This window comes from Botryllus schlosseri, chromosome 2, assembly GCF_051294905.1.
Source record: "Botryllus schlosseri isolate E-star chromosome 2, Bs_hap1, whole genome shotgun sequence".
NCBI classification, from domain to species: domain Eukaryota; kingdom Metazoa; phylum Chordata; class Ascidiacea; order Stolidobranchia; family Styelidae; genus Botryllus; species Botryllus schlosseri.
The window spans coordinates 16,057,038-16,129,126 of record NC_137237.1 but is presented as its reverse complement, the minus strand read 5'-3'; the positions used below and the strand labels follow the sequence as shown (position 1 = coordinate 16,129,126).

At 40.2% G+C, this 72,089-nt stretch overlaps 2 protein-coding genes and 1 long non-coding RNA gene across 4 annotated transcripts; 2 read left to right on the top strand and 1 right to left on the bottom strand.

The window, feature by feature from the left end:
- Window positions 1-201: 201 nt before the first annotated feature.
- Window positions 202-9,880, top strand: LOC145433850 (uncharacterized). Of its 2 annotated transcripts, none has more exons than XM_080311108.1 (4): window positions 202-698; window positions 1,319-1,437; window positions 7,078-7,185; window positions 9,580-9,880. In XM_080311108.1, exons 1-4 carry the CDS (start codon window positions 628-630, stop codon window positions 9,651-9,653), a joined length of 372 nt encoding a protein of 123 aa, XP_080167234.1. In that variant the 5' UTR covers window positions 202-627; the 3' UTR covers window positions 9,654-9,880. The 2 variants fall into 2 exon arrangements, with proteins under 2 accessions (XP_080167234.1, XP_080167235.1); XM_080311109.1 differs by having other exon boundaries at window positions 230-698; window positions 1,297-1,437.
- A 38,391-nt stretch (window positions 9,881-48,271) lies between these two features.
- Window positions 48,272-53,879, top strand: LOC145433825 (uncharacterized). Its single transcript, XR_013913201.1, has 4 exons — window positions 48,272-48,602; window positions 49,146-49,335; window positions 52,271-52,369; window positions 52,717-53,879. It is a non-coding gene; the product is annotated as an uncharacterized LOC145433825 (long non-coding RNA).
- Window positions 53,880-62,353: 8,474 nt separating this feature from the next.
- Window positions 62,354-70,813, bottom strand: LOC145433824 (GTP cyclohydrolase 1-like). The gene is made up of 6 exons (XM_080311081.1): window positions 70,674-70,813; window positions 68,941-69,105; window positions 65,082-65,191; window positions 64,964-65,019; window positions 63,296-63,412; window positions 62,354-62,807 (listed from the first exon to the last, which is right to left on the bottom strand). The coding sequence occupies exons 1-6, from the start codon at window positions 70,693-70,695 to the stop codon at window positions 62,675-62,677; spliced, it is 603 nt and encodes a 200-aa protein (XP_080167207.1). The 5' UTR covers window positions 70,696-70,813; the 3' UTR covers window positions 62,354-62,674.
- Between the last annotated feature and the right edge of the window lie 1,276 nt (window positions 70,814-72,089).

Here is a 72,089-nt window from a genome sequence, read left to right as displayed (position 1 = left end):
TTCACACCCTCCCTAGTGCTGATGATCCAATTCTTTAGAGAATTGCTGTACTATATTGCTATATCATTGCTGTACTTGGCGGTCAGTATAAGCAAAGTCTAATTTCTCAAGTAATACTTCTTTCGGATTGAAGTTAGTTATGGTAACATTTGTCAATCTAATATTATTCATGCGGTACATTGTTGATTGATTCTATTGTCATTTTGTAGCGATAGATATCATATTCCGTGCAGTTCCCTCTCAGAGACATTCGGGAAGCTATAATATCGATTGGTAACTATAAATATAGTCGATTTATTGTCATTTGGTGGCCGCTTAGGACGGATAGTGACAGGGCCTGGAATTCATTATTAGATTGCGCCTTCATATTAAGACAATCGCATAAACTAATCTATAACAGAAGTTGAATTTTCCGACCGTCCCGCACCTTGCGCAAATGAATGTTGTTTTCAGAATACATATTCGAACGATTTGTCTTCTCCATCAGAATAAGTTTGCATAACAGCTACTGCGATTTCAAAGCGGACATTGAGTGGGCAAAGTATAATCACATTGCAGAGTGAGATTTCATGCTGAGTACAGTTGGAGAAAAAATGGATTGACGAAAGGAAATACGCGAGCAAAACAATGATAATATATACTAGAAGAAACGGTTCCTATTCTCATTCTACAGCATATCAATACACAGAAAGATTTCGGTAAGTTGGTTTCATGTATCTTCCAACATCTGCGAATATAAGAAATATTAATTTTGTTGGAATTCAATTGTATAGAATCATAGCATATTAATAAGAACATCATCGGATCATTCCGCCATATGCTCCGCAACAATATCAGATTAGCAGTGAATGGAAGCTGTTTTTATTGTCAAATCGCTGGAATCGTTGCAGTATCCCTCGTACCCTATGTCTCATGCTCATTACTCATGCATACGAAGATAGTTGGCCACATTTCAATATTCGCTTGCTATCACGGCAGGTATGTGAGTGCCGGAATCCAGGTAAAATGGCAACAGTCAAGCGTCAAAATGGAGAGCGCTATATAGCGAGGCATTCAATATAGCAAGTGCCACAGCATCATCATACTCGCTATTTTGAATGAATCGCAATTTCTGATCCTCGCTATTATGGCACTCGCTGTTCGATGTCTAGCTAATATGATGCTCATGCTCACGGTTGTGAACTCACCGTTTTGTCGCTCCTTGGTTTGAAATCGACTATTTTGAACCCGAGTCATAAGAGCAGTGTCATACAGCGTATATCGTATGCATATGCATCATTTATAAAATAATTACAGCTGCTAAAGTCTTTTCGGTCAGGTGTGCAATCGCAGAGCGAGGAAACGTTATGAAGACCACAACCGTTTGGTGTTTACTTTTGCTGCTGGTTTTTCACTACGCTTGTTATGATGTGACCGCTGTTTCTTCTCGACGATCGGGTGAGTAGGTGGATCAGGAATCGCGAGTTGGATATAGGCCTACACCAGGGGCCCGGAACCTTTTTATATTGGCCCTATATTTTCCATTTTAACTCCAAAGAACCATACATGTTAATCCACTGTTACGTCACCATGGAAAATTGATGACGTCACCGTAGCACTAATTCGAACTCACTACATGAGAGTCGTAGTGGGGGTTACTGGTACTACTGCCTTATTTGAGCATGCGAAACTTAAGTAACATAGATCTTTTGCAAGTTATATCTTTTTAATCGTATTACAGTGAGCCATATGATGTTGTTCGAAATTAATTATCATCAACAACAAATGTAGACAACAGTTAGAGTGTGAATCTACCAGTGACGTGCGGTGAGGTTCAAGTCTGGTGAGGCACATACCACGACAACGCAGGCTACGTGAGTAGCTATCACATACCACAATTCAAGGTAGCTGTATGGATGGAAAACACATAACAGCTGCATTAGTGCGGAAGGTATTTGCTCCACATTACATATTGGCCGTCGCTACTTACAATCCACACAACACGGTCGGTTTCCGAAATCGATAGCACGTTTCACCGAGCTGCGATTGTGCGATTGCTCGCGAATAGTGAGTCAGGCAGATTCGATTATGCCTTCACTGGCTATTGTTTCTATGCGCTTCCATTGTCCGTAATGAAGCCGAATTTCACATTCCTTGGGGATTTAAAGGGGGTTCCGGTGCTTTAAGATATTAAATATTCGGAGTTCCAGAATCGGTGCGAAAATAGCATTTGATTATTACCAGTTATCACGAATTCTGAGCTGTTCATGATGAATTGCATTGTCGCAGGTGAGACACGACCAGTTCGTACCTCACCTGAGCCTCACCTCTCCTTTCGCGATTAATTTTCGACCAATAATTATGAAAATTGATGATGTAGGATGGAATTTAGGTATTCATGAAGAGCGATCGTAAAGATCAATATTCATTGAAGGTGTGACAATTTTCCTTTACTCGTCCTGGTGACAGGTGAGGCACTGACTCACTTGCCTCCCCTGACCGCACGTCACTGGAATCCACTTCCATCAGTTATACGAGATCGTAGGCTCGTCTTGATGCTCCTTTTTAATTTGAGGACACATGATCACATGCGTAGATGGAGCCTAACATGGTCGCTACAGCAGTACATTTCCCAATGTGAGGTGTGATGTGTCAGTGACGTAGGGTCAGAGAACACAAGTGGTGAAGTGCATCATCTGTCGTCAGGATGTGTGAAAAAAAATTGTGAAACCTTCAATAAATATTTGTATTTTCTATCGATGTTTATGAATGACTAGATTTTGAACATTTTTGCACCCAGCATTACACAATTTCCATGTTTATTGTTTGAAAATAAAGGAGAGGTAAGGCACATGTGAGACTCACACGGGTCACATAGGTGAGGCCACATATCTAGTCTCGCCTGTGATGACGCAATTCATCATAAATTGCTTCAAATGTATAAGCATCGGATGTATCTGTCGCGCTGATCCCGAAAATCTAAATCTTGATCGACTTCTCAATTCTCAAATTATTCGGCGATAACATAACGTTGCGCAACACGCTTACATTTAACCACCGGTACTGCAAAGCTACTTACTGATCAAGAACATGAACGATGACTACTGACAGCTATGACGTTGTTCGTAATTTGCATTTATAATTGTGAATGTCACTTCCACGGCAGCTCATTTCTCGCCGTAGATCAAGAAGACAATGTGTATTTGAAAACTGCATTGTCATACCGGCGTCGCGATGTCTGCTATTCTCTCTGATCATTTGATCAACCAACGTACGTGCAATCCGAAATTTCGAGGCGCTTGATACCGGGTTCATCTAACTCGCGAGTGGTATTGGTCGCCGGCTCGAAAGCAACTGGAATTTGAGGATTTTGCAAAGGTGGCTCGTCTCCCTATCCCTCGATACGCCACTGTGTTGACCTCTCAGAGTCATATATACAGCCACGAGAACAATTAATCTGACCCTGATGAAAATTTACTAACAAGTTGCTGCAATATTAATAAATTAGATACAAAAAAGAAAATTTGTCAAAGAGCCATACATTTTACCCAAAAGAACCAAAGGTTCCCGACCACTGGCCTACACCTTGCAATAAACAGCAACCAGTATGCATATCCATATATCAGCTTATGGGTACTAGCGCGGTAAATTATTGCTGCAATTCGCGAACTATTTTGGAAACTTCTGGATCAGTGGTTTCCAACCAGTGGGGAATTCCCCAATACTGGGGAATTCGGAAGTTTCTGGTGGGGAACAGACGAACCTGCAAAATAATTACATGTAGTATATATACCAGGTGTGGGCAAACTGCAGCTCTTTGAGCATTCGATTGCGGCTGTTTAATGATTGCACATGCCTTTCGCCATTTTGCTAGAAAGGTTCAACCCGATTATAAATTTATGCATTCGATCACGTATCTACAATATGCGCACTGTTTTAGTGCTATTTAATACCATGTGGTTGACCTAACACTTGTAAAATTTTGCGGAAGATGGTGTTACATGGTTAGAACTTCGTAATTGAACTCTCGAATCGAGTTCCTATGAATGAAAATTATGAGCAACTGCCGCAAGCACTGGTTTAATTCGCACGGGTCGTTACTGTCGATTCTGGGTCGTCTTAACTTCCACCAACAGAAAGTTCTTACGAAACACAGCGTTACCAAACGTTATTTGGGGGAGCAATATTAGAGGTTGGATGGAGGGATTTAGGGTGGGGAATGACGACACGAAAAAAAATCAAAAGTGTGGAATGACGGTAAAAAGGTTGGGGACCACTGTTCTAGGCGGGCCTAGACTAAAAGTGAAATTACGAAATACTGCTTGCCCAAAGTGCATAATTGCCTCATTCAATGGGAACATTAGGCTTCGTAATTTTGTACGCTCATGAAACTACATTAAAATGTCCTTGTTCCTGTACGTGTTTACATGCTCTCGACACTCTGGTAATATCTGTGGGAGCAACGAGTCGTTCAACGATTGCGCAGCCTGGATTTACTCGGTCTCCGTCGTTCAGTCGCAAATATATTGACTAAATGACCCAATACGTAGTTACTGTAGCATACGTTGTCGTAAACTATCAGTATTCAATGCATATAGCTGTGTCTCCCAGCTCAGTGCTGATCTTAACGAAACTATTTCATCATTTAAATCGGACTGATATATTAGTTTTTACATTTATATAACTCGACAACTAGTAGTAGTGGTTTATGTATCGCATCATATCAATTTGTTTGAACTTTCCGAGGTTTCATATTATATCATGTCTTGCTGATGCTGTTGTTGTTGGATATGAAAGGTGATTCGACTACATTTGTCATTTTACACCAGACCATTATTCTTTGTTTCCGTATTTACCGACTTGTAGCACGGCCCACTGCTAGGCTTTTTTAAGACACTGCTTACGCGGATCACGTGGCGACGAGGAGCCTAGATAAACATCCGACACTCAGGTAAGAATCCTGGAGTCGAACACGGACTCAAACCCGCAACCCATTGGTGCCGCAGCTGCAGAACGTATCACTACGCAATCTAGCCACACGTGGCAGACATTTGCCAGCGTGGCTCCGTAGCAGAGGCGGTCAGTAACGAAGTACTTCTATTTTCTCGAAATACCCAAGTAGTTTTCCTCTACTTCTGGTACTTACTCAAGTAGATCTTTTTTCTCACTACTTCTACTTTTACTACGTAATATTTTGTGAACTACTTGCTGAGTTTTCGCTATTTTCAGTTTGTCAAGTAGAAGTGGTTTAATCCTCCAATAAGAAAGATGGCCTAAGGAATTTTGAGGCTGTCTTCACGTAGTACCAACATTTAGTTTTCATAAAAGCCATGTAATACCCAGAATTATCGTTGCTCTTCGCGCACAGTAGATATGGAGGGACAAATATGTTTTATCGAAAGTGTCGCCGAATATAATTTAGATACCGGGTTGCGTGGTTCCGTTCACACCGCATTGTCACCTATATCAAATATTTCATCACAGAAACTATTCCCCCATAACGTTTGAAACTGCCGTTAATCGCAATCCAGCAATTACTTATCATACCTAGCAGCCCATGACATGTCCTAATCCGGACATGGACTTTTTTAACGTTATACCTGTTTTAGCAGACAACCGTTGAAAGTTTCTGGACAAAAGATATGAAATATATTTTCCGCTTTTTAGAAGTAGTATTTGTATTTTTCTTTCAATTACGAGTATTATACGTTGAGTTCTAATTATAGTTGCAGTTCCTTTGTCTGGAGAACATACATGTTGAAGTATAAAAGCATGCGTTTTAATGCCTTACATTCATCCCATGATGTGGACGACTGCTTATTCTATCAAAAATTGACACCTCCTGGGATGCATCAATATGAATCAAGCTCTCTAAATCTTCCGCATAGCTCTATTTGCAGCTTTTATCAGTCCATGTGAACTAATTACGATCGTTTTCACAACTACTTACTTACTTGAATAGATTTAAAGTCAGTCAATTCTACTTCTACTTCAAGTAGTTTTAGGTTACTTATGAAAGAAATACTTCTACTCGTACTTGAGTAGATTTTTTCGTCGCTACTTCTACTTCTACTTGAGTAGCTTTCTTGACTACTTTGACCACCTCTGCTCTGTTGATACTGCCTGCATGTGAGCCATACAACACCCCGTTGAAAGTGTAACCAACTCGATATTCGTTACTCGATTGGATCATTCTGCATTCAATGATTTTTTGAAATGCAATGGCTTGTATCATACCTCGAACTTCGAAAATTCGACATGACTTTGTGACTTGACTCGTGACTTGACTCGACGTGACTTCACTTCACTTAACGCGAGTCTCCTCTAAAAATCGATTGAATGGACTTGGGACTCGACGGTAGTGACTTGATACCAACCCTGTTATAGACTGCACATTTGCATTCATAGAGAGTATCAAAATAAGTGATGGACTCCAGACTTAACCTTAGGCAGCTGTCGATCTTATATTGAAGGTCAATTTAGGAGGGGTTTCGGCAGAAATGGATCATGTAGTCCTAATGGTCACATCTGAGTAATATGCTGCGCCAAGGAAAACGTCTCTTTTTTGAAGTAAAACCACTGTACCGGCGACGGAACATACCATTTCAGAAGTGTCTATAATACTGGCTATTTTTTGGAAATCCTGTGTGGAAAGCATCTTAACCCACCAACTTGTATACAAAAACATTGCATCGTATTTTCGGATTCTCTATACACCTACTTCAGTGTAATCATTGGCTACTTCGTTGACTTGAGGTTATAGAGTAAATATTGGTGTATATATATATGTATCATCAATTTAAAATACGTCGGAATGTTAAATACTGGTTTCCAGAATGATTGAATATACAATTATACGATAAACATGGTATGTAAAGCCGTTCCGCGGATCCAGTTATTCCAGAAAAGATGCATAATTGATTAATTGCACATCTTTTCAGGTGCCCACAATTTAAACCAGTGGCACCCTTGTCAATAAAGCGAGATGTAGGCCCATGTTGAATAATATTCACACTGATAAAATCATCGAAATATGCGTCACCATAATCATCACAGTCGTGAAAGTTTATTCAACTTCGGATTTTTGCGTTTCAATAGTGACGCGAATTCTCAGATTTATTGAAGACCGATGCAAAAATCATTATTGTGCTTTGTCGAGAAAAACATCACGTTGCAGAATATATGGAACGAGAGGAGAAAGAAAAAGTGAGTGTTTGTTTGTTTAGCTCTGTCGTACAAAATCCATTATTGCATGCAGTGGCGGCTCGTGACAAGATTTGGTAGTGCATGGGGCAAGGGCAATGTCCCCTCTAAGCTGCACACGTGCACAAATGCGCAGTGCTGAGACGGTCTCTGCGCACAGAAAATCTAAGTTGCGCACAAAAAATCCGAAGTGGTGAACATTTTTTAGTCGTTACGCACTGTTGTCCAAGGGTCTGCGCAGTGAGTTGCTGAGTGTGCGCAGACTCGTCAAAAATTAGAGGGAACCCTTGGGCAAGGGCCTACAATTTCGAGATTTTTGTCGCGAATTTTTCTGTCTAGGCATTTATAAACGTAAACACAAATGATAATACGATTTTATCTGGAATTTCGTTATATATTAATTGCTGTGTGTCTACAAATGGTAAATCATTGTTAAAGTACATAATTTTAGGTGGATCGCGACCCCCCAGTTTCCGTATAGGACTAGCTGCCACACAATGTGTGGAAGATTATGTATCATTCTTCCATACATTGCCCAATTCCAACATATTTCCAACTCAATATGTATGCTCACTCATATCTTTTTATCATTTAATGAGTCAATAATTACGTTTCCATAATTTCCATTTCGCTCAAGGTAGGATCAGTTATGCCAACTGCTAAAATTCGACTAGTAATGAAACTCTTGTACAGCGGCTTTGTTTTCAAATTTTGTGATATTCGACCGTTGAGGTAAGAATTGCTATATAGGCCAATATCGTTGGCGGATGAAGTAACGTAGTGCCGGCTCGATATTCGTCACATGGGTATATGATAACAAAAATAGTAATAATATTTCCATTTAAATCGATGGCATTATCCCACCCAAGCTGCGCAAATACTGCAATAGGATAGGATACTGTATTTTATTCAATGACGTGACTAATCTTAACCTTTACCAAGCTTTAGATTAAGCTAGTGGTTCTTAACCAGTGGTCCATGGCCCACTGGTGGGCCACAGTAGTATTTTGAGGTGGACCACAGAGGTATTTGGAAAATCCTCCTAAAAGAATGAATATGGTAGGCCTAAAATGAACGAATATCATTTTTCGATCTCAAAATACTATTGCATCCAAACTAAATGATGACAAAATTTCGATCCATCGTCAAAAACCACGAATTATCTATTAGGGATGGTGTGAACGTGAGGTTCACGTTCGCGTTCTGTGTGTGAACCTCGGAAATTCAGAGGTTCGCGTTCACAACAGAACCTTGGTAGGTTCTGCACTGTGAACCTTTTGGTAAATTGTAATTTTCACTCCATTATAAGATCTTTGGGTCAAATTTATTGCATTTCAACTGCGGGCCACTCCATGCATGGTGCTGGCAGCATAAAAAATCAACACTAAACGAGCATGCACCATGCACCTCGACAACCGTAAAAGTTTTACTTGCTTTGTTGCAAAAATTTTCTCGGAATATCTAGCTTTCCGTTGGTGAATATTTAGTGACTCTCTGCTGTGAGCCTGACCCGCAATCGATATACGTAGTCAGCGAATGATGCTTAGTCAACCAATCAATGACATTGATATCGTCTTCTGATGTAAAAAATCGAACGGTCGTACTGGGTCAATCTTGACTTCGTATCTTTACTGTATCATTAAAACCAAATCCGTGCGATTAAGGTGCGTGCTACTGCTGCATAACTTGTTGTTTGTGGTATCGGTAGCGAGTATAGAAACCCGTTGTACACTCTGCTCAATATCAATGTAGCAATACTCAGACTCCGAACACATTGTCCGGTCTGGCTAAGACCGTTAAGGCGTAAGCTTATATTCCTTGGTAAGTCCTCGTCGAAATTGTTGGCAAAGCGACGGAATGTACTGATTTTATGCAATTATTATATCCTTCGATTACCGCGGTTGATACATTTAGCGACGTTTAAAACGCCGATATGTACTTCAGCATTTTGGCATTATGTGGGCCGAATCTTCGCTAGGTATCGTGTACATTAATATAGGGCATATTAGGCTATCACTTCATTGAAAGAAAGGGTTGGAATTAGCAATATGACGTCACGTGACGTCACGAGGTTCACGTTCGTGTTCACACAGAACCTTTCAAAAAGGTTCGCGTTCACACGAACCTGAACCTTTCAGAGGTTCACACCATCCCTATTATCTATATCTGATTTTATGTGATAGCGATGTATACTGTTACACACGTATATTTGTGCACTAAAACACTGCTAGACAGGTGGATCTTCACCATTTGATGTCTTGTGTTTGTAAATACCACTTTTTCCTGCATGTTCGAAATAAATTTCAAATTCTGAAACCTATCCTCTTCAAGTCAATAGCGTGGTATTGCAAAGTGTTTGCGAGAGCGTCAGTAATATATTTCATTTATATTTTGCAGTTTGCCGTATCTGCTCTGGATTCTTCTGTGGCAACTCAAGGCATAGCAAATCCATGCTAAGCGGCGTTTGGTGATAGCGAAGGCGTGATGAAAACTAACAGCTTTACACTGAAGGATATCGAAATCCAACACACAACTCGTTACCAATAATCGACATCGCAATCAACTTATATTGTAATACCTTCCCGAAAAAATGAAAACTTTCCGACGCTCGACGCCTAATCATTTCCAAAACAGTGCAAGATAGGCCTATACTGTGCCGTTAACTGCTTCAAATATAATACTGATGACGCATACCCAATATCCATACGCGATCTTATACAACCTAATATGCTGTTCTCAGCAAGTATCGACCATTCAGAGAATGTATATTATGGGAAATATCACAGAGACAAGTGCCTTTCGTGGCCTAGGGATACCGTGCATTGCGCTGAATCTCGCTGGTTTGAGTCAGTGGTTCTCAACCGAGCTGCCGCGGAACGCTAGTATCCCGACTGGGCTTCTCAGGGGTCTCGCGAGCGAATGTGGTAAACAAGGTCGACGTACAACAAAAATTATGGAATCAAAAATTCTGAGCTTGACATAATCGGTGGTTCTTTTTCTTTACTTACTCCTACACACAACGTACAATGTCATATAGTGAACGACTATAGAAGGATGTCGAAGCGACGAAGTACGGTCTCTCAATCTGGCATCCCCCTGAGCCTCATGCTGTCAGTGTTCGATCTTTATCTTTCTTTCGTAGACTTCCTCGCAAGTTTTATTCATCATTGATCGGAACTTTCTCGGGGATTATATTTTGAAAGAATGTTGTGAGCACAGCGACATAGGGCTGGAGAGTCTCAGATAAAACTCTCAAGCTTCGCAACTTGCTACTGCTGAGAATCAAACCGGAGCTTCCACCGCCTTCGCGACGAAACGACCACTTATCCACATATATTTGCATATGCTATGTGAGTAAATCTTACTAAACTAATGGTCACTACCCGAGCAATTAGATCTTGATATTGGTCCAAGGTGGGGACCTTTTTCTATAGACACCCCTTTTAAGCCTGTGGCTGAACCATGAAGACCTTTCATCAATGTATTCTTTTGGTCAGCATCTTGTATAACTTGCACTCAGGGTATTCTCGTCGTTTATGTATAGTGTTCCTGGTATTTCTACCTGTATGGTCATTTTACACCGGAACGCTAATTCTTGAGATGCCATAACTTAGAGCACGACTCACTTTCGCTCCAAACCTTTTGTGAGACACCGATTCACAACAGACCGACAGCGAGGATGAGCCTAGATAAGCCTACAACACTCTGGAGCGAAATCAGAAGTTGACACCGATCAGAATCGAACGCGCGACGAAATAGTATTGCACCGGTGTAACGTGCAACATTACGCTACTCACCAATTTGGGTATACTGGAGCTAGTTCTTGGGTGCTGCAAACCATTTTCTCCCATGAGAGGGTGCCGCAAGGCCGAAAAGGATGAGAACCACTGGTTATATGAACAATCGTTGCCAGCGTAATCGAGGCTGAAAAATAAATACAGCTCATTGCAGTGACATGTATGTCGCGATTTTACCACAGCGCACAATAAAACTTTGGACACGCGATCCTGAAACGGAGAGATAAAACTCAATCATTTAGGGAAATCATTCAGCTGCATGTTTTTGTGTGGATTGGAAGACCGCTAGAATGACCAGAGCATTTTTTATTGATGACTCACAAGATGATTAGGACAGCAGAAGTTTATCTCAATAAAGCATATTCTTGACTTTCAAACGATCGACCATAAACATGATATTGACACAAAGATTTTGTATTACTTTCTATTGTCATTGTTTCAAGTAAGCCGATGGAATAATTCATCAATGGTTGCCAGATTGCCTAAAATACCTGAAAAAGATACTGCCGTAGACTTGAATATTTGATTCCACGCATCAAATGGCACATTAAGAATAAAAAGCAATAGGGCATCTGGGCTCCCTACATCCAATTATCGAGTTGCTTGAGGTGTTACTAATTGTCGGTAAAAGCTGAACGTTGTTTACGCTTGAAACACTGAAGCCTTACACTCAGTCATGCGTCAAATCTCAATGAATGTTGAACTGTTCAACGAGACAGTATGTATAAGCTTAGAGCAGTGACGGAAAACATACGGCCTGCGGGCCGGACCATTTTGAGCGGCCCACAGAGAGTTTCTGGTCGTACATAATAATGTGGCCTACGGCCACAGTATTTCGCAATCTTCTTGCTTAATGCTTATTACGTCAAATTATCATGACTGTAGGTTATTCTTTAGCGTGCATGTGTGACTGTTTGGAGCTTACTCGTAAGTTCGTCGACACGAGAAGGCTTGCATTACCGGAATTTACGCATGTTCTCAACCCGTATGAATTGATATCTTGGTAAATTTGAAATATATCCCGAACCCTCGTTCGTATACAATACATTGCACCAGGCGCGCGCAACGGCCCGTGGTCCCAGTTTGCCGCAATTCCCTACTATTTGCTCACTATGCCAAATCATAGTGGCTGTTGGTTATTCATTCTTTTTTCAGACACAAATAATAGTGATTTTTAAACTTAAGTTTACATTAAACACGACCAATCTCAGTGTCGGTGGCTAAATACGAGTATCGATGCAGGAACCCGACCGTCAAGTACTTTATTTCCCCATATCCGGCCCGTCAACCGGAGAAGTTGCCCGCCCTTGGCTTAGCGGCAATCTGTAATGACGACATAGCTCGGTAAGGCTATTACGACAATATATTGCTTCATCCCTGTATTATCAGAAATTGATAACTGAAAATTCTCGCAGGATATTGCAATTCACAAAAAACACAGCGCACAAACAGAGTCTAGCATATATTTAGTATCAATTGCTGGAATATTGACTAAGGTGAAAAACTGGACATGCTTTTGGACATAATGATAGTTGGTAAGGATGGTGTGAACAAGAGGTTGACGTTCGCGTTCTGTGTGTGAATTCCTGAAATTTATATGTTATCGTCCACAAACGAACCTTGGTAGGTTCTGCGCTGTGAACTTTTCCCCTCCATACATTACAGTTTTACTTGCTTTGTTACAAAAGTTTGCTTGAAATATTCAGCTCTCCGTTTTTGAATAATTAGAGACTCTCTGCTGTGACCTTGACCCGCAATCACACAACATCAAGAACGAAATGCACTGCATGTAAGTAGTCAGCGATTGATGCTTATTCAACCAATCACTGAAATAACTATTAAGATTACATCATTGTCTAATGTGAAATAAATTAGCGGGCTTACGGTCTCCAGTCATTATTGTGTCATGAAAACCAAATCCGTGCGATTGGGGCGCCGGCTACTGTATAACATATTAATGTCGTAGGCCTGATATCGATAGCAAGCATATGAACCCGTTTTATACTCTGCTCAAGCAACAGTCAGAAGCCGAATACGCTGTCCGGTTTGGGCTAGACCAGTGGTTCCCAACCTTTTTCGTCTCGTGCCCCCCCTTGGCCGATATTTGAGCTAAAATTCCCCCCCTATGAAAAAGTTGACTGTGACTAAAAAATGTGCTTTTTAACGCGCAAACATTTGTTGACTGAGCAATTAATGGCCAAACATATTCAGATATGTCCGAACTATTGCGAATGCGGACCGCACTAAACTTTGGTAAAGTACAGTCAAATTTGACCTGTTTTTTACCGGTCGGGTAGCTGCTGACGAAGAATAAATCACCAAGTCCGCTGGCTATGGACTTGAGTTGAATCGATGAATTTGGTACGGTATATTTTTCACGTTAGCTCATATGTTGGCTTAAAAAGTTGAACAATTTCACTAGTGGCCTTGTGCTGAATTCGGCTTGACGTTTTCCTGCTTAGTAGCAATTTGATCGAAAGGCTGTCGCGGACCCAACGAAATCGTATCGTGAGCCTCACTTTATCAGGGGGTGTAATATATACGGAAGGCATTTAAACATCCACCTAGCTTGAAATCCGCCACAAGAAACATACAATTGTAAAGAACTAATTTCTATTCAACAGTTCTATACCATAAAAATCTAAAAACCTTGTGAACCCAATGTATCTTCCGATACAATGCCAAAGCCATATTCCCCCCTAAAAATTTCAAAATTCCCCCCAAGGGGGGAATTCCCCCCGGTTGGGAACCACTGGGCTAGAACCAGAATATTTTCGGTTGACGCTCGTCACGGGTAATCGTCAGCAAGGAAAGAACATATTATATCAACAATCGTTTCTCGAAATATGACGTCACCAGCATGAAATGAGATCTCAAATAAGAGAGCGTTCAATGAATTGAATTGAAAATTGAACTGAAAATGAATTGAACGCTCTTTTATTGAGATCTCATTTCATGCTGGTGACGTTGTATTTCGAGACGAGCAGATTCCCGTTCCCCTTCTCTAAATTATATTGTATTTGCACCCATGAGTCGCATTCCCGCGTTCAAAATAGTTCATGAGCGATTTTCGTGTTGGTCTTTTTAATTGGAGTTCGAAATTGCACACTGTGGTATTGTGGAAGCCTGCGAATTGTAATTCATTGCTGCGCATAATACAGGGATATATAGCACTCCGGGATGGCTGACTTCTTTTTGGCCTTTACCTAAGTAGGTCCAAAAACTTACCTGCAATCTACCTCGAAATATCCACTTTTCAGCAAGCCAGCGATTCAGCTGTTTCTAGAATAATGATCCTAAAAAAACAGGAACGCAAGATCGACAGAATCTTGTTTCGGGCCGCAAGTATAGGATCCAATACAGTTTCGGCAGCGTTTCTAGTCACTTGTTATTCCTGCAATATATATAGCAACCTGAAATAAGTAGTAGTATTAGTAGGGTTTCTCTACGTCCTCTTTTAAGGAGATTTGTCGAAATATAGGAAATCCGCACTCAATATAACGGTCCGGCGGATCGTTCAGGAGTTTCCAGACATTAATCTCTCACCAACTGGTACGCATTATGTGGACGAAATATAGTATTTACTAAAACAAATGCGAACATTTCAGAAGTGCTTTCCCCTAGAAATGTTTGTGTTCGATTTAGTTGAACGATAGAGATGTATGAAACAAATCAGTTTTACGGTAAGAAATCTGCAATTCTCCGTTCAGTAAACAAAACGTAGAGCCGAGGAAAAAATGATTTGATTGAAGAAAATCTATTACAAAATTACTATAAGAAAATCGATGTTATAGAGTGCGTCTTTCGCTATGAGGATTGTCAGAGCGCTCAATTGAACCGTATATGACTGATGTTCTTGAACTATGTGCGCCGCGACCCAAATCTGAGTTTAGTGGCATCTCGCGACCCGAAACCTCTACTACTTTGCTACACGTTTTTACGGGCCTGTATGATGTAGCGAACGCGCAGACGACGGTTGTATGTAACGTAGCACTAAGAATCATTTCTATTGCACGCATTTTCAAATTGGGGTGAATTATTGTGCGGACAGAACTGTGCCGACTATTACCACCCATTTCAACGACCACATATATAAATATTGAAGGTTTTAGCTAACAAGCGACGGTCGCTTTTAGCCAAGGTTTTATCACCGCGGATCTTGTTGATATGGAACTTTTGCGATCCGTAAAAAGGCCGAAACTTCCAGTGCGGAAAGCGGGTTGCTCTCGAATTACATGTGTCTCATAGTCCCGCCTCGATCATTGCACACCCCTCTACACTAACGCATCCCAACGATCTCCGACGGTGTTTTCTAGTGAATCCAATGTCGGACAAATCCTTTATTGACTTCAAACCAGCTTGTGTAAAACAAAGGTCGACGCCTTTTCCCTATCAAGCCGTATTGTAGTGACGACTTTTCTGCAAATCTCGCTTATTGGCTTTAGTACCCAGGACAGTGACATCGAAAATATACAAAATATCCGAAAGAAAAACGCGCGAAGAAATTTTTCGTTGAAAGAACTTCAACAACTATATTACGTACATATATTAGATCTCTCCGGTGTCGTCACGACCCAAAATTATACCCTTCGCGACCTTAAGAACCATACCTTAAGAACCCCCTGATATATGTGACGCAGACAGTATTTCTTCAAATAAGTATGATTGCTTTTGTCGTAACTATGCCCGTCCTGCATGTTAGAGAGCAGGCTACGGCGTTGTACTGACATAGAGTTATGAAAACGTAGTTGTTAAACTGCGTTGCCTCTTTTTACCTCAATATTGACCCGCTTTGAGTTGGCGACCCCTGTTCCATATGCTCGCCATGATGCTCAGCCTCTTTATTGTGGTCAAGAATTCTACCGAGCACAAAGAGACAGACAATCCTACCCCGGGTGTCTTGGGTATCTTTAAAAATCTCATCAGCTATCATAAATAACATTCGCTTATCGGCTGAATATTCTTCATATTTTTTATTGACTTCGACGTCACTATAACGGAGACGTTTAGAGAGTGTGTTTACAACACTTTAATGTGGCCTCACCATTTCATCTGTAGCTCGCCGTAAAGTTATCTCAGCCTCCGTATTTGCCTTAACGCTTGGACCGTCGAGTTTGTACATAACAAAATTCCTTGACAAGGAATATGTTCTGGATTTATTTCCACCTTTTTCTCATGTGAAAAGGTAAGGGTAAGGTAATACACGTGGTAGTTCCGTGGTCTGCAAGATAACAAGGAGTCAGAGCTCATTTAGGGATCGGAGCTACTTTGAAATTAGTACCCGAGTTTTTGTCGCAATTATCCTACCAGAGCAATTCGATAGCGAAGTAGTTTTATAATGAACATTTTGGAGAACTCAAGTAGGAGAAGCTACGATGTCTGAGGAATCTCTACAATGAAAGTAGAAGTAGCCATTTCCGAGTAAGTAAAAAGTTAGTATTCTAGGTGTATTTTTGGTTAATACTGAAACTGTTTTGAAGTTGAAACAGTCTAACATCATAAACACCTGAGTATTTAGGGCAGCGGTTCTCAACCGGGGGTCCGCGAAGCAATTTCAGGCGGTCCGCGAGACCACTAAATTATTAATATGGTTGATAACCTAATTTTTATTTTATTTTTTAATTTGAGAAAGCATGAGGCAGTTTCGCACCACAACTGCTAAAACCTCATGACTGATATCATAATAATAATCGTCTCACATTAACTATCGTAGTGTGGAAATTCATTTTCATTGCCAATTTTCCAATAACCTGCTGATACAAACACATTGCTGTTTAGAGACGTTTTGTTTGGGTCTGTGAAAAAAATAAAAATATGGAGATAGTAACGTCAATCAGGGTGACGTCGTAATGTCGGTGTCCGGTCAATACCGAGAATGCTATTACCGAGAATTCTATTACCGAGAAGGACAATACCGAGAATGGACATTACCGAGAATGGACACCACCGAGAATGGACATTACCGAGAATGCAATATATGCAATGCAGGCATCTTATGCATATGAACAGGTCGTGTGTGTGCATCACGGCGTTGCCACATTCGGTATCAATTCTCAGGTATAAATTTTTCGACAAATTCCGTTACATTAAGCTAGATTCTTGGCATTGACCATTCTCGGTAATGTCCAGTCTCGGTAATGTCCGTTCTCGGTAATGTCCATTCTCGGTAATAGCATTCTCGGCAATGTCCATCTCGGTAATAGCATTCTCGGTAATAGTATGGAACCGTAATGTCTGCGAAACCTTCTCGATTTGAAGTTGTCAGTCTCATCAAATTAGTGAACAGTCGTTTGAAATAAAAATTTCCAAAGTATGTCCCAATGCAGGGATTGAAACCTCGCCACGACATACATTTTATCCTGTGATATACATAACCACTATTTGAACAGTTTCTTCGAGGTACAGAACTTCAATATACAATTGAATAGTATATTCATATTGAAATGAACCCGAATATTTTCGGCCGACACTCGTCATAAATCGGACAATGATATACCTGCTCTTAAAGCTCGGCTATCAATCAGATTTGGCGCATTCTTGTAGCGGATGCCCTATCGACAAGTTATTTTGTTTATGAACAAGGAGTGTTTCGTGGCTATCAAAGCATTACGCTCTAACCCTGAAATTCATATCACCAGTTATATTGGTATGCAGCCTTGTCTTGTTAATGTTCAATTGTTCATGGTCGAAAATGTTTGCTCGTCTATATATATGTAAACCCGAACAGAACAAGGCGTCTCAGAACAGTTTTAGAAGGTTGGAAAACTTGGATCCATTCTTTGGCGCATAAAATTTGTCTATACTTTTAGATTAGGATTTCACTTTGACGGTAGAAACTCTCTGCGGGCCGAATCCGGCCCGCGGTCCGTCTGTTGCCCGTCCCTGCGCTAGATGCTGGGCGTGACATGTTCATGAAATATATGTTTCCTCATTTTGGAGCCATAAATGTTGCGATTACACCAAAAGTATCGTCGTAAGCGTTATGCGTTAATATTGAATTAGCCTCCGTCTATATTTGCGGAAATGGTTTTCGGCACTCCTCGTTCATATCAAAACGAAGACGTGGATTTCCAAGACACGACCACGTACTTCAAGAAATACAGCAGCAAAATTAGCTTCGAAATATTAAAAGTCTACCAATTTCTACATAATAGCCATCAAAGCATTTCTATCCAACCCTGAAATTCACGTCACCAAACCAGACAAAGGATCCGGTGTTGTCATTCTGAACAAAGCTGACTACATTTCGAAAATGGAATCAATATTGCATGACAAAACCAAATTTATCTCGCTTGGTTCAGTTTCGGAATTTGATAATACACCTAAAATTGAAAGACCACTGACCAACCGTTTGCTGACATTGAAGAAAAACGGTGTCCTAACGGCAGAAACATACAGCGCCATCAGACCGACGGGATCGCAAAGACCACGCATGTACGGACTGCCAAAAACTCACAAAGACAATGTCCCAGTGAGACCTATACTTTCCATGATCGGGTCTGCTCACCATCAGCTGGCAAAATGGCTTATTGACATTTTGGAACCGGTTCGGGAATTGTACGGCACGGAATGTGTTCGCGATTCGTTCACGTTCGCTGGTGAAATACGAAACCTGGATTTGCCGAATCCAGACGTGTTTCTGAGCTCATTTGACATCTCTAGTCTTTTTACGAACGTTCCGCTGCATGAGACTATTGATATTTGTGCCAACGCGCTGTACGGTGGTAAGTTACCGCCACCATCAATCCCGCGTAACGTCTTTGTTGAACTTTTACAAGCGGCAACCTGCTCGGTGGAATTTAGCTTTAACGAGGTCATGTTTCGCCAAATAGACGGCTTAGCCATGGGTAGTCCCCTGGGACCTATTTTGGCCAACATTTTCGTAGGGTATTACGAGGGCGAGCTTCTGTCCCAGCGTGAGTCCGCCAAACCACTATTGTACCGCCGATACGTAAATGATACATTTGTCATTTTCAGGAATAAATCGGAGTGTGACCAATTTCTCATTCGCTTAAACTCGCTTCACCCGGCCTTGCAATTCACAATAGAAAAAGAACGCAATAACTCATTATCATTTCTGGACGTATTAGTTGAAAAGCGCAATACCAACAAATTTGAAGCGTCTGTTTTCAGGAAACCGACATTCACAGGCCAATACCTTCGCTGGAATTCATTTAGTCCTCGGCGCAGAAAAATTAACCTCATAGGCACACTCGTGCATAGAGCGTTGATGATATGTTCGGGTAACAAACTGAGTTTAGAACTTGACTACATCCGAAAAATCTTACTTGATAACGGTTACCCTGAACACGTCATCAGCCGCGGCACGGAGAGGAAATTAACGCAATTCAACGCAGAAAAACGAACAGAGCCCACCGCACGAACAATAAAAGATGTTTATATCCATCTACCTTGGATTGGCCCCATTTCCACCCGCTTTGAAAAACAATTGATTTCTGCTGTCGGTAAATGTTACGATACAGTCAAAACCAATGTGATTTTTACAACAACACAACTGCTCCCTTCAACACGCAAAGACGTGCTTCCTGCACTTCAACAAAGTAATGTAGTGTACGAATATAGGTGCCACTGTGATTGTGGCTACGTGGGAAGAACGTCAAGACGTCTGCAGGACCGCATAAACCAACATGTCCCCAGATTTATCAGAACACGTGCGTCACGCGATGTGAAAAGCTCACCTTTAACTCATCCACTTAAGATTGATGCTGATCGATCAAAGGCCATTAATTCTGCCATCGGCAAACATCTGTTGGATAATCCGATTTGTGCGAATAATTATCGAGACGACCGATTTCAAATCGTAGGTCGAGGCCGTTCACAATTCCATTTGTGTGCCTTGGAATCAACTTTTATCAAAATACACCAACCAAAACTCTGTCAACAAAAGGAGTTCGTGTATCACCTAAAAATAGTACATTGAACGCTCTCTCATTCGAAGTTTCATGCTGGTGACGTCATATTTTGTGATACGATTGTTGATATACAATGTTCTTTCCAATTCTCTACTAGTTGCTGACGATTACCCCTGACGAGTGTCAGCCGAAAATATTCGGGTTCATTTCAATATGAATATACTATTTAATTCTACATAATAGTATGATGTTATTTTCAAGGAAAATCATTTATTTTGCTCTTTATCACAAGCCTCCAGTTCATATTTGCACAAAACATATGAAGGTTGCACCATAATGAAGCTAAAATTGAACTAAAACTTGAGGGGTTCTGCGAGGGTCCGTGACGGTCAAAAGGAGTCCGCGAAGCAAAAAAAGTCGAGAACCACTGATTTAGGGCATGTAAGCTAAACCTACTTGACCACTCTGAAAAGGTACAAATTGGCTACTTCTTTACACACCATCTCTGATTGCTACCACAGTTTGTAGTATTTGTACGACATCGAAATTTGAGTAGCCTACTTCAGGCTTGCCTTCTCGAAATCACGAGTCACTTAACAACGTATCGATTTCGCGGCGATGAAAAATTTTAGAATATTTTTAGAACTCAAATACAGCGTTTTGGGACTTGGTGAATTTTATTTTTATTAGTTTTCTCTACGTCGCATTGGGGTTATTTCACGCGGTTTTTAAGGGAGCGATACTCTTTAAACTCGCGAAAAATAGAAAACTACTTCTAAGGGTGCTTATAAGGTTAGTAAAAGTATAGTACTCAGTTTAATTTACAATATCCATTGTAATGCGTTAAGTGGTTCAGTAGGAGTAGTTTTCTTTCGACTTCAAAACTTATAATTTGAAAGTATTTAGCAGTCTAGTGAAAGTAGATATCTTCCTATGCTCAACATATCCATAGTGTCAAATGTTTAGGAGTTTAGTGAATAGTTTGGCAATGAAGCTATAGAGTCTATATACTGCACTAATGTTCGAGTGAAGAATTTGAAACTCGAGAAAGTGTTGGATGACATCGTGAAGATAGACTGCATCTAATATAGGTATTGCAAAAGTTGGTCTGTCTTAATTTTGACAGTGTTTTGCTACGAAGTTTCATGATGATATTTGGTGTGGTATATTATGGCGAAGTTATTAAACACTGTGTCTAGTGTCACAGTTATCATTCAATGATTAAAGGAGTATTTCCGTTATCAAAATGGACTATCGAAATGGCTAAAGCATACAAGTAAAAGTATTGATAAATCAGATTTATTTGGTCCACTTGACCGATGACAGAAGATTTTTTGTTGGCACAACACTTCGATCCAAGCTCTACCTACCGCCGATATATTCACGAATATATCCGCCTTCTCAAAAATTATTTTTGAACGTTTAAAATTTGTTGCTTAAACGCAACATCGTTTTCCTACCGGCTGGCTCCAAAGGCACACGGCTAGGAGATCTTTGAAGCATACACTCAAAAATCAATACATGTGTCAACTTTTCTTGCTGTGTACTATAATCTAACCTACAGCAAGTCAAAGAAGAATATTTGGTCGCCATCAGAGACAATTTGATTAAATATTAAGTCATTTGTTAGCAGAAAACGACGTTTCGATTTCTGCTCGAGCTTACACATTGGAGGGTAGGCTACATTGACCGTGAATCGACACATAGTGGCGGCATGGCCATGGTTATATTGCTGCTTTCAAGATAATACTTATAAGACCGTGTGTTAAAGAGGCCAGGAGCAAGCAATGCTGGATTAATACTGCATAATGTTTTACGATATTACATATTGCATACAAGCCAATTACGCCCGAATCGGCATGATGCATTGTCTCGAGCTATACCTATATTCGTTTAATTGGACATTGGAAGGTGCTATGATATACGATTCAGGTGAATATGAAACCGACTTCTCTCTTCATATAATAATTTGGTGGTTTGATATCACACATTATGTTTGTCACAAGAATAAGATAGTTGTAGGCTACATATGTATGCGCAGAGTATTCGGTAACGTTATCCGTCTGCTTTTCCGTAGCATTCAGGTAGGCTGTTTCCACTTTCCTAAATGGTTTGCTGGTATACTTCGACACTTTTTTACCACCTCATTTCTAAAAATCGCCTAAAGGGCTGATATCGCTCACATTTGAACCACCGATTGAAGGTGTCAGGAACTTTATCAGAGCAGCAGTCATTTAGGAAGAAGACGCATAGGCCGATAATGGTAGGATGGTTTATCGTTGTAATTGTTCTAAGGTATATAGCAGGCCTAAGACTAGTGAAGTCGCGGGTCGTCGGGTCGTCACAAGATGATCGAATAGAAAGATCAGGGTCACAAACTCCGCGCTGGAGAACGAAACGTTATTGGTCACAATGACGTATTTTGACGTGAAAATGAGACTTCCAAGCTAATAATGAACGGTTGGTGAACGTATTCCGCGCGGTGTGATCGAAATTGATATGCATGTGGGGATCCGCAGACTGTATTGCACACCCTAAATCGGATCACTTTGACGAAACAGAAAAAAGGGATAACCGTGAAATTTGCATAGATTATCCTGACAGAATCTTTATTGAAGCACTTCTGATCACGTGGACTTTGAGACGGCAGAGAACACATTGTCATGAATGCGACAACCAAAATTACTGACAAAAAGTTGAAAGAAAATTACACCGGGCGCAACTAGTAAATAAATTCACCCTAATGATTCATAAACATGATAATCACGATTTGGGTGCGTAGTAATAAGTAGGGATGGTGTGAACGTGAGGTTCACGTTCGCGTTCTGTGTGTGAACCTCGGAAATTTAGAGGTTCGCGTTCACAACAGAACCTTGGTAGGTTCTGCACTGTGAACCTTTTTCATATATTACAAATTTCACTTCACCTTGGTTCAAATTTATTGCATTTCAACTGCGGGCCACTCTATGCATGGCGTTGGCAGCATTAAAAATCTACAGTAAACGAGCATGTACCTTGACAATCTCAAAAGTTTTACTTGCTTTGTTACAAAAGTTTGCTTGAAATATCCAGCATTCTGTTTGTGAGTATTTAGTGACTCTCTGCTATGAGCTTGACCCGCAATCACACAACATCACTAGCGAAATACGTGGTCAAGGAATGATGCTTAATGCTTATTCAACCGAATAATGAGATTGATATCGTTTTCTGATGTAAAAAATCTAGCAGGCCGACGGGGTGAATCTTGGCTCCATGTCTTCACTGCATCATTAAAACCGAACCCATGCGATTGAGGTGTTGGCTATTGCTGTATAACTTGTTAATGGGGTAATATCGGTAGCAAGTCTAGAAACCCGTTTTACACTCTGCTCAGTATCAATAGCAATACTCAGACGCCGAATACATTCTTCCGTCTGGCCTAGACCGTTAAGGCGTAAGCTTATATACACTGGTAGGTCCTCGTCGAAATTGTTGGCAAAGCGGCGTAAGATAATGATTTTGTGGGGGTATTTTATCCTTTGATTGCGTCAGTTGATAGATTTAGCGATGTTTAAAACGCCAATTTGTACTTATGCATTGTGGCATTATGTGGTCCGAGCCGTCGCTAGGTATCGTGTACATTAATATAGGGTATCACTTCATTGAAGATAGGGTTGTAATTAGCAATATGACGTCGCGTGACGTCATGAGGTTGACGTTCGCGTTCACACAGAACCTTTCAAAAAGGTTCGCGTTCACACGAACCTGAACCTTTCAGAGGTTCACACCATCCCTAGTAATAAGATGTAGAAAAATATACGTTTTATTGCGTATATGTTGCCAGTTATTCCAGCTTGTACCGTACTCGGTACGGTGTGGTGATGTGTGGTGTGTGTTTGGGAATCGGACGCAATACGTTGATTAAATTATTCGTTGAAGAACTAGGGGCTGGGGCGGTCGGTGTTGAATGTGCTTCGAGATATTAGGGTTGTGTTGGTTAAAACGGAACCGAACAGCCGAACTGGTCACAAAATATTCAGCTAAACCCGCCATATCGATACCATAAACTCCAACGTTTTTTTTGTGAATATTCACAATCTCGAGAGAAATTGTCGTCCAACATGCAATCTTGCGTTTGCGCTCGCAGAAAGGTCGTCGACAATGAAATCTAGGCTCAAAATGATTGACGATTGTTGGCCGAAGCTTTCGATATCGATATGTCCAGGCCCCTAATAGCTCAGTCCTTGCAAACTGAGCCTATTAGCGATATACAGCAGACCCGCAATATACTCAAAGTAACAGTATTATTGACATGGAAAACTTTTGGCGTTTCGCGCGGCTAGTAGCCCGCGCCATGGTTGGTCGATTGCATTTGGCCCTTTGGCCGAAAAGGTTGGTCACCCATACCCCACGCCAATACATTCATTTCGAACTCTGGTTAGAAGGATAAGGCATTGCGATAAGGCAAACTATCTTGGACTCGGATGAAATGAAAGCAACGGTACATTGGGCTTAAAACCCGACGAACATTGAATGTAGCATTTAATGAGGCTATTGCGGTCCCATACATCCTCTAGGACAGTGGTTCTCAAAAAAGGTGCGTGGAAAATTCAGGGTAGACGCGAAGCAGCCTGGGAGAAATGTTTCTAGAACTTGGAACACGTTTATTTGTGCTGAAACTGCCAGTTTTCAACAATGGCAAAAATCCTGATTATATTGTGATTTTCAATGTCATAATTGCGTCGCATCATCCATACACGATTCTAGATTTTGACTGATACCGAACCTTGCACTAATCAGAAGATGTCATTGAATGAAAAGTAACTGACTAATGCGAGTAGCTGTGCCATTGGTGTTTTATTTAGCTCATACCAGGTACGTTTGAGCTAACGTCAAATGTGATGATAACAGGGATTAGGCACAAAAATTGCTTAAATATTTATTTGCTACGTGCTACATTGCACACGATTATGTATTACTAAGTATTCAAATGGAAATTCTTTCACGCTGTGCGTGATTTACCTCCAGCACATAATTATCGCTCTGTGTGTAGTCATATGATTCCATATTGCATAAGCGTCTCAATCAGACATTACACCTTTCATGTCACCAACCAATGTGCTGCGATTGCAAGAATCCTGGTTGCTCTGTTAATATATTTTGATATGACGTAGAGGGCGTGAAATTCTTCACCATTATCAAGGAATACGTGCAGAAAAAAGTTTGCTTTGGTAGCAGCGCACAACAGAGTATAAAATCTGCTATCAAGAATGTACGAATGGATCAGTGACGTGCGGTGAGATTCATGGCTGGTGAGGCGCTAACCTCGCGGAAGCAGATTTCTTTGGAATAAGATTCGTAAATATTTCAAACCGATAACGCTAGCTGATTCAGTTGGCGACCTGTTTCTTATCACATTGACCATCTTCACATGCAGGCTATCTTAGGGTTACCATGCGTCCTCCTTTAGGAGGATTTGTCCACCTTTTTTAGGTATTTGAAAATGTCCTCCGAAGACGCCTAAATGTCCTCCTTTTTGGTGATTTTTCCTCTTTTACTGCTGTTAGAGCTAGAAAATGGAGATATTTGAGTGAAAATGGGCATAAATGATGCTAAACAGCAAAGACGGACGTTCGAGCGGGGAATTCGTGGTTCTACCGCAAGTGACGGACGACTTTTTTTAGTCAAAACTACTAAATTTAAGTAAAAAGTGAGTAAATCGGGAGTCGAACGAAAGTGATGACCTTTTTTTAGTTAACTCTCCAAATTTGCCAACAAAGATAGCGAAATCGACTGTTTTCAGTGCTAATCGACAAACTTTTCTGATTTGGTAAAAGTGTCCTCCTTCCCCGATTCCAAAATATGGTAACCCTAGGTTATCCAGGTTGCTCCTTGCCATCTGATTCGCGTAAGCGGGTGTCATGCAAAAGCGGGCCGTGCTCGTGCAAGAAGTCGGCAGATGTGTCATTATAATGTAGGATATCGGCCTGTGTAAGTGGCCATTGCAAACGAAAAACATCATAAATGCCACAAGTAACAACAACGCTTGCTATGTAAGTAGCTATTATTAGGCTTGAATACCACAATTTAAAGTAGGCGTACGGAGGGAACATACACTACACCTACATCAGCAAGGGAATGTATTTGCTCTGCATTACAGATTGGCTGTCGCAACTTCACGATTCGTACAACGCCGTCGGTTTCCGAAATCGACAGTGCGTTTCATTGTGCCGCGACCCGCCCGTGCCTCACCTGTGCCTCACCTCTCCTTTCGCGCTGTATTTATGAACAATGAATAGGAAAATTGGTGATGTTGAGTGAAAAAAATGTTTAAATTTAGTTATTCATGAACAGCGACGGAACATATCATATTCATTGAAGGTTTTCACGATTGTATTATACTAGTCCTGATGACCTTTGCTGCCTCACTTGCTTCCCCTGACTGCACGCCATTCGACTGACTAACGCCTGATAACTGGAATGACTGAATAATACATTTACTGAAAATATTTTCCAGTTTCTGATTTTTTGATGCGTGCGATCGACGATGCAGTGGCTTCAACAAGCAATTATTCAGATACAGATCTTCAGACACAAAAACAATCATATCTTGAGAGAAAATGGCATGGGCGGTATCTTTAAATGGATCAGAGATAATTCACCGGGAAATTTCCTAGATCGCGTAGCCCGCTGGCTGTGTCAAGAAATATGCGTCAATGACCGGAAAAAGCTGCCGCCCTACCCCGTGATGTTTTTTATTGTGCGCCACTTGGCATATCTTATACTCAGTAAGCCGGTAGCAAATACTGAAGATTGCTTTGAAGAACCTTTGATAACCGATCCCACGAGGCTGCTATTTACTGCGTACGAGCAAGCATGTCAAGTGCCATTGGGCCGTGCCATCACCCAGGTCAGCGAATCAAGAGACGGGCATGCTGGACGTTTCACTTCGGCCGATCCATTCTGCAATTCAATGGTTCCTGTCAACTGCGACGGTTTCAAAGTACGCGATGCAAGACATGATGGCAGTATAGTCCGTCTTGGATATTCACCAGAAGTATTCAAACCATCTACTGCCGTAACCCAGAAAGGATCAGTACCAGCTGAGTCCATTCAACTCAATTACACCAAAAATGGACGACCATAACCTCTCGCCGATTGTAGATGGCCCACTACTTCCCCAGCATACCAGCTCGAAGGAAACATAAAATGAAAACAACGCGTATGGCCATATAATTTAGTTCCAAATACTTGTTATAGTCATTATCACAAGCATGACGTAGTGAATTCACACTTTCCGCAGCAGCAGAGTAGGCTACACTAAGGTTGTGCAATGCGCATACCGCATATGCAACTTGGACCATCAAAACCTCTACTCGCCGATTGACCATTCAACGTTCAAATCTTGTGAAAATTTCGATGCGTTTTGCTAGAACTCACCACAACTCACCATTAGTCATTATATTACCGACCGAAGACTGTTTTATTGCTCAAGTTTCAGTGATTGACTCTCTGGTGTGTGATAAGATGTTGAAATGTCGTCACGCAATAGTGATAGCATTTCCAGAAACTCAATTACGATAAAAATAAGCAGATCGCAGATAGAGTTGCAAGGTTTTTACCTTTGTTTGAATCGATATGCGAATTATCTGACATGTAGGCTACGCGAGCAACAATATTCCTATTAACTGATATAACACAGAACAGTGTTATGGACTTGAAATAATATTATCTTGGCAAGGTGACAGCTTGACACAGTGATTGAATACCATCTTGATTCCATAATTCGCATACAGAGATATTCAGAGAAATTCAGCTATTATGTGTCAGTGTGAAGACAGCGAAATGGGTATCGCGCGAATGATTAATCCGAATGCAGCTGGAGAAAGTCGGCAACTCAACTTCAAATCAAACTATGACAAAGTCAATTGTAATGTTCATGCTACTATAGAATGTAAGCATTCTATAATGTTACTATTCAACTTGTCTCAATGCTAGCTCGATCGTGTTGTATACAAATGGATTAGCCTCTCAAAAAATTAGAGTGATCCATTTTCTGGATTGAAAATGTTCTGTGGCCAACATCTTAGTATAGAATAGGCGTTCTCAAACAGTGGGCTATGACCCACTGGTGGGCCACAGGAGCATTGTGACGTGGGGCCAGTGAGCTATTTGGAAAATTATAGAGTTAGAGAAAGTTTAGTTGTATTTGTTATGTTTACCGCTCAAAACATATTGATATTGTTAAATTATGTGTGGGCTACATAAAACTTTCATCCGATTTCGATGAGACATATAGTGGCACGTATGGAGTCACAATGTAGGACTACAATCGAAAATGGGAGGGGGAAGCGGCGGCTTTTGTCCCTCTGGCTATGACAATCACGGCTAACAGCAACGAATATAATCTCGATTGTATAATAACTGGAAGTTGATGCTGAAGTAACCAACTATTCCAGCAGTGTCATACGTCGTATGACACTGAAAAGGGTGTGTATTAGAGTTGTTCACAATTTGGAATATTTCAAAAATTCTGTAATATCTGATTATATTGATTGTCCATAAAAACATCGATGAGCCTGCAAAAAAATCACAGGAAATCCGGTAAGATTTCGTTCAAACCCTTGGAAAGTAGATGCAGAAGAGTAGGCGTGCCAGCGACCATACAATGACGGGGAGACCAGCAATCACGATATCAATGCGCTTGATTGAAATCACGTCCAAAAATTTTTCGTTGGTCGTTTGTTGGATGATATTTATTCAACTTGAAAATTTTCGTCGCGCTTAGATAAAATACAGGATCGAATACGAAGCTTCGGGAAGTTGAAAGAAATCGATATCGAACAATATCCTGTATCCATGTACACATCCGTGAGAATATAAACGCATAAACTATAATATTTCGATTTAAATCATACAAGAGGGTTGGTAAAGGTGAGCGCTGTGCAACTGGGGGGGCGGAGCCGCCTAATAAACAGTGATACGTCGCTGTGCGATTAATCAACCGCTGCTGTTGCGAGTACGACAACGCAAGCTGCAATCATTTCGTTTACGGACAGTTTATTTGTGATGTAACAATGGAGGATCAGTGAACCATACAATCAGCGAAAGACTGGTTGCTCTCACAAGTGACACCGGCGCATCGTGAATAATCCGAATATCGACAAGATACAGTGATTTGATCGACACCGTTTACTTGATGACTTGTAAATTTTGCTTCAAGTCATGAGTCAATCGACATTTTTGAAGCGCCGTGTCAAGTCAAGTCCTTTTTTCGAAGCGACTCGAGACATGTCAAGTCATACGAAAAACTTGACTCGAGTCATCCTAACACTGGCTAGAGCGACTCACCACAAACCGCAGTCTGACCCGGAAATGCGATCAATAACTCAACCCTGACGCAGCGAACGTCAGAGTTTCGTAAAATATCGGGTGAAACGGGAGTCGGGCCAAAGTGATGACCTTCTTTTTAGTCAGCACCACACATTATCGCAAAAAAGCGGGTAATTTGGAAGTCAAACCTAAGTGATGACATTTTTTTAGTGAATGCAGTACTATTGGTCGAAAAATATTCAAATTCTCCATTTTTCTCTTCCGGTATTACAGTTTTCAGAATTTTAAAAAGTATCCTATTTTTTGGATCTTAAAATATATATTATATATATATGGTAAACGTAAGCTATCACATACCACAATTTAACGTAGGTATGGATGGAAAATAAACAACAGTTACATCAGTAAGGGAGTTATTTGGTCCGCATTACGTATTGGCCATCGGTACTATACAAAGTCATACGGCAGTGTCGGTTTCCGAAATCGCAAGCACGTTTCACCGTGCTGCGAATGTCCGAATGTTAGCAGATAGTGAGTGAGGCGGATTCTTTCGTGCCCCACATGGCTGTCGTTTCTATGCGCTGCCATTGTACGTAACAAAGTCGAATTACACGTTCATTGGCAATTTTGAGGGGTTTCACTGCTCTACGATGGTTAGTAGTCGGATTTTTGGAATTGGTGCCACAATAGCATTTGACTGATACCACAGTCATTTCTATTTCTACCGGACCAGAACCATTTTTATATTATAGGCATGATTTGCGCGATTACAATATTCAGTGTTTTGCCTATGTACAATGATAAGTAGAGTTGATGGGACCGCTCTAGTACGGTGAAGTAGTATCCGACAGTGTCAAAAAGGAATGGGGAGACTTTCGCTCTGTCTCTTCACCTACAGTTGTAATTTGTGGACACCGTTTTTCATGCAATTGCACGATGAATAACTTATTTTGTGTCCGACATTTCGTGAACATAATTTACTCGTGTGTCCTCGCAGGATGTTGCGAACCCCTGAATGGTTCAAGTTCGTGTGAACGCGAATCTTTTTGAAAGGCTCTGTGTGAACGCGAAGGTGAACCTAGAACGTCACGTGGCGTCATATTGCTAAACCCAACCCCACATTTCAGCGAAGTGATACACAAGATACCTAGCGATGATGACCACATTATATGACAATGCTGGAGCACATACTGACTTTTTAAGCGATTCCAAATGCATCAACTGAGGCAATCATATGTTATATTTTATCCCATAAAATCAATATCTTCCGATCTGCCAACAATATCGACAAGGACATGAAAGGGAATATTAGCTCACTCCATAACGGTCTAGGCTAGACCGGACAATGTATTCGGCTTCTGACTATTGCTACATTGATATTGAGAAGAGTGTAAAACGGGTTTCAATACTTGCCACCGATATCAACCCATAAACAACTGTAGCCAACACCCAAATCGCACTGATTTGTTTATTATGATATAAAAAAACATATTTATTCAAGATGAATCCCGTACGCCTGCTAGATTTTTTACATTAGACAACGTTGTATTCTTTATATCAATTCCTTTAATTTGTGTAATAAGCATCATTCGCTGACTACCTACATGTAGTGTATTTCGTTATTGATTTTGTGTGATTGCGGTTCGAGCTCACTGTAGAGAGTCACTGCATATTCACGAATGGAAAGCTGATTGTTTCGAGCAAACTTTTGTAACGAAGTAAGTAAAGTTTTTGAGTTTAGCAAGGTGCATGCTCGTTAAGTGTTGATATTTTTTACCTTCCATCACCATGCAGAAAGTGGTCCAATGGTGAAATGCAAAGTATTTCCACCAAAGCTGTTACAACGACGTGAAAAAATGTAATAAATGAAAAAGGTCACAGTGCTGAGCCTACCAAGGTTTGTTTGTGAATGTGAACCTATAAATTCGTGAGTTTCACACACATCACGCCAAGGATATCTAGACTAGAGGTCGACCGATATTGATTTTTACAGGCCGATACCGATACCGATATATCGACACACTCGCAAGGCCGACAACCGATATCATAGGCCGATATTGATATGGAAGGAGCAGAGAACAATTTCATCAAAAATATTATATATTAGGCAAGACGGCACTTGTTCATGCCCCAGAAAACTGAATAACAAACGAGAAAACTGAAATTGAAAAGAATGATTGCTTAATTATGCACATTCGCTGAAATTTGGGATAACCCAAAAAGCTAAACATGATACAGAATTGCAGATCAGTCCAGAAAAGGTAGATTGTAATGCAGGAAGCATAGTTTCTCTGCATGCTCACCCAGTTAAACTCGTTCTGCAAGGGTAAAGCTGTCATACATCGGCCTTTATGTCGTCGATTTCTTGAGATTGAGAACACGGAGCATGGAATTTCCAATATTTTTGAAATGTTTTCAAATATAAAATATCGGCCGCGATGTCAGCCCGGGGAAAGCTCTAAATATCGGCCATGTCGATAATAGGTCGACCTCTAATCTAGACTACGGGATTGATAACTAGTCACGTGACCGCGTACTCAATTAACCGAATGAGCGCATTGTTTTCAACAGGAGTTGACGCGGAGGAGTGTCATTGCGCTCGCAGTTTAGTTTGTATTCGTTGTTATTCGTTAATTCAGGGCTATATACTCTTTGACAGTCATCTACGGAATAAGTTAGGGACATTGTACGTACATAGTAGTTTTCTGGCAAACCTTTACGTGTCTCATAAATCACCAACTGGCCACGGATTTTTTTTGTGGCCGGTCATGAAAAGTGATATTCCATGGCCGGTCATCGTGAATTTCATGTCCGGCCGTAATGTATCAACTTAGCATTGATAACACTGGTCAACACATATTCGTAGGCAAACAAAGTAAGAGTGGTGTTGGGGGTTCTGATGAGCACTGATTCCGAATATGACATCAAATTGCTCAAATTGGCTCTTATTTTAGAGATAATCCATGGGGCTATTTTGACCAAAATCTCTCATTTTCGCTGTAATGGCTGGATAGAAAATCGGATCAGTCGTACTACAAAGTTCAGAAATTCAATCTATTTGTTAATTTTACTCACTGAAGACTGTTTTAAATCAAAATACAGCAACAGCACTATATATTTAGGGGTATTAGATTTATCATAGTTGGATAATTTCACGGATATCATGTATGAATAAAGGCCAGCCATGTATATTAGGGATGGTGTGAACGTGAGGTTCAAGTTCGCGTTCTGTTTGTGTACCTCGAAAATTTAGAGGTTCACGTTCACAAACGAATCTTGGTAGGTTCTGCACTGTGAACGTTTTTCACATATTACAATTTTCACTTCATTATAACATATTTGTTAAAATTTATTGCATTGAAACTTGGGGCTACTTTATGTAGGGCGCCGGCAGCATAAAAGATCAACAATAAACGAGCATGCACCTTGACAATCTGAAAAATTTTACTTGCTTTTTTTTCCAAACGTTTGCTCGAAATATTCAGCTTTCCGTTTGTGAATATTTAGTGACTCTTTGTTGTGAGCTTGACCCGCAATCACACAACATCAACAGCGAAATACACAACATGTAGTCAGCGAATGATATTCAACCAATCAATGAAATTGATATCATTGTCTGATGTAAAAAATCTAGCAGGTGTACGGGGTTAATCTTGACTTCATATGTTTATTGCGTCCCAAAAACCAAATACGTGCCATTGGGGTGTTGGCTACAGCTGTGCAACTTGTTAATGGTGTAATGTCGGTAGCAAGTATAGAAGGAAAACCGTTTTACACTCTGCTCAATACCAACGTAGCAATACTCAGTCGCCGAATACATTGTCCGGTCTGACCTAGATCGTTAAGGCGTAAGCGTATATTCCCTTGTAAGTCCTCGTCGAAATTGTTGGCAAAGCGATGAAAGATATGACTTCGGTATATGGGATTATTATATCATTTGATTGCCCCAGTTGATACATTTGGCAACGTCAATATGTACTGCAGCATTGTGATATTATGTGGCCGTCCGAGTCATTGCTGGTTATCGTGTAGATTATTATAGGATTCCACTTCACTGAAATGTAGGGTTGGACTTAGCAATATGACGTCACGTGACGTCATGAGGTTCACGTTCGCGTTCACACAGAACCTTCCAAAAAGGTTCGCGTTCACACGAACCTAAACCTTTCAGAGGTTCACACCATCCCTAAGTATATAAGCATTTACCTAGATCAGAGGTAGCCAACCTTTTCGGGCAAAGGCCACATGAGATTTACGAACCATTGCGCGGGCAACCTGAAGGTTGATGACCTTTTTTAGTCGTCCGATAGGAGTTAACCGAATTAGGTAATGTTGAAAACAAGACTCATATTACTACGCTTTGAAATTTATATCAATTATGTCATTTGTGCGATGAATGTGCAGTGTGCATACTATTCAAAACTGAATAAATGCATCGAAAGTCACTGACATCGGATTTTCTGCGTATTCGGGTAAATAGTCTGCATTCGACCGAGGACTCAGACGTCGACAGCTTATTAATGTCGGATGGAGCGTACAGTAAATCTGACTTGAAACACTATTTCGCGGTGCGCCTACGATTATTCACCTTACTTTTTTTACCTGAAACAACAGTGATTGGAAACTGAATGCGCGAAGAAAAAAATATATGGCAAACGAGAGTGCAGCTCGGGAGCAAGAGCCAGACAGCATTTTTGTGTCACAATGCAGAGCCCCATCACAATCAAAAATTCAAGGCAGATGTTAAGGGTTCAAGGGCCATAAGCAGAATGAAATTTAAATTTTCGTAATCAGTACAGGAGCAGCTTCCCATTGATGCCCGTTTCATCAAATTTAGCATTCAGCAAACAGGTCAAAAATTGTTTTTGGCCTAATGAAAAGTGTAAAGTAGCCAAAATCGCAATGAACCGTTCAATCTAGCTGTGTCCTGACCAGCGGCAAACAACTGACCCAATTATTTATGCGAAATTCTTATTACAATCAAATACGACAATTAAATACATATCGAAGCCAATTATAATCCCAACTACCACTACATGACCCTAACTAATACCCGACAGATATCCCACGTTTCAGCACAGCCTACGTTTCCAAATGAATCAAACACGTGTAGTGGTGAAATACAATAACCTATTGGTGAGTCAGAACCAAGAAGCACTGGTACATGGCGAACAGATGAAAGTGTGAATTTCTGCGGCAACCAATGCATTTCTGTAATAATTCATGCGACAAATCAATCATGGTAGCTGAAGTGTACGACCATAATGTCCTACAAAGATGTGGACACAGCGAAGTCGACTGGCTCACTGCGTTTGCGTACGTCGTTCTTTCCTTTTAGCAAAAGGCAATTTCGGCAATACCTAGACGGACTTGACGAGAGCAAAAGTTGATAAAACGGATATCAATCGACAGTATAATCGGTACTGATAACGAAAGAATATATTTTATAGCGTCCATGGCCCTGGAATCTCCTAAATCCGGTCTCAATTAGTACATTGTGACGAAATTTGGCGCTGTTACGCAGCAATGCTGTCCGGAGCAATTATGCCACCGCTCAGGAGCAAGTGAGCAGCGCAAATCACTTGCGTAATGCCCATTGTTACGCCACCGATTGCGCATTCTCCCTCTTACTCTCTCCGTGCCGCCGTTCACTTGTTCCTGAGCAGCAGCATCGTTATACGAAATTATTCACACATTCTATAACAGGGGTGTCATACTCTAATTACGTTGCAGGCCGGATTCAAACCTTCAAATCGTTCGCGGGCCGCACCAGTCAACTGATTCCAAAATGTTACCTAATGCATTTGGTTTTAAAATGAATACTGTATTATCAAGCATTTCTATATAAATAATTATAACTATGAACTGTATTTATAATTATGAGCAGTGATATAATATAATATACCAATATACTATTATACTACATATTATACTATATATTCATGTGGGCTTTGGCAAAACCTTTATTCGCGAACAATGGAATTGATAAAAGTACGATGATTGCCCGGTTGAAAAGTCACACTAAAAGTAATGTTCGTTTTTTTTCGCAAGAGTTTCATAATTCTGTTATAATTCTCTAAATATTTTCGAAAAAAACATGGAGGCCTACTATGAGATTTCCGTGTATTTGCAGTAGATATAGTCGACTTTTACGACGTGCAATGGTTGAAACCCTCGAAATTGATGTATGTTCAACAGTTATCACCAGGGCTGTGGAGTCGGAGTCGGAGTCGGTGGAGTCGGAGTCGGAGTCTGAATAATTTTCGCTTGATGGAGTCGGAGTCACAGTTGGAGTCGTGAAAACTATAATAGCTGGAGTCGGAGTCGGAGTCGGAGTCGTGAAAACTATAATAGCTGGAGTCGGAGTCGGAGTCGAAGTCGGAGTGTGTGAGAATGACCCTGACTTCGACTCCGACTCCAACTTCTCTTTAATGAAAATATTTGCTTCCAAAGAATTTTCAATAAAATTTTTATTTACCACCAATCACTGTTATTAATAACCATACAGATCAGGCGCGGCCTGCCCGTGGCACGCAGATCAAATTTGGCACGCGAAGAGGTTAGGCGTGGCCTGCGAGGTAATTCTCGAAATTATTTATGACATCAGGTAAAATTGCAAGGCCAACCAAAATTTGATTAGCATGACCGCGAAATTTGATGATGACTAAAACAACAGTTCTGACGCATTGGCGTATCCAGGGGCCAGCCACATTTATCCCAGATCTTCGTATATGACCATAAAGTAGAATATTTCATAGCAGATTTATTTGACTTGAAATTATTCTCGGTACTTCACATGATTCATTGTCACTACACTGTAAATCCGCAAGGTCGTATTGAACACTTCATAACACTTTTTTCTGCGTACAGACACACTTTTTGGGCATATAAACGCATTGGGCCATTATCGTCGCAACGCTTCTGCGTATTTCTCCGTTTACATGTAACACTTCGCCACTGTGGCTTATTTTCAAGAAAATTTATACTTGGTAATTTATCATCAATTTTGCATTCATAAACCATCGGTACGTTTGGAGATCACATTAAATCATGGTATATGTAAAATAATATTACACACTTGACCCAACACTAAGTTTATGGGTAATATTTCAATGAAATATACATATTTCCCTGTGACGCAGAGGGGTCAACACCTTCGTTACGGTAGAGCGCGCTCGATTTCAGTTTGGATTTGTGGTTCGTCAGGCTTCAGGCAGAGAGTAGGGTACACGAAAAAACTTGGCGAAATGGATATATTGAAGCGGTTTCTACTACCTGATGGCGTAAAGGATCATAACATCCATGTACTGTAAGGTATGGAAATGCGGTAAATGTTATTGAATGTATGTAATGTGAGAATAGTCATAAAATGAACTCGTTTTGACATTGCAGTAACGTCGTTTGTTTTAGATGTTTTAGTAGGCTACTGATATCCCTTATTCATATGAATGTTCTTTAGATGTTTTGTAGTATATGATTCGTCTGATATTATTGCTGGATGATTGAGCTTCGAATCTGATAATATACCAGGCTGCGACCAGGTCCAGTACTACGGTACTGATGGGAAGCTGCTATAAAAGTAACTTTTTTGACATATGGATAAAGGGATGTTCTCTCACCAGAGTGAAGTTATCACACAAAATTCTATCACACAAATCGAAGGGTAACCACTAAATCTGAAATGTGACAACATGAACGATGGTATCATCATCATGATGAAACAACGGCGTATCCGGATAGCTTATCCGGATTTGGACACTGACATATGATAGAACGTAGATAGAACTCTGTCCATACCAAATTTTATGTAGATCCGTCGCCAAAAACGTGTCCAAAATAGATAACCATGAATTAGCACTTTCAATATTTCAACCAAATACGCGAGAAGCTCTCGTGTTTCGATGAGCGCAGTTCCGGAAAACAACATTTGCAGTAAATGTACACGATATCCCTAGACGAAGCTTGTATAGCACCTTAATCGTGCCAAATATTAAAGCTGTAGCAAATGTCTTAAGGGTCATAAACGCCGCCGACTTCTGGAAAAAATTACCACATTTTGGCGAATCGCGTCTATGAGAATTGCCACGAAATCGCAAAAACCTCTCGTGTTTCGATGAGCGCAGTTCCGTAAAACAACATTTGCAGTAAATGTTCACGATATCCCTAGACGAAGCTTGTATAGCACCTTAATCGTGCCAAATATTAAAGCTGTAGCAAATGTCTTAAGGGTCATAAACGCCGCCGACTTCTGGAAAAAATTACCACATTTTGGCGAATCGCGTCTATGAGAATTGCCACGAAATCGCAAAAACCTCGCGTGTTTCGATGAGCGCAGTTCCGGAAAACAACATTTGCAGTAAATGTACACGATATCCCTAGACGAAGCTTGTATAGCACCTTAATCGTGCCAAATATTAAAGCTGTAGCAAATGTCTTAAGGGTCATAAACGCCGCCGACTTCTGGAAAAAATTACCACATTTTGGCGAATCGCGTCCATGAGAATTGCCACGAAATCGCAAAAACCTCTCGTGTTTCGATGAGTGCAGTTCCGGAAAACAACATATGCAGTAAATGTACACGATATCCCTAGACGAAGCTTGTATAGCACCTTAATCGTGCCAAATATTAAAGCTGTAGCAAATGTCTTAAGGGTCATAAACGCCGCCGACTTCTGGAAAAAATTACCACATTTTGGCGAATCGCGTCCATGAGAATTGCCACGAAATCGCAAAAACCTCTCGTGTTTCGATGAGTGCAGTTCCGGAAAACAACATTTGCAGTAAATGTACACGATATCCCTAGACGAAGCTTGTATAGCACCTTAATCGTGCCAAATATTAAAGCTGTAGCAAATGTCTTAAGGGTCATAAACGCCGCCGACTTCTGGAAAAAATTACCACATTTTGGCGAATCGCGTCCATGAGAATTGCCACGAAATCGCAAAAACCTCTCGTGTTTCGATGAGTGCAGTTCCGGAAAACAACATTTGCAGTAAATGTACACAATATCCCTAGACGAAGCTTGTATAGCACCTTAATCGTGCCAAATATTAAAGCTGTAGCAAATGTCTTAAGGGTCATAAACGCCGCCGACTTCTGGAAAAAATTACCACATTTTGGCGAATCGCGTCTATGAGAATTGCCACGAAATCGCAAAAACCTCTCGTGTTTCGATGAGCGCAGTTCCGGAAAGCAACATTTGCAGTAAATGTACACGATATCCCTAGACGAAGCTTGTATAGCACCTTAATCGTGCCAAATATTAAAGCTGTAGCAAATGTCTTAAGGGTCATAAACGCCGCCGACTTCTGGAAAAAATTACCACATTTTGGCGAATCGCGTCTATGAGAATTGCCACGAAATCGCAAAAACCTCTCGTGTTTCGATGAGCGCAGTTCCGGAAAACAACATTTGCAGTAAATGTACACGATATCCCTAGACGAAGCTTGTATAGCACCTTAATCGTGCCAAATATTTAAGCTGTAGCAAATGTCTCAAGGGTCCAAGACAACGACCACTTATAGAAAACATTACGACATATTGACGGATCGCCACCAAATCGCGAACTCTCACATCGCTATTTACCTTGCTGTTATGTTCAGGTTGACATTACTGCTGTAGGCCTACCGAAGAGCCGTTACCAGTGAAAGAAATGAAAGAGTTTTCGCACGAAGGAGTCAGACCACATGACAAAGAAATACTGATGTAGCCATCGCGTCAGGAATCCTACTAGCTCTATACCCACCCGATGTAAACATGACCTTTCGCTATCCTCCATCCTGGATATGACATTGCAGTGCAATAATAAAATCTCTCAAGGCATTATAAGGGAGACACGGACGTTTATTGCTTTCTCAGACATGAAATGTTACAGTAATATAACCGTTAAGGTTTTGTTACTAATCATCTCCATTACTGCGAAGTAACACAATGTATCATATCAGTGAATATAAACATATGGCAGTCTCCCTTTGCAGGAAAGCAGAAGCAAACATATGGATTACTGAAACACTTGTTATTTATGGCAACATGCTTGTAATAGCAGCATATGGATTCAATGAACACTAACAGTGGCATAATATATCAATGCACTATTCCAACTGTACACATACGTACTGTACGTGCAAGGCTGTGGCATCTGTATGTTTGTACCAAGCATCATAAACAGGGGCAGAGAGTGGTTGAAAGCCGCAATAGATTTTCAAAGAACAGAACATGTGAACTCCGCAATAGATTTTCAAAGAACAGAACATGTGAACTCAGCAACGATAACTGGAATTACCATAGGTCATGTAGTGGACACAGACTCTTTAACAGAAGAGAGCTAACAAAGGACATATATTATCATGCAAAGTAATATACACATGATACCAGTTCAGCACAAAGTTTCAACAGGCTGTGAATACAGTGAATCGATACAACTTAAACATATGCTTCTGGGAGCTTCGGTGCAAATAGCTAGTCAACAAAACTGCAAAATATTATTCAAAGACATGGTGAGACTGGATGTTTGGAAACAATAACCAACGCACAGGGTAATCAGAGATATAAACATGCCCACTGTATGTCGCGATAAATTTCACTAGCGCAGATAATTATCATGAAATTTTACAACCAAAACTGTCAACGAGTCGAAAGGCTGTTGGGTGAATAACATAACACTACTAGGTGATTTGGTGCAAAGAGTCAACAAAACTGCAAAATATTACTCTGAGATGTCTGGCATAGAGGGAAGGCAGAGTTGTCAAAGACATGGTGCGGGATTGGATGTCGCAATAAATTTCACTAGCGCAGATAATTATTATGAAATTTTACAACCAAAACTGTCAACGAGTCGAAAGGCTGTTGCTGTCTTGCAGCAGAACTACAAGAGCAAATTCTATACATAACAGCAGAATACATGACAAAAGACATACATTTAAAATTCTGCTTTTTGATGAAAGTATAAAACGACTACTAGGTGATTCTGTACAACGGAGCATCTACAAAGACATGGTGCGATTGGATGTTGGGTGAATAACACTACTAGGTGACTCTGTGCAAAGGAGCATTTATAAAGACATGGTGCGATTGGATGTTGGGTGAATAACACTACTAGACGATTTGGTGCAAAGAGCCAACAAAACTGCAAAATATTATTCAAAGATGTCTGGCATCGAGGGGAGGCAGAGTTGTCAAAGACATGGTGCGAGATTGGATGTCGCAATAAATTTTACTAGCGCAGATAATTATCATGAAATTTTACAACTAAGAAAATTTGATAAACTGCGAAATGGAAGAATCATGCAACTATTAGCATTGCGTCTCATCATTTGATAAACTGCGAAATGGAACACCCATGCATCTATTAGCATCGCGCCTCATCATACAGTCCTTCATGATGCATTTGTACCAAAACCACGTCCAGAATACATACCGATAAATGCGTGCATATTACAGTACACAGCACTTAGTGTGTTGCTGATATTGATGTGAGGCGTGCAAATTACTGCCCAACATAACATTGAGCAGAGGCAGAGTTGTCAAAGACATGGTGCGGTGTTAACATATTGATAATATAAATAGAGTACTACTAGGTCTACATGCAAATTAAGGAAAATGTTGCGATAGGACGTGATGCGTGCAAACTATCACACATAGCGCAGTAGAAATGGTTACAACGTTGCTGATTTGCATTGCAACTTCCAGTTCCGCATCAGAAACTAAGCAGAGTGTCAGAGACATGCTACAATTGGATGCCAGGCCCACGAGAGGCCCACTGTGGTAGTCTCATGATAATAGAATCATATTTACTTACAGGAAACTAGGCAGGGCTTCAGAAAGGATGAAAGGGCATTGAGAGAATGGCGAAGAAAATACGGAGCTCGTCAAAAGGAACGAGCTAACAAAGGGGACACATTATCATGAAGAACGCATGTACCCAAGAAAACACGGCATTCCCAGGGTTGCACATGTAACAAAGTTGATGCGTATAAACCACCATTTGTGGATTTAATATAAAACATGATATATAACACTACCATTACATTGCTGTTGGACGAGAGGAAAAAGCACTTCAAGAGCGCTCGAACACGGCCTACTCAGCATTCCGATTGAACATAAGGTTTTGTCGTTATATGCCGAAGAATTATAGGCGGAATCATGCACACATATTTCGACATCTGCACGTGTTCGAAGCGGTGACCCAATGATTGTTATTTATGTCAATTATTTGAATAAATTGTTTTTCTTGTTCAGGAGCGTAAACTGGCCCGCACGATCTCTACTATAATAGCCGCAAAGCGTCAGTCCATCTAATACTTGAGGAAATTGTGATTTCATCATCGACATAAAATGATCGATAGTGTCGCTATTTAGCCACACAGTGGAAGAAAGCAGCATGTTACGACTTTGATCAATTTGGCCTTATCTAGGCACAGGGCTCTAGACCATTTCGAAAGGCCGAGCAAGGGGTTTAGAGGCTCGTCACCAATCACCTCAATTTCAGTCTTCTCGAATCCGCGAAGTTTCTTTTGGGGCAACTGAAGTGTCTTTTATGTTATCAGTTTTTTCCTTTTTTACTTTAGCAATTAAGACCGAAACACCGGTCATAATTTCAAGTATCAATGCCCATATAACAATGTTTTGAACTTCCAGTTGCTTCAATTCTATACTTCAGTCCCTTTTCACATTCATTCTTTTAAATCAGTTCAACTGACTTCTCCGAGACACCAGGAACCTGAAAGTAGAGAAACACAATCAAGAGTGATACGTTTCTACACGAAAGTAGACAGATTTAGTCTAAAGGTCAAGACTCGTAATTGACACCGATTCAGCTTTTTGAAGACCATGATGAGTTGTCACGGTATGATCTTAAAATAAGACTAATAACGTGGTGTATAGTAATACAGTTTTTTTACATCAACATATTGACTTACAGATTTCGGTAGTCAGGAAACATCATGGTTGGAGTTGTGATGAGAGCACAATACACAACAACAAATATGGAATCAGCATCTGGTGCTAACCAAAGATTCTCTCGACTACAGACAGATGAGTGGGTGACGCTGACGCTTTGAATACATATCGCTGATATCTGTGGTGTTGGAACTATGTGATAGTAAGCACTGTGAGTTACGGTTGCAGCATCGAAACACGAGAGGTTTTTGCGATTTCGTGGCAATTCTCATAGACGCGATTCGCCAAAATGTGGTAATTTTTTCCAGAAGTCGGCGGCGTTTATGACCCTTAAGACATTTGCTACAGCTTTAATATTTGGCACGATTAAGGTGCTATACAGGCTTCGTCTAGGGATATCGTGTACATTTACTGCAAATGTTGTTTTCCGGAACTGCGCTCATCGAAACACGCGAGGTTTTTGCGATTTCGTGGCAATTCTCATAGACGCGATTCGCCAAAATGTGGTAATTTTTTCCAGAAGTCGGCTGCGTTTATGACCCTTAAGACATTTGCTACAGCTTTAATATTTGGCACGATTAAGGTGCTATACAAGCTTCGTCTAGGGATATCGTGAACATTTACTGCAAATGTTGTTTTACGGAACTGCGCTCATCGAAACACGAGAGGTTTTTGCGATTTCGTGGCAATTCTCATGGACGCGATTCGCCAAAATGTGGTAATTTTTTCCAGAAGTCGGCGGCGTTTATGACCCTTAAGACATTTGCTACAGCTTTAATATTTGGCACGATTAAGGTGCTATACAAGCTTCGTCTAGGGATATCGTGTACATTTACTGCAAATGTTGTTTTCCGGAACTGCAATCATCGAAACACGAGAGGTTTTTGCGATTTCGTGGCAATTCTCATGGACGCGATTCGCCAAAATGTGGTAATTTTTTCCAGAAGTCGGCGGCGTTTATGACCCTTAAGACATTTGCTACAGCTTTAATATTTGGCACGATTAAGGTGCTATACAAGCTTCGTCTAGGGATATCGTGAACATTTACTGCAAATGTTGTTTTACGGAACTGCGCTCATCGAAACACGCGAGGTTTTTGCGATTTCGTGGCAATTCTCATAGACGCGATTCGCCAAAATGTGGTAATTTTTTCCAGAAGTCGGCGGCGTTTATGACCCTTAAGACATTTGCTACAGCTTTAATATTTGGCACGATTAAGGTGCTATACAAGCTTCGTCTAGGGATATCGTGTACATTTACTGCAAATGTTGTTTTCCGGAACTGCGCTCATCGAAACACGAGAGGTTTTTGCGATTTCGTGGCAATTCTCATAGACGCGATTCGCCAAAATGTGGTAATTTTTTCCAGAAGTCGGCGGCGTTTATGACCCTTAAGACATTTGCTACAGCTTTAATATTTGGCACGATTAAGGTGCTATACAAGCTTCGTCTAGTGATATCGTGTACATTTACTGCAAATGTTGTTTTCCGGAACTGCGCTCATCGAAACACGAGAGGTTTTTGCGATTTCGTGGCAATTCTCATAGACGCGATTCGCCAAAATGTGGTAATTTTTTCCAGAAGTCGGCGGCGTTTATGACCCTTAAGACATTTGCTACAGCTTTAATATTTGGCACGATTAAGGTGCTATACAAGCTTCGTCTAGGGATATCGTGTACATTTACTGCAAATGTTGTTTTCCGGAACTGCGCTCATCAAAACACGCGAGGTTTTTGCGATTTCGTGGCAATTCTCATAGACGCGATTCGCCAAAATGTGGTAATTTTTTCCAGAAGTCGGCGGCGTTTATGACCCATAAGACATTTGCTACAGCTTTAATATTTGGCACGATTAAGGTGCTATACAAGCTTCGTCTAGGGATATCGTGTACATTTACTGCAAATGTTGTTTTCCGGAACTGCAATCATCGAAACACGAGAGGTTTTTGCGATTTCGTGGCAATTCTCATGGACGCGATTCGCCAAAATGTGGTAATTTTTTCCAGAAGTCGGCGGCGTTTATGACCCTTAAGACATTTGCTACAGCTTTAATATTTGGCACGATTAAGGTGCTATACAAGCTTCGTCTAGGGATATCGTGTACATTTACTGCAAATGTTGTTTTCCGGAACTGCGCTCATCAAAACACGCGAGGTTTTTGCGATTTCGTGGCAATTCTCATAGACGCGATTCGCCAAAATGTGGTAATTTTTTCCAGAAGTCGGCGGCGTTTATGACCCTTAAGACATTTGCTACAGCTTTAATATTTGGCACGATTAAGGTGCTATACAAGCTTCGTCTAGGGATATCGTGAACATTTACTGCAAATGTTGTTTTACGGAACTGCGCTCATCGAAACACGAGAGGTTTTTGCGATTTCGTGGCAATTCTCATAGACGCGATTCGCCAAAATGTGGTAATTTTTTCCAGAAGTCGGCGGCGTTTATGACCCTTAAGACATTTGCTACAGCTTTAATATTTGGCACGATTAAGGTGCTATACAAGCTTCGTCTAGGGATATCGTGTACATTTACTGCAAATGTTGTTTTCCGGAACTGCGCTCTTCGAAACACGAGAGGTTTTTGCGATTTCGTGGCAATTCTCATGGACGCGATTCGCCAAAATGTGGTAATTTTTTCCAGAAGTCGGCGGCGTTTATGACCCTTAAGACATTTGCTACAGCTTTAATATTTGGCACGATTAAGGTGCTATACAAGCTTCGTCTAGTGATATCGTGTACATTTACTGCAAATGTTGTTTTCCGGAACTGCGCTCATCGAAACACGAGAGGTTTTTGCGATTTCGTGGCAATTCTCATAGACGCGATTCGCCAAAATGTGGTAATTTTTTCCAGAAGTCGGCGGCGTTTATGACCCTTAAGACATTTGCTACAGCTTTAATATTTGGCACGATTAAGGTGCTATACAAGCTTCGTCTAGGGATATCGTGTACATTTACTGCAAATGTTGTTTTCCGGAACTGCAATCATCGAAACACGAGAGGTTTTTGCGATTTCGTGGCAATTCTCATGGACGCGATTCGCCAAAATGTGGTAATTTTTTCCAGAAGTCGGCGGCGTTTATGACCCTTAAGACATTTGCTACAGCTTTAATATTTGGCACGATTAAGGTGCTATACAAGCTTCGTCTAGTGATATCGTGTACATTTACTGCAAATGTTGTTTTCCGGAACTGCGCTCATCGAAACACGAGAGGTTTTTGCGATTTCGTGGCAATTCTCATAGACGCGATTCGCCAAAATGTGGTAATTTTTTCCAGAAGTCGGCGGCGTTTATGACCCTTAAGACATTTGCTACAGCTTTAATATTTGGCACGATTAAGGTGCTATACAAGCTTCGTCTAGGGATATCGTGTACATTTACTGCAAATGTTGTTTTCCGGAACTGCAATCATCGAAACACGAGAGGTTTTTGCGATTTCGTGGCAATTCTCATGGACGCGATTCGCCAAAATGTGGTAATTTTTTCCAGAAGTCGGCGGCGTTTATGACCCTTAAGACATTTGCTACAGCTTTAATATTTGGCACGATTAAGGTGCTATACAAGCTTCGTCTAGGGATATCGTGTACATTTACTGCAAATGTTGTTTTCCGGAACTGCGCTCATCGAAACACGCGAGGTTTTTGCGATTTCGTGGCAATTCTCATAGACGCGATTCGCCAAAATGTGGTAATTTTTTCCAGAAGTCGGCGGCGTTTATGACCCTTAAGACATTTGCTACAGCTTTAATATTTGGCACGATTAAGGTGCTATACAAGCTTCGTCTAGGGATATCGTGTACATTTACTGCAAATGTTGTTTTCCGGAACTGCGCTCTTCGAAACACGAGAGGTTTTTGCGATTTCGTGGCAATTCTCATGGACGCGATTCGCCAAAATGTGGTAATTTTTTCCAGAAGTCGGCGGCGTTTATGACCCTTAAGACATTTGCTACAGCTTTAATATTTGGCACGATTAAGGTGCTATACAAGCTTCGTCTAGTGATATCGTGTACATTTACTGCAAATGTTGTTTTCCGGAACTGCGCTCATCGAAACACGAGAGGTTTTTGCGATTTCGTGGCAATTCTCATAGACGCGATTCGCCAAAATGTGGTAATTTTTTCCAGAAGTCGGCGGCGTTTATGACCCTTAAGACATTTGCTACAGCTTTAATATTTGGCACGATTAAGGTGCTATACAAGCTTCGTCTAGTGATATCGTGTACATTTACTGCAAATGTTGTTTTCCGGAACTGCGCTCATCGAAACACGAGAGCTTCTCGCGTATTTGGTTGAAATATTGCAAGTGCTAATTCATGGTTATCTATTTTGGACACGTTTTTGGCGACGGATCTACATAAAATTTGGTAAAATTCTCTCTATCCACACTGAAATATCGCTATGTAGACGATATTGTGGTCCATTGTGGACAAGTACTGCAATGTCAGCAATTGAATGCCGGTATGACAGTCATGCAACGGTTTTGATTATTTTTCAACTGCAACACATTTTACACTGTACTGTTTATTCCAAGTGGTAAGGTGTTAGGTCAAAAATTGCCAAAATTCTTTACAAAATCAAAATTTTGTTGGCAACTTGCATTTCGTTTGCATCATAGATGATTGCACTCTCGGTGAACTTATCATTTTACAATTTACATCTTGTAGCCTACTTTATAGTCCTACCGTTGTAGACGGACCATCGTCTGCTCATTGTGAATCATAAACTGCCAAATGAAACAAATACTCAACGTAGCCTATTGCATTATCCTAATTGAAGCAAGACTGCGTGGGCATTGGTTCTTCTATTAGAAACCGTATGATGAAAAATTGCGATGTAGACAACTTTGTCATAATGAAAGAGAGAGTGCTGGTGAACGTTCTTTCTTCATTCTTGCCAAGCTACTTAGTTAGGACAGACACTTTCTACCCGAAAATGTAGGAAAGTATCTTCCGTTGTACTACAACAAATTTTTAATTATTTCTACCATAATACGAGATGTAACTAATACTAGAATTATTCATGGGTCCAGATTTCGATAAAATAAGTTCTTTTTCATGTAAAAATTTGTCAATTTTCATGTTAAAAGATTTTTTCAGGTCAAATTACTTCGGAAGAACAGACAGCTCCAGCCAGAAATAAAGATAAGTTCCGGTAATACAATTCTAACACTATGTGAGAAACACCTAATTTAAGTACATGGGGTCAAAATTAAGTTTTTCATCATCAAAATATCTGTGAATGTGAATTTTTTAGTCAAAATCTTACCGTTTTAGGCCCAAAAAATCGCCCCAATAATAGCACAGCCAAACAAACAATCTTTTCAACAAACCATGGATCACAAGGGGTAGTATTTGTTTTGCCCAATCCCCAAATTTGACTTTTCTGAGTTTATTGTGATACGGTACTGAACTAAACTCTATTTTGCAGGTAGTATGTACTGAACTTGGCACCTTTTTGAAATGCATTTGCTGTATGTATTACTGGTAAGCATCACGGTATTTTGTAAGTGAACTGGTACATCCTTAGAGAATGAATTTGATTCTGTTGCAATCGGTTATCTTTGTGATAAAGATTTTTATGAATGTTTGCTGATAAAATTTCACAAAAATTGTTAACAATCCAGGAAGTATACTAACTGTGCCAGAGTAAAATTGGTGGTAACGTCATGTGCAACTTTCCATTCCATTACTTAATTATTCTATGAAAGACACCCTTCTGTCACGCACAACTTATTGCAGAAAAAAAAACTGTATCCAGTATGATATCTGCGTGATTACTGAGCAGTTCATTTGTATTGCGAATTTTGGCAACAAATATTTCTTTTCAATAGTCTTGGATTGATCCTCAAATTCGTTCAACTGATGTCCACTCTTTGAAAAGAGCCCCCTGGGTCTACCGTGCCTGCGCTATCAGACAATGTTGACAGTGACGTGAGGAGTCGTTCGTAACGGGTTTTTTGCCGGCACAGTCATCTTATGTGATACAGACCTTTGTCTCAAGAGCCCATGGATACATGTGATTATGTAAGCCCATTTATTCATTTTATATATCACCATTGATTATGTAATTTGCTGGTTTTTGCAGTCCTACTTTTCTCACGAACTATCTCGCAGAGTAGCTTACGGGCTATTCGATATGAGCTGAAAAAGGCTTCATCTGTGTACACTGTACAGTGTACACTGTACAGTGTACCCTGAACTGCGTACACTGAACACTGAACAGAGATGTAGTTGAACGTAATGAGCTCATGTAACTTGTACTTTAACTATTGCTTACTTAACTATAATGGGCTAGGTGAGTGGCTCTCAACCTGGGGGGCTGAGCACCTCTCCTGCGCTTCTGTAACCTACCTGTGTGAAATATTTATATTTACTTCTGCATCAAATTTACAATTTTCCTTTGTAATGTTTCGTATTTTCTAGGAGCAGCATTTGGATTGGACCAGTAAAAAAAAGATCCGCCATGGCACGCCACGAATCAGGGACTCATCAAGCCTGGGTTGCGGCTGATGGAAAGAATATGAAAAATGCCCTAATGTGCAGGTAGTATGTATTGCAATTGGCACCTTCTTGAAATGCATTTGTTGTTTAAAATACTGGTAAGCATCGCGGTGTTTCGTAAGTAAACTGGTATATCCTTAGATAATGAATTTGATTCTGCTGCATTCGGTTATTTTTATGAATGTTTGCTGGTAAAATTCCACTAAAATGATTAACAATCCAGGAAAGTATGCTACTCGTGCTGGAGTAAAATTGGTGGTACGGTCACTTGCAACTTTCCATTACAATAATTATTTGTTCTATGAAAGACACCCTTTTGTCACATACAAATGTATCCAGTCTGATATCTGCGTAATACTGAATGCTGGTGACGTCATATTTTGTGATACGATTTTTGATGTACGACGTTCTTTCGAGTTCTCTACTAGTTGCTGACGAGTCTCAGCCGAAAATATTCGGGCTCTTTTCAATATGCATATACTATTCAATTTTATATTGAAGTTTTGCACCTCGAAGAAGCTGTTCGAATATTGAATAGTTCCCTTGTATTGCAAATTTTTCAAACAAGTATTTTCTTTTCAACAGTCTTGGATTGATCTTCAAATTCATCCAACTGGTGTCGACTCTTCGAAAAGACCCCCTGGTTCTACCGTGCCTGTGCTAACAGACAGTGTTGATAGTGACGTGAGGAGTCATCTGAACGGATTTTGTGCCGGTGCAGTCGTCTTTTGCGATAATACTTTTGCCTCAAGAACCCATGGAAACATGTGATTATGTAAGTCTATTTATTCATTTCATATATCACCATTGATTATGTAATGTGCTGGTTTTTGCAATCCTAATTTTCTCAATAACTATCTATATATGCGATATGAGCTGAAGAGAGGCTTGATCTGTGTACATTAGGGTTGTTCAGAATTGATCGACTTTCAAAATGTCGTGGTTTTCAGTCCGATTCCCATGCCTTATACCATAAAAACATATTCTAGGTACTTTTTTTCGTAATTCATCCCTTGCGTCCGTATGCACATTGAGCTGGAAGAATATCGGCTAAAAATAGGGGATTCCCCTAAAATTTGAGTGTCGCTATTCGGACTAGGCTAGTAAAACGTCATATATAAACTGGTTTTATGTAGCTATTGTGGTTGGAGTGCTACATAACCTCACTATAGAAAGTCTTGTCAGTTCAGGACACCATTTTCATGTCCCACACTGCCTTAGAACTCCTCAGAACTGCCTAAGACTGATAGTAATTTTGTTGGATCACCTATCCTACACTCCTCAACCCTACCCGAGATTGTTCATCAATTGCCGGGATCACCACGTGCAAGAATACAACTGTAAATGTATCATTCACTCACAGCCACATGATAAACATCACATTGTTCAAAGGAAACGAAACAAAAAGGCAAAGAAACAGATCAACTTGGCACATTGCATTGCACTGGGATGCAAAGCTCACTAGAAGTCGTTTCGGAGGGAAATTTGAGGCCTTGGCAGTGCTGGCATAGTCTGCGTATTCCAACGCATTTGAGAAAGGCAAACTTCTTGGCAATCGAACTCTGGAGAGTGCTACAGGAAAAGCACAGGCTGATCTGTCATTTGAACTGCTGGAACTTTATAATTTAACAAATAATGTCAGAGCTCTTGTGTTTGACACAACACCCTCAAACAATGGAAAAAATAAAGGTGCGGTTCTGTTACTTGAAGAATTGATAAACAGGAAAGTTTTCTACTTTCTACTTCTGCTTGTCGCCATCATATTTATGAACTAGTCATCCGGGGAGGTCTGGAAGTGAAGTGTGTTTGGATCTGCGACCACAGGCCCTGAAAACACAGATTTTAATACCTTCCAAGAAGTGGAAAGATATTGATCAATTAAGAAGCTCTAAAACACTTCAGTTTGATGAATGCAGCTGGTTGGCGATCAAAGCTGATGGCGCCTTAGCGATTGTAGCTGCCCAATATATTGATAATCGTTTTCGCAAGCCTGGTGCTACTAATAGCACTGGATGGATGAGTCAAGTGCTGTACTGTCCAAAATGTTCATGTGGAGAGAGTAAATGGGCTATTCTGAAGAGTTCATTAGAAAGTTGCCCTGTTTTATGTCCCAGCTTGGTTGAAAACTGGTAATGCATGTGACGCACAGTATATTGATCTCAAATTCCTTCATGGCATGACGGACTTTTCATTGTGCGATTTCACAGTTGCTGATGTGGCATATAAAAAGATGCGAGAACATCATTGGCATCTCACCGAGGAAACGGTGGTTTCAACAATGTTCTCGGCTAAACCAAATATTCCTGACAAAGTGAAGGAAGCGATGGCTGCTAAATTGCTGCAAATGCCAATCCTTGAACAATTTCGCAGAGGTAGGCTATACCTCTGAGTCTAATCTCTGACTCTGTCTCTGAGTCAATGAGTATGGTTGCTTTAATTGAACCGGAATCATGGTTTCTATTCAATGCTATACATGTCGAACATGATTGGTTTAGTCTTCCAGTTTCGGAATGGCATACTGATTCGCATTTCGTGACTGCTCAAGAATTTGTGAGTAGCGTTGAAATAGTTAACGGCGCAGCAGAGCGTTTGGTGAAATTGAATGCCGACTTTGCTGCTTTCAAAACAGATGACAAAGAACAGCGAGCGAGCCTCTTACAAGCCGTGGAAGATAACGGGAACAGATGTGCCGATTTCTCTAAAGCAACCATTTCATCCGGACCTGATTTAAGTAGTATTTGCCAAGTTGATCTGTTTCTTTGCCTTTTTGTTTCGTTTCCTTTGAACAATGTGATGTTTATGATGTGGCTGTGAGTGAATGATACATTTACAGTTGTATTCTTGCACGTGGTGATCCCGGCAATTGATGAACAATCTCGGGTAGGGTTGAGGAGTGTAGGATAGGTGATCCAACAAAATGAGTATCAGTCTTAGGCAATTTTGAGGAGTTCTAAGGCAGTGTGGGACATGAAAATGGTGTCCTGAACTGACAAGACTTTCTATAGTGAGGTTATGTAGCACTCCAACCGCAATAGCTACATAAAACTAGCTTATATATGACGTTTTACTAGCCTAGTCCGAATAGCGACACTCAAATTTTAGGGGAATCCCCTATTTTTAGCCGATATTCTTCCAGCTCAATGTGCACACGGATGCAAGGGATGAATTACGAAAAAAAGTACCTAGAATATGTTTTTATGGTATAAGGCATGGGAATCGGACTGAAAACCACGACTTTTTTAAAGTCGATCAATTCTGAACAACCCTAGTGTACATTGAACAGAGGTGTTCTTGAATGTAAAGAGCTGGGGTAACTTGTATTTAAACTACTGCTTACTGAACTATACTTGGAACATCAAATTGAGATCATTTCCCATGTCGTGCTAATTCCAAATAATTTCGTAAATTAAATTTAATCAGGAAGGAAGGATTTTGAAAGATTGAGAACAATTACAATTACTGCAATGAAGGAAAATTATTCAACACCTTCGATAAGATGTCACAAAGTTTTTTGTACTAAAGACAATCAATGTGTCCTTTGTCTAGTATATTTTCTTGTCTCAATTCAAAGCAGCTATAAAATCTTAGAATCGAAGTTATATGTAAAGCCTACCATATGTCAATTATTGTCATGGAAATCCAAACCCATAGGAATAACGATTCTACTATATTTATTTTCGGATCTTGTTTGCAATCAATTACATTTTCAGCAAAACGAGGTTGATGAAGTCAACTGTCTTCTTCTCCAAGCCAAATTGAGAGACAAGCTAATACAATCCAAGACCCAAGCGCATGTCTTATTGAAACAGGTATCGTAATCTTTCTGTTTTGTGGACCATACAAATTTACATAGACGTTCTGCTATAAATTTCATTCTGAGTTACAGTTCTGCATTCTGACTGTGGCCTGTGCGTCTGAATGTCAATGTAAATGTCAAAATGGCCGAATTGAAAAAAACGCAGACCTAATTCAAGATATTTTTATTAGTCGTTATGCGAATTTTAGTCCTTCTCAGTGATAGGATTTCACATGTACCCGAGCGCCTTTCCTGCGCTTGTGTAACCTGCATGTGTGAAATATTTATATTTATTTCTGCATAAAATTTAGAATTTTCATTGACATATTCAAAACTTTGGAATTTAATCACATTTTCAAGGAGCGCAACTTGGAGTCGACCAGTAGAAAAGAAGCAAACACCATGGCACGCCACGAATCAGAGATTGACCGATCCTGGATCGCAGCTGATGCCAAGAATATAAAACTGCTTCAGTGAAAATGGATTATTCAGAAACATTGTTGACGTTTTGAGCTACTATGCATTGGATTGTCATACCCTGAAGGAGTGGTTCTCAAACAGGAGAAAGCATTTGAAGGGGCGTGAAGCCGCTGTCAACTAAAATCTTTTTCGCACATGGCAGCTTCCACTTATGTGTATGGTCAGAATTTATTATTTGAATATTCTGTCATCAACAACTATTACCGTCACTGCCATCCAACTATCAGTTGGGATTTCTAGCGTTCTGGTTGCTTTTTTTAATTTCATGATACGACGATAAGGGGTGTGTGAAATTTTTTTGCTATCATAACGGGGCGTGTCCAAAAATGTTCAAGAACCAGTGCCCTAATGACTTCCAGATCTCATATTTTGCTGCAGACTGGTAAATAACAACAAAATATTTTCTGTAAATCTGCAAAATTTGTATTGACTCAAAGAAACGATTTCTTTGTTATTTAAACAAAAGTGATTGGCATTAACCTGATATAAATACTTGTAATGCAAGCCCAAGAATATTTTTGATGCCTGGTTAGCAGGCCCAATTTCATTAAGAGTAAAAAAATACTTTGTTACTTGTTTATCGTGGTAGTGGTAGTGAAACTGATACATTCATTGTTTGTTTATTTACAATAAAATTAGAAATTTACAAGCCATAATTTGATCAATTTTAAATAAGTTTTATTGATTTGTGTTGATCATGTTTTCCGTTAACGGACATAACCAATGAATTTGACTCCATGCCATTGTCACGAAAGTTAAAGATACTAATTGATATTTTGTTATCACTATCCCTAATTCCCTATGCATTCATTTTCATGATTGAACGAGTTGCATGATATTTGTAGTGAGTTTGCTCTTGATCATTTGTGATGTTCGTGATTTCATGGACTATTCCGGAAACGGTTTCAACTGCTGATCTGAATTTATGAAACCCTGTCACAGCAGCTATTGGAAATTTCAATGTTTGCACGTATTTAATCACCCAGGTTGGGTATTATAAGCGTCATCTATTCATGAATCAATAAAATCTGATTTTATTTTGAGCCCTGCGTTCCGGTGACTAGTCAACCAGCCACTTTGAGGCTGAACACTTTTTAGTTAAACACTTTTAATTTAAACACTTCGTAACACTTCTAGGCGTTCAATTTTTGGATCACGTTTCGTGTTCAATTTTCCGGGTTGAGCAACACTTCAGAATTTACAGTGTACATGTCTTGCATTCAGTTTTTGAGCCCCCTTCTGAAAATTATAAATACATATTATTCGCAATTAGGAGATAACGTGTCGTCCAACATGCGGCTTCGCTTGTGCACCCGCAGCGAGATCGTCGACGAAACATTTGCACAAAATGATAGAGGCATGTTCACTGATACCGTCGATTTTGCTATGTCTAAACGTCGAATAATCCTGTCCCTGCCAAATGAGCCCAGTGGTAGCCATACAGATGCGACCCCCGATGTATGTTAGCAACATATTTATTGATATAATTCAGTCATTATATTGCAAAAAAATTCGCGCTTCGTGCGACCACGGCCTGATTGCGCACTGCACAGTTGCATGACATATTGTTATCAATTTTAGAGCGTATTAATATAAGTCTTGTTGCAATGTTACCTAATTCGGTTCGCTCCTATCGGACGACTAAAAAAAGGTTACAACATTCCAGTTGCCCGCGTAATGATTCGTAAATCTCCTGTCTCCCTTTGGCCGAAAACGTTCCCCACCCCTGATATAGATAAAACTAGACATTACTTGCAAATTACAACTCAGTTGCACAGGGTAAGAAAATCGCAATATGCGTTTTCGCGATGCAGTCAAAATTGATGCAATTTTTGGAATTATACTATAATATTGTGACAGAGCAAATGCATCTGCTGATTTCGTAAAATTGTAGAAGTGATGTAAATATGACCAAACGATGCTTTCCACTTGACAAATTTAAAAATATTTGTAATGTAGCTTAGCTGTTTGGGTCGAATAAATGATTAAGAATGACTGCAAGTCCCAATCCTTGAATACTTGATTAAGTACATATAGACTAGACATAGGCTATGTTCTTTGACTACTTAACTAAATTCCATTTATGACCAATGGCTATTATTAGTAAGAGTGTGTGTGCTTGTAATCATAGTATAGTGTGCAATGACAAAATTAGTAGGTTCAATATTTTTATTAGTTGCTGACTCATACACAAGAGCTACACTTGGATTTTTTATCTACATTTTTATTATACAGGATTGGATATCTGCCATTTGAATGATTCATACATTTCAGGATATTAGAGAGTCCATGTTATAAAAATTTGAAAAGGGAAGGATACTTAGCAAATCTTTCTTTCAAATCGGAGTTTGTGAGAATTGCATAGTGGATAATTCGAGCTGTGCCACAATGAAACAATTTAGCATGCCACCGTTAATCATATGTTTGCATATGTTTAATGGTTCTATGACAGTCATTCAACCGAAAATGTGGAATATAATTTTCGAAGTAAATTGGTAATAATGCTGGAGTCGGAGTCGGGAGTCGGAGTCGGAGTCGGTACGTTTAAAGACCCAGGAGTCGGAGTCGGAGTCGGAGTCGGAGTCGGAGTCGGAGTCGGTACGTTTAAAGACTCAGGATTCGGAGTCGTAGTCGGTATATTGAAAATGTGTGGAGTCGGAGTCGGAGCCGGAGTCGGTGGTAACATTTACCGACTCCACGGCCCTGGTTATAACACGTGGTTATGGGCAGCACCGTAACTGCCGCACCCCAAAACCTTCAATTGGGGGGGGGGCGAGCTCGATGGGGGGCCCAAAATTATTTCGTGAATTAGCATAAATCAAAGAGTATTTTTTGAAAATTGATGCAATTTTTTCAAAATTTTTTCGCGCTGTGCGCGAATTCACGTAGCCATTTATATTTCTTATTGGGTATTGGGCCATTACCGCGCCACGACGCACCAAGACATACAATCAAGTTTTAGGCCATATAACATGCGACTCCAAGAAGTGTGCCAGAACGATTGGCAGCGAGAAAAGCTTGGCCGAAAAGGTCTATGCCCTTATGCAGATCAAAGACTTCGCTATATAGGCTATACAAAATACATATAGGTTTAATTGTCCATAGGCGCCTAAATGACTGGCGCCGAATGTTCCTGTCTTTGCAATCTGAACCTCACAAGACAAATACCATCCCGCTGGGAAAAATTTTATGCCAGTGAAGAAATACCAATTTGAAATCGTGTGCTTCTCTTAGTTTAGAAGCCTACGTTTGGGCGGTTCTATATTTTCTGATATAGCAGACTGGAAGTCACGAAATAACATCATGTAGCGAAGTCATATCAACGGTTCCGCCCGCCCGAAGATGTTTAATCATTATTTACGGGCCCTCCCGTTTTCAAGTCACTTCACTCAGCTCAACCGGTAAATCTAATTACGTGAGTAGAGAAGACAATAAATTGATAGCATAATATATATGCAGTCGCCGATCTGATTTACCGATTTTATCATAAATTATCGAAAATTTTCGCGCTTGGCGCTGGCTCTCAATACAGTACGGGTAATTTCGTGACAAACGTGAAAAACGTGATGGGGGGTCGGTTTATCAGCCTATGGGAGCCCAAGACCCACGTTCTTGGGGGCCTGACGAGGTGCTGTTTCGTTCCTGCCAACGGGTATACGCCCGAAGATGTTTAATTATTATTGAGTGGTCCTACCATTTCAAACACACCTCACTCAGCTCTACCGGCAAATCTGATTACGTGAGTAGAGAGGACAATATATTGATAACATATTATATATGCAGTCGCCGATCTGATTGAGCGATTTTATCATAAATTATCGAAAATTTTCGCGCCTCGCGCTGGCTCACAATACAGTACGGGTAATTTCGTGACAAACGCGAACAACGTGATGGGGGGGGGGGGGGGCGTTCTATCATCGTATGGGAGCCCAAGACCCGACCCACGTTTGGGGGGGGGGGGCTGACGAGGTGCTGTTTTGTTCCTGCCAACGGGTATACGCCCGAAGATGTTTAATTATTATTGAGTGGTCCTACCTTATCAAACACACCTCACTCAGCTCTACCGGCAAATCTGATTACGTGAGCAGAGAGAAGATAAAAATTGATAACAATGTATGCATTTCCCGATCATACTGACCGATGAAATCATGAATACTAGAAATTTTGCGCGCTCCGCGCGCTTAGGCGACTAAAGCTGATTCACTAAAGAAACTCCCAATGAAAATGATGAATAGTGGTAAACAGTGTATCGCCGGAGGGGGGTCTGGGGTCTATAACACTATATAACAGTGGGTTCGGTCTATAACACTATGGGGGGCCCAAGACCAAAGTTTTTTGGGGGGCCTGACGAAGTGCTGTTACGGCCCTGGTTATAGGTCACTGGAACGGAATGGAATGGATGTTCTGATGATGATGACTGCTAACCGTGAAATGATGTATGACGATGTAGTCCCGGTCAAATATTTTTGTTCCTTTTACACAGAGGTGTGAAGCCCTTTTCCCCATACTTTTCATTAAAATTGTTAAGGACTCATATAATAATGATAAGTCACTGTAGCGTCACAATTTAAGATTCGTGACGTTATCTCAGACAAAAAAATGAAAGTTTTGTTTTAAACGAAGGCCATGTTTTAAACATGTTTGTTTCAAATTGATTGTTGTTTTACCCTAATCGCAGAGGTCTGAAACGGCCGAAAGCGATATTAGCAATACAGCGGTCCCTCATAATTAGGAATGGAATTTGTAACGGATTATATTCATTAGACCATTTTGTAAATCGTATAAAATGATTACAGACAGATCGCCAAGATATATAAGATGTAAGATATCATTAGATTCCCAAGAAACACCCGATAAGACTTTATGAATTGCACGAAAGCTTGATTAGAACTGCCACGCTGTTATACTCTTGTATTGATATGAGTATATGTGCCTGTATTATGAAATTCTCATACATTCGAATTCATATGCCGTTCGATAAAGACCAAATTCCGTTGGAACGGTCACAATAAATCCTTGTCGTGTCGTGGTCTCTGTGTCTACAAGACAGCCTGTCGCGTATTACGTTAAAATATTATAGGTTGATGTGCATTGTTACCTCTAATTTTTGAAGAGTCTGCGCACACTTACCAACTCACTGCGCAGACCCTTGGACAACAGTGCGTAAAGACTAAAAAAGGTCATCAGTTCGGATTTTTTTGTGCGCAACTTGGATTTTCTGTGCGCAACGACCGTGTCATCACTGCGCGTTTGCGCACGTGCGCAGCATAGACGGAACATTGTTGATGAGTCAGATCCGTCGGAGAAAGACAGAAGCTCAGCGGATACGAAACGCTAGAATTACCATACGTCCTCCTTTAGGAGGATTTGTCCTCCTTTTTCGGGTTTTTGAAAATGTCCTCCGAGAACGCCTAAATGTCCTCATTTTTGAAATTTTGTTCTCTTTGTTAGGAATTTTGGTCAAATTTATAGCAAAATTCGACTGTGATGCCGAAATCAGCACCGAAGTGACGCTCCGACGGGAGCTGACCGAAAGTTGACCTTTTTTATTAGTCAACCGACTACGAAGTGGTACAAATTTAACACATTTTCAGGATTTTCCATCGGTATTCTGTGTTTGAAAATTTTGAAAAAGTGTTCTCCTATCCCGATTCAAAAATATGGTAACCATACTGTAACGCTACCTTCTGGAGTGTCAGATTACACATCAATAACATCACATTATAATTCGATATACGTGATACAGTTCGACTTATTTATTGGAAATAAGAGTCGCATAAATCTGTTCATGAACATATGTATACTTTTTATTGATTTACGAACTAGTTGTGAGCCCCATTCGAGCTTGCCTCCGTCTCCTCAATTAGAGAGTTTGGGTTGCGGCATTTACGATCCTGATATCATTTTGCTAAGTTAACCCAGTATATATTTCACATCCCCAATTCACTCACCAAATTATACTTTTGTAGGAATACCTACACCAAATTACATGTTTGCCCTTTTCGTCTCTCTTAGTATGTCGATTAACCAATTTCATTCTTGGCGTTTCCAAATTTGTTGCTACAGAAGTAATTAATCTTTGAGTATTCATAACCAAGTATTACTATTTTCACTATCCAGATAATGCGCGACCACTTTACGACTGGAAAAAATCACCATAACTACAACCATTTACGTTGGGATGTCAGTTCTTTATTTACGGCATAACATGTAGGTCTTGTTACTTCATCATTCAATGTTTAGGTATCCTCAGATCGTGATTCAGTCCTACGCGAACCCATCCACGCAATACAATTTTTTGCATTGAAACAAAGTTTGCATAATATGCATATGAAAAAATGATATCAGTGCTTAGAGCCCGCTAGTACGTGACATAAGCCACGCATGACATGCACGTAGCGAATAAATACAAATTTCCTATTCTGGTACTATATGTTTGATGATGCCGGCTTAATCCTGGCCACTTAATCCTGAGAATTAGGAAAATGAATTGTGTATAGTTTTCGAACAATTCAGGAAATAGTTATGTGTTAATTCATAAACATATCATATTACTTTCGCTTTGATATTAGCTTCAGGGAAAGGTGCCGGTTGTAACTTACTCATGGCCGGTATATTTTCGAAATGATTTATATTCGTTTTGGGCAATCGGGGCAATATTAAGACGAATAGCATAAGCTGCCTACATCGGTCGACACCGTTACGATTTATTGGCGGAATACGCACGTATATGAAAAGTCGAACCCGCTTGCGTCTGCGCAGATGAGTAATAGGCCTAATTCGAATTTTATCTATATATAAAGTGTATACAAAAAGGAAATAAAATTCCATGCGAAAACCAAGTACATATTACAATAATTATTGTATCATTGGATGCTTTACCAAAACTACAGCAAAATCCGCGTTTTTTGATGGATTATACGATCTAATGTGAACCATTGGGGTTTAAAGTGAAGGAGTACTTCGGGTATGTGTAATACGTAGGCCTACTCTACATCGTCATTTTGAGTTGCCATCGGCATTATTGAGCCTAAGTAGAAAAATTTTGCACAGGATTGTTCAAGCTTTCATCAATTTTCTTTTTCAATGTCACAGTATGACAAGTAGCCTATAAAGTTACACGCAATACATATGTGCAGACGACATTTCTTTTGAAATGACTTCGGCAATTTCGTGATATTCAATACACATGCTAATTCATCTGTATGAGTTAGTAGTTCAGAGTCCAGAGTTCAGTACAAGTTAGACACTATAGGGATGGTGTGAACGTAAGGTTAACGTTCGCGCTCTGTGATGTGAACCTCTGAAATTTAACGGTTTATGTTCACAAATGAACCTTGGGAAGTTCAGCACTATGCATCTTTTTTATATATTACAATTTTGCATGCCATTATAACATATTTGGTTGAAGTTCTTTGCACTTCAACGTCAGTCTATGCATACCGTTGGTGGCATAAAAATCAACACTAAGCGAGCATGTACCTTGCCAATCTCGAAAACTTTACTTGCTTTGTTACAAAAGGTTGCTCGAAATATTCAGCTTTCCGTTTGTGAATATTTAGTGACTCTCTGCCGTGAGCTTGACCCGCAATTACACAACATCAAGAACGAAATACAACCTACAGGTGGTCAGCGAATGATGCTTATTCAACCAATAAATATATTTATATATATATATCTAATTGATACAAAGAATACATCGTTGTCTTACGTGACAAATCTAGCATACTGGATCTTGATTTGATACGTTTATTGTATCATAAAAACCAATTCCTTGCTATTGGGGTGTTGACTACTGTATAACTTGGTTAAATTGGTCATAGACGTCGAATGCATAGTCCGGCCTGGCCTAGACGGTTAAGGCGTAAGCGATCGTTCGCAAGTCCTCGTCGAACTTCTAGACTGCGACAGAAGATATTGATTTTATGGGATTATTATAGCATTTGATTGCTGCAGTTGATACATTTGGTGACTTTGAAAAAGTCAGCATGTAGCCTACTTCAGCATTGTGGCATAATGTGGCCTTAGTCGACGCTGGGAATTAATATATAACTTCACTGAAATGTAAGGATGAAATTAACAAGATAACGTCACAGAACCTTTCAAAAAAGTTCGCGTTCACTTGAACCTGAACCTTCCACGGGTTCACACCATCGCTATTAGACTCTTCCGACCGGTTGCTATAGTTTGCCGTTTGTGGGATTCTCGTGGGATTCATGATGTTTTTTCGACTGCAATGGACATTCAAACCAGGCCGATATTCTTTATTATGCCGACTTGTTGCATTGACCCACTATACTAGGATCAGATGGCGAGAGGGAGCCTAGTTAAACCTCTAACACTTGGGGTAGGATTCTGGAGTAAGCCTCTGCAGGACTTGAACATGGTAACTATTCGTGGCGAAGCTGTGGACCAGGGACGGCCAACCGTGGCACGCGGGCCAAATGTGGCCGGCGAGAAGATTTTGAGTGGCCCGCTAGATAATTCTCGAAATCAGATGAAATATCAAATAATAAATTACCCGGATCATCTATTGTGAACTTGCTAGGCCAATTGAAGATTTGAATCACCAGACCGCAGAATTTGAAATATTGATGACAAAATTATTAGTGCCCACGCATTGGCGTATACGCCAGTAGCCAGCCACATTTTCCGTAAATCTTCGTATATGACCATAAAGTAAAATATTTCGTGGACCATTTATTTGACTTGACATTTTTCGCAGCACTTCTCGCGATTTATTGTCATTCAGTTTGTGGCTTTTAGTGCCCCCCTGAAAATTAAAAATACGCAGTATTTACTGAATTGAGTCAGACTATATTCGCAATTATGGGAGAACGTGTCGTCAAACATGAGACTTCGCGTCCGTACTTGCAGAAAGATGGTCGGCGATGAAACTTTTGCACAAATTGAAGGACGGATATTCGCCGAAATCTTCGATATTTATAAGTCCAAGCGCCGAATAATCCTATCCTTGACAAATGATCATAGCGGTATGCAGATGCGATATATGCAAGTGACAATAGTATTGGCCGAACTCATTCGGTGACTTAGAAAAATTTTTGCGCTTTGCGCGGTTAGGTTGTTAGTTCACTACGCACACTCAGTTTTCATGACATTATTATTCTTAAGAGAAAAACACATTGGAAAAAGTGGCGCTTATCGCAACTAGAGGCTTTTTGCGCCACGGACAGAAACAAGATGAACGCTACAGAACGTTCGTACAGAACGTTCATGACATAATTGTATTCGATTCTGATTCGTAGTAATGTTAGTCTTGTTTTCATCGTTACCTACTCCGGTTTACCGGTAACTGACAATATTCATCTTATCTGTAAGATAGGACTTTTGAAGAATGATTGTTTCTTGCCGTTTTGTTTTTCATTGATCGATGATGGGCCGACAATATCTATTAAATAATTTAGTGGGCCATGAGCCAAACAAGGTTGATTACACCTGGCCTGTACACTGTCCTGACTTGACTGAGCTAGCATAATAGCCTATAGCACGAAATGAATTCTTAGAGGTCTCGTACGAAATTTATAACTTGCGATTCCAACACACAGAGCTCAATACATGCAGACAGCTTGACATAAACATTCGTATCGGAGAAGATGCTTTGATGTAGCATGTTATAAACAACCATGACAATTTATCTCGCTGAATAATTGTATGGCCTATTCGTTTCGACGCAATTTTGTAGAGAACTTACAATTCTCCTTGAAATATAGAGAAATGCAATTCTAACAGTATCACGTAAAAGAAAACAATAAAAGCAATGTCGCCCGTGGTCGTTTGGTATTAGCCATCCGGATTTTGTTACCATGAAAATTTTATGCTATTTTGAAATTCCAACTAGAGCCAGGAACTCGTCGCGTTTTTTCGGGTCGTCTTTGAATGCTCCCAGCATGCAAGTGGTAGAGGTGCTAGACATCGTTTGCTGAACGCCACGCATCACCATGCACATATGTCTGAACAAAACAATGGGTATCACCTGGTTTTACGGAAGGTTTTCGGTTGCATTCGATCAACTTTCTATCGCTAACATGCATCAACTGATGTGAAAAAAAACACTGCCGAAATAGTGTTTGGATCAACTTTAGATTGTAAATCAATCAAGTTTTTATTTCCATAAATAGTTACTCGATTTCAAAGATTTTTTTCGTGAATTGAGCAAATTGTAAGTTTATAGCTGGGAATTGTAAACTTTCAAGTTCACAATTGGATATTGGTATATGCCTATACTTTAGAAATGGGTATTTGAATCACGACGTAATTGGTGCTGGTGGAATAACCAGCCTGAGGTGAAATAGTCTAAAATTATTTGGGGCCCAAGTGTCACGAGATCAACTCTAGCCGTAGTATGACAGTCGTAGCAAAACATCTTATTAGCTCTGAGGTGACTGTAGGCAATGATCGTAAAAGTTTAATAATTGGATAGAATGTCAAGCTCATTTACTGCGCCTCAATGACTACTCCCACGCCAGTAGCGCCGATTGCTTCTTCTACGGCTGATGCAATTTGACGAGTGAGTCTCTCCTGGACTTGAAATCTTCTTCCGAACATATCAACTATTCTGGAATTTAAATTTTAATTATGAGAACAAATCACCGAACAGTTTATTCGACACTCCACGATTGCTATTAAAGCTCAATCCATGGGCGGGTAAGATCAAAGTCTTTTATCGTGAAACTGGTATCCAAGGTAGGGATGGTGTGAACCTCTGAAAAGTTCAGGTTCGTGTGAACTCGAACCTTTTTTTGAAGATTCTGTGTGAACGCGAACGTGAACTTTATGACGTCACGTGACGTCATATTGCTAGTTCCAACCCTGCATTTCAGTGAAGTGACATATTAATGTACAACACGAAACCTGGCGGCGATTCGGGCCACATTATGCCCCAATGCTGAAGTACATACCGGCTTTTAAAATATCGCCAAATATATAAACTGGAGCAAACGAATGATATGATAATCCCATGAAATCAATATCTTCCGTCGATTTGCGAGAAATTTCGACGAGGACTGGCAAGGGACTATAAGCAGACGCCTTACCGGTCTAGGTCAGACCGAAATATGTATTCGGCGTCTGAGTATTGCTACGTTGATATTGAACAGAGTGTTAAAAGTAGGGATGGTTTGAACCTCTGAAACGTTCAGGTTCGTGTAAACGCGAACCTTTTTAAAAGGTTCTGTGTGAACGTGAACGTGAACCCCATGACGTCACGTGACGTCATATTGCTAATTTCAACCCTACATTTCAGTGAAGTGATAGCCTATAATAATGCCAATCACATGGACTTGTTTTCTATGATACAATAAATATGTCAAATCAAGATGGACTCCGCACGTCTGCTAAATTTTTTACATCAGGCAACGATGTATTAATTTTATTAATTTCATTGATTGGTTGAATAAGCATCATTCGCTGACTGCAACGTATTTCGTTCTTGATATTGTGTGATTGCGAGTCAAGCACACAGCAGAGAGTCACTAAATATTCACAAACGGAAAACTGAATATTTCGAGCCAACTTTTGTAACAAAGTAGGTAAAATTTATGATATTGTTAAGATGCGTGCTCGTTTAATGTTGATTTTTTTATGCTGCCAGTGCGACGCATGGAGCGGCCCGCAGTTGAAATGAAATAAATCTCAACCAAAGATGTTATAATGGCGTGGAAATTGTAATATATAAAAAAGGTTCACAGTGCAGAGCCTACCAAGGTTCGTTTGTGAACGTGAACCTCTAAATTCCTGAGATTCACACACAGAACGCGAACGTGAACCTCACGTTGACACCATCCAATGTGCGTCTCTATCATGCGAGCCACTCGATGATGCAGACGAAAATAAACGAACTTTCCACTCAAATCTCACTCCACATAAATCAGCACTCAAGTAACCGATCGGCGGGACTTTCGGGAGTTGTGCCAGAAAGACGACCTTTTTCAAGGTCAACCAACGGAAAATTTCATGTAAAGTTGGTATTTACGGAGTCGAGTCGAAAAGATTACTTCTTATTTTTAGTCAACGCCACTAAATTCAAACTCAGTAGATCATGACTTAAAATAATTTAAACTAGATCTACCTGCTGATATCACACGGCATATATCGTAGTTAAACCTACCTGGCTAATTTGCTGAGCCCCAACACTTTTTTGTCCGGAAGGTATCCTATGGCTACCTGAGAAGCAGCTCATTGAAAAAAATGACAATGGGCTTTTTTTCAGTAATGGCAGTATTTACCTTACCCATGAAGGGTACAAGATGGTGTTCACACATCGAGAATACTTCTATATCCTTCACAACAACGATTTCATCGTGGTCTTCCTCAAAAACCGCATCGTTTATGATGTCTGAAAAAATCAGTCACTGGTAATAGAACATTCACCTCAATACATTTCTTCACGTTCTTTGAAGCTGTTCGATTGACTCTCGTCGGGAAGAATTGCCAATAAAAGGGTGAATACAAATTGTAAAATTGACGCGGAGCAGTACGATATAAATCATTACGACGTAATATTATGTTATCAGCTGTTAAAGCCGGCTTTGCACAGGAACAATGATACAAGTGAAGCAATGGTATTTGATACGTCAACACGAAGCATTCTGAAATTTCCAAGTTATTAAGGGATTCGTTTTGCCGGCCTAAATTTGGTTTAAGGCGCTAGGCTACCCCTCGAAATATAAAATTAGTCATTCGCTCTTAACCTTCAAACTTAGGAAGCAATCTTATTACAATTTGGACTCGTGATGCTTGGGCAGACATATCAACTTTTGTAAAAATTCTGTGGAAAATTATCGACGTTTTTTTACTGTCATTGAACTTTATGATTTTTGAAAATAATTTTTCGCAAATCGTTTCATGGAAATATTTTCAGAGTTTTTCCGCGACACTCTTTGTGGATTTAACTCATTTCAAAGAACCAGGTCAAACGTTTTTTTTCATCTGAGCAAGAAGAATCCAGATAAAAAAAATTTCAGGAGAGATTTGAAAAATTGCTGATTTTTTACTTTGACCAACCCACAGGGGTTGACCCCTCACTTACACTCAAAAGGAACCTTATAGTCCGGTTCAGCATCCCAAGATATATTGACCCTTAAATTTTAAAGTTTCTCGGATAATTGCATCTGCCTCAAAAAGGATTCATGCCTTTCAAGGTATGAAACATCAAAATTTCGAGAAAAAGTCATTTCAATTTCGTAACATATAAAAGTCACACTATGTCTTCTAAACCGTGAATTTGAACACAGTTTGTGCGCACCAATACGCCACAGTAGAACATGTTTTCCTGTTCCTTTCCAGTTTTCGACTTTCTTGGACCTTGGATGAACTTTGCTAACAACTCAAGAATCGGACAGGTTGTCAACATTATGCCACGGGACAGATGTCAGCAGATGAAATAATTCCCTACATTTCAATGATAATATAATTTTTATATCAATAGATGATCCGATACTGGGTAAGGTTTTAAAATTCAGTAAGTACCGGAAAATGATCATCTACTTCCCAATTTTCAAAATTTGAACGGACACGAATTCAACCACATCCATTTATGCCACAGACCTTATAGTTAGTGCGGATCGAATAATAGATGGACATAGGTGCGATAGTCGCATGTTACGTCGCACGCGAGCATTACGGTCGAATAAAGCCTAAAAATGCAATCTAAATTTGACGAACCCAGACACGGACGGGGCTCATGCACTTCCGGTCTCAAAAGCGATTTTCTCCGTAGGACTATAGTGAGTTTGGTTCCAATTACATATTCCGAAAAATCTTATCAGACATGGAAGAAAAAATTTGCAAATCTTGAAATTTTAGTAGATTCTTGACTAATACAAGCTACAACTATGTTCGTGACAAAAAAAACTCCGAATTAGGATCACTGTTCGTTTGTTAAGGTTTTATCAATACCAAATCACTCAAAATAACAAATTCATCATGAGACTAGCTTCTTCGGAAGGAAATGCCATGTTGACAATTTGACAACGTGTATTCCGATAAAGTTACCTAAAATTGCTGACCTGAGAAGGGTTGATAAAGATTGCCCCCAATACATTTAGATGCCGAGTGACGAGTTGAAAAATGTAGAACCAGCCAGTGCTTTAGTTAGAATAGTTCAAACCGAATGTTGTAATAGATGTGAAGAAATACATATTTCGATCAACATTCTATTACAAGTAATTTGACAGTTCTGTACCACGAAGCATTTATTATTGTCAGCAACATTTGATTGGATACCAATACGATTATGCGAAGACGGATGCCAATAAAGTTACGCGAAGACGGAACTGCAGCAAACAGAGGCGTTTCGGACTGTTACTAATGCTGCGCACAATGATTCGAGTATTCGAACGGAACAAGTATCTATATTTTTGATTCGAGCCGAGTACAGTGACAGATTGTTCATTCGAAAACTGAAATCATATGCTCCTGGCATTGAAAGGTAGCCTAATTTATCAACGATAATTGGAATTTTGATATTATTTTGCCCTGTGGAAGTCTGTACACCCGGATTAATCGCATCGCAACATACGTAGCATGCATTGCAAAGCCGGGCTGTAACCAATACACTTGGTTCCAAGTCACAAGTCAATCTAACTTTTTTTTGTTTTGACTCGAGTCAAGTCGATTGATTCTCAATTCACGCCTTAGTCAAGTCCGAATCCATGTCAGTGAGTAGAGGGTCGTGTTGTAGTGTTGTGGTTAGGGTCTGAGTGCGAGTCATTGTGTTCACTGTTCAGTTTTGAACTCATCCGGTTCAACCCATTTTTCAGCCGTGAACTAATATATCACCGCCGTTTTCAACCAATCACGACGGATACTGAAATCGTATGAGCCGCGAACTAAAATTTCCTGTTTTCCAACCAATCACAACGGATACCGAAATCGTGTGAGGTCAGGTGTGAACTAATATGATGCCGCCGTTTTTCAACCAATCACGACGGATACTGAAATCGTGTAAGGTGTGAACTAATATATTACGACGAATACTCACATGTTTTATAATAGATAGCTAACCTATACGGATAGATTCGCAACAGCTATCGTCACGCTTGCTTGCTCAGCAATCTGAACGTTACATAATTTCATATCCCATAGCTTCAGACCCGAGCGCTCAAATTAGATATAGTTGATTTCATTTGAAAGCTACCGTGGCGATGATTCTGAAAGTATACATTAAAATTTCAATAGGGCAATGGAATTACCCCGAAGTAGCCTTCAAAATCTGAAAATCAGCATTGTTCCAAACAATCGCAGCGACGCAGCACAATGGCCCTATAACGCGTGGTTCGGAACAATGCCGAATTTCATACTTTTGGGTGTATTTCGAAGGCGTTCCATTGCCCTGATTAGATTTTAATGCATATTTTCGGAATCAGCGCGACAGTAGCTTTCAAATCAGAGCAACGTTATTCCAAACTGAAACGCAACATGTTTTCTACATAACATGTTACGTTTCAGTTTTGAACTTGATTAATTGGAAAACACGTCGCGTTTTCGGTTTTAAACTTGTTTATTTCAAAAACACGTCGGCGTTTTCCGTCGTTTAACGTATTATTGGAAAAAACATGCAAAAAACACGTTAAATACACGGTTTATTTTTTACAGTGTACATTGAAATTGGTGTGGTCGAAAAATTACCAAATCATCTTTGCTGTGTTGTGGAGTTGGCATTATCTTCTTTGTATAGGTACAGGTGGGAACTTTGCCCATCATTAAGACTACTGGGACGTCATGATGAGAGATACTCGAATATTCGCCTCGTAGCATAATACCCCATTAAAAATCGAATGATTCCGGTATGCAGCTCGATTTTGCCTAGCCCTAGTTATTACCACTGGAATAAATACTCACCGACGGGTATGGTTGGATAATTCCATCTCACTATATGAACATCTACCTGTCATCATTGAGTGACTTCGCTAGAAACGAAATTATGCTAATACCAGACCATCATTAGGAGAATTGTTTTCTATGCCTATACGCAGGCCACCATCCTACAACGCGGCAAGAGAAGATAAACTTCATGTCATAGTTAAAGCAGCGGGTTAACGCTCCTAAGGTCGCACCACTCTAATATTATCTATGTGCCTATACCTTCCAAAGATTGTTGATAGCCTTTCGTCAAGTACAGCATAGCTTTGGCAGCGCGATAGGGCGTTTTCACTACGCCTTGTCTTGTGGGATCCTCTCCAACTCGCTCCAGTACCACCCGGTAGGCATTTTCCAACGCAACAAGCCCCTTTCGTCTGGTGTCCTTCACTAAAGAATGGAAGGATTGTGAAATATTAACACTAACTATAACGTTTGGAGTAAACATGGAAATATTCGATTAGAAATATTGTTGTGTCCTGTTGTGTTTACTAAAAAGGGTCATTTTCTCAAATCGACTCCCGGAAGACCCGCTCTAAGTTCATTTATCGTACATGCCGTCACTGACGTCGAAATCATATTTCGCGGTATTTATAGCGTTTTTCAGTTCGTCCTGTCGTTCTGGCTGTCACAGCTATAGAGGAAGACGAATTACCAAAAACAAGGACAACTGAGCGTTTTCGGAGGACATTTTCGATTTCTTGAAAAAAGAGGACGTATGGTAACCCTACAGTGCGTATCCCACCGTGCATTTCAACTTCCTGCATTGTTTCGCATACAGTAAATATAAGCGTCGAATGAAATATTCAATAAGACCCTAAAATGTCCAAAGAAACAGACATAGGCCCTTCTTCAACATATATACTAATTGTACATATACCAACGATGGTGGTCACGTAATATCGACGGACGCAACTATTGCCATCATCGGAGAAGTGCTATGTATACTGTATAACCATAACTAACCATCCAATTTAGTCACTGATTAAGCATAAACCGCAATCGAGTCTCAAAAGTTTTTTTAGTAACCTCGCTGTTGTCATATAATTCTACTGGGAAAGAGCGCCAATTACCAAGATGCGACCAATTTTAAGTTTGGAATAATTTGACATACAGTGAATAAAGGGGTACTACGGTATGAATGTTATGTGATCTTAAGTTGGAATTGAAAGTGCGAAAAACATTTCGGCAGCAGTCATTTTCTCAAGAAAGCCACCGTATTCGAATTGCTTCCTAAACATGTTCGCGAGTGTTACCGTTACACTATGTGTATATTTGTGGTATGGAAGTAACACGTTGTTGCTGGTTAACCTCTTGCAAAAGTTTCACCACGCATATCTGCACTATTGCAATTTCTCGGCGCGGGGTCAAAGCAGAGAAAGGATTTTAGATAGCTGGCAATCGACGTTATGAGGGAACTTGGTCTTACAAACTACCGAGGTTCATTTACGCTGTGTATACGTATTTACAATTATGTAGTTCTGCCAACCCTTCCTGTAGCGTCCTTAGAACTGTTTTTCCTTGATCATGCATATGCCATCAAAATGTCATATCAGCTCCCCACGTGGCATATGTCCAACAACATGTCAAGTTACTCGATTGGTACGTTTTCAAGTACCGATTTGCCAATTCTATATCAAGTGGTTTCTGTCTACTGCGGTGAGCCAACATATAGTTAGGTCTAATTCTATTTATATTTGAGTATAATGCCGAATCCAAATTCAAATATCTCTTCCTACATTAAGTAATCCACCTGATATACCTTTAGAAGTCTTATGGACTAGTTGTTTCTGTACTAAGGTAACGGTTCTCAACCTCATAGGTCCCATTAATTATGGCCCGCTACTTCTTGCAATAATGAAAGATGTCCTCTTGCTATCCGGATATTGATGCGCCGGTAATATAATCTCTAAGGACAACCCCAGCGCTGCAACAGATTTACCTTCTCACTTCCTTACCTGTTTCATATTCTCCGTTCATGTTCTTTCGTCTAGCTTGGGTCCGGCGATCAATCCGTTTTGTACTCTGACGAATGACGCGCACCGCAACACACAGATGAAAAGTGAAGTGTTAGTGCAAGACTAAATGCTGCATGGGGTCAAGATTCATGATAATATTATATCCAACTTCACTGCGAGCACCACGGTACAAGAGACTAAGATATGATATTGCGAGATGACTTTACATGATACCAAATCATATTACAGTTAGCAGTGCCAACTACAACATCGTTTTGAGCTCTGAGTGAAGTTATTTTGCGATTGGCGAGCTGCAAGCTGCATTTGCGTTCTCGTGGATTTACTGCGGCTAGCATCCTAGAATTAGTGATGTTACAGCCACGTTTCCAAATCGAGAATGAAGAATAACTGCGCAAAATAGCGTCAGCTTCATTGCTGTTGACATGACCGTAAAAAATTGTTTCATGAGAATCGTTTAAATGTAATTGTACGAAGAAAACGACATATTACTGCATTGGCTGCCACAAATGCACACATGTATAATAGCACCACTTACGGGAAGACAGCTGTTATGATCAGCGCGGCTATCCGTGTGGCAGACTTGTCTCTCGCGAAAGTTTACTTTTAGTCATATTTAGTAATTTATACCGCATACCAACTTCCGCATTAAGTTGTTTTGGAAACCGTTTGCATGCATGAGGAGAAGTACTATGCAGTTCGGTTGGATGATGCAATACTATTCTGTTGACGATGCTATCGTGGTATCTGTAATGCGACCTGCAGTCAAACATTTATTCAGGCGCTTTACAGCTTCAGATTATCGGGTCGCAGAAATACGTCACTGAAGTCACTTTAATAATTGTTCTCCATTTATTCCATGACACTGATGGGGGTGTTTTTCAAGGGGCTGTAGGTAACGATCTTGCTTCTGCACTTTCTACTGGTGACCGTCATCATAAATGTTAAAACTGCCTTCGGAAATTAACGAATCCATCGTGACCCTGCCAAATTCGCCTGATGTGCCCTACTCACATCCTCTGAACAAAAACATCAATAAATTTTTAAATCGCGATTCTGCACCTAAACTAGTTTTTAATGCGACTGATAATTGCTCTAACTAAGCAATGTACTAATTGTAAGAACAATAAATAAGATATACTCTAGAAATACGATCGAAAGGTATTGATGTATATTTACGCATGTTATCAAAACTAACAATTGGTATTTGTTAATGTTATGTTTATTCTTTATGCCAGGCTTTAAAAATATTCAGAATGCGCCATTGTGCCCTTGTATCAAATGTGCCGCACCGTCACCTACCTACTGCAGTACTTGAAAATAGTGTCCGACATTGGTTTCTCCGAATAGCATCGTAGGGGACCTTCGGATTGCATTGGTGTAAGGGTGTATAACGAA

Coding starts and splice junctions, on each gene's coding strand:
- LOC145433824 (XM_080311081.1), bottom strand. CDS start 70,695: ATGAACGGAGAATATGAAACAG. Junction 69,106..70,673: donor GAACGGAGAATATGAAACAG/GTAAGGAAGTGA, acceptor TCCATTCTTTAG/TGAAGGACACCAGACGAAAG. Junction 62,808..63,295: donor GGAGTAGTCATTGAGGCGCA/GTAAATGAGCTT, acceptor TGTTTTGTTCAG/ACATATGTGCATGGTGATGC.
- LOC145433850 (XM_080311108.1), top strand. CDS start 628: ATGATAATATATACTAGAAGAAACGGTTCCTATTCTCATTCTACAGCA. Junction 699..1,318: donor CAATACACAGAAAGATTTCG/GTAAGTTGGTTT, acceptor CTTTTCGGTCAG/GTGTGCAATCGCAGAGCGAG. Junction 1,438..7,077: donor TGTTTCTTCTCGACGATCGG/GTGAGTAGGTGG, acceptor GCGTTTCAATAG/TGACGCGAATTCTCAGATTT.